The sequence below is a fragment of the Emydura macquarii genome, unplaced genomic scaffold (genome assembly GCF_026122565.2).
Source record: "Emydura macquarii macquarii isolate MOO-44397 ecotype Brisbane River unplaced genomic scaffold, CSIRO-AGI_Emac_v2 contig_2834, whole genome shotgun sequence".
Taxonomy (NCBI): domain Eukaryota; kingdom Metazoa; phylum Chordata; order Testudines; family Chelidae; genus Emydura; species Emydura macquarii.
The window spans coordinates 412,952-485,040 of NW_027132971.1; the positions used below are offsets into that span (position 1 = coordinate 412,952).

The 72,089-nt window shown below is 38.7% G+C and overlaps 1 long non-coding RNA gene across 1 annotated transcript; it reads right to left on the reverse strand.

The window, feature by feature from the left end:
* Positions 1–4,497: 4,497 nt before the first annotated feature.
* Positions 4,498–53,731, reverse strand: LOC137166327 (uncharacterized). The gene is made up of 3 exons (XR_010923650.1): positions 53,721–53,731; positions 8,654–8,708; positions 4,498–4,587 (listed from the first exon to the last, which is right to left on the reverse strand). It is a non-coding gene; the product is annotated as an uncharacterized lncRNA (long non-coding RNA).
* Between the last annotated feature and the right edge of the window lie 18,358 nt (positions 53,732–72,089).

A 72,089-nucleotide genomic window follows, 5' to 3' on the forward strand; every position in this document is an offset into this window, starting at 1 on the left:
CTTTTTCAGCAGTACAGCACTCTGAAGGAGGATTTGTCTTCAAAACTAGTGACTACTAAAAGAGAGAAACAAATTGCACCAGTGGAAATGGTAAAATAACTAATTTATAATGTAGAAGTATATATAGTTCCTTAAATTTAAGTTAAATCAAAGAAACCATCCTCCTTCTCTGGTAAAGCTGGCCCCTAATCATGAAAAGTAAGAAAGAATTGCAACTTCATCTTTATCTTAGACTTTTAGATGACAGTGATAAAAGTTCTGAATTTCACACAGGAGGAAAAAAACCTCAGTCAAAAGTTTTGAAAAAGTTCCAAAGCTACTCCCAGGGGCTCTATCATGAATATAAATGGACATAACATTAGTTTTCAATTCTCCTGTTCTTAGTTAAAAGAGGTTTCCTACATGTTTTACATGTTATAAATGAGAAAATGTCTTGCATGACATTTAAGACAAGTCTGTTTTCTGCCAGCTCCTTCAGTAATTCCATTTTCATGCCTTTTAGCACTTACTGCCTTCTATCAGCTACAGCATATTCAGGTATGTGAGTTTATTCAGCATACAGAAGGGGATGTTTTTTGAGAGAAAAAGAGTGCTCAAATGAGTAGTTTAATTCTAGCCTGGACTGCCAGCAACAGTAGAATATAAGCTTTCCAATGAAGAATATTTGTTAAATTTTATTCTTTTCTCCTTTGTCTTGAAATTACTATTTTAAAATTAAATAGCCATATCCTTATTATCAAGCACATTTAATTATTTTTATTACAACGCTAAGCTTCAAAAATTATTTACATTTTAGTTCTTAAATCACCTAAATTTATCCTTCTCATGTAATGGATGCAGTACATAAAGCATGCTATATTTTCATATATAAGTTTTTTCAGTTCACTTATACTAGTCTGAACAAGTGAGTTTCTACAAATTGTTTATTCCATAGATCTTTAGCATAATGCTGGGCATAATGATATCTAAGCATCCCACATCAAGAGAGCCAGTGCTCCAGATGAAATAGTGGGGCTCCAAAAATGATACAGTAAATGAATGAATTTCTTTCCTGAAAAGATGATTTAAAAAATGAATCTACTGAAAATTGGTCTGGGTTATACCATATTTCAGTAATGATCCACTTGTCTGAGCCATTAAAAATGTGGACCTCTGAGATCTTCATGGAGAAGTTACCCTTGGTGTGTAGATCACCCTATGAAGGGGGCATGCTCAGTCAATTCTGTAGCAGACTCTACCCTTTTGCCAGAGAGCTCTCTGGCTCCAGATGTCTGTGAGCAGGGTAGGAGGGTGAAGCTGAGGGCTGTACTAAATCTCTGAGTGGTACATAGCAGAGAGTAACTGGCCTCTAGTCCCCCTCCATGCCAGCTGTTTGATTCAGGCTGAGTTTTCTTGGAAAGTTTCAGCCAGTACTGTCCAGTTCTTTCCAAGACTGAGAGGAGGAAAAAAATACATTGTTTTGCCCATGTTAAAAAATTCTAGTAACCTCTTTGATGAGCTCTAGCTCCCCCATGCTTTGAAAAAGGAAATTGAAATTTGGCAAGGGGGGAAACCTTTATATCAGTGCCCTGCAAAAATCTGCCCATATTTTCATAAGCTATACGTTTTTGAAAAATTGCAGTTCAGGTATGCTCAGCAAAGACGTATATTTCAGCAGATAACTTCCTCAAAGATTCAAACTGCACTGATCATGCTCAAGTCCAGCACTGTGCGGGATGCATTTGCCACTCTGGGCTGCTGCAGGTGGTGCCAGATCTGGCACCTGAATGGAGAGGATGGAGACTATCTCTCTTGTGCTGTCAATGATACCCCCTACTGAGCCCAGGAAGCATAGAGGAGAAATTCATGAGAGGACATGAGCCAGACATGCAGGGGCAGGGGTGAAGCATGGTGGGGGAGTACATTGGGACAAGGAGCCAGAGGGAGGTGGGAGAGAGAAACTGGGACTGGGAGTTGAGGTTTAGGGGAGACTAGGACTGCCTAGTGAAGGAGACAGAGCTGAGGGAATTGAAATCAGATAAAGAGATGAGGGTAAGAGTCTGGGACTCGCTGGGCAAGGAGACTGGGACTAGGAACCAGTGAGTGATGGGAAGAACAGACGTTAGGATGCAGAGAAACTAGCACTGGCTGGACAAGATACTGGGGCAAAGAGCCTGAGGAGGGACTTGGAGAACTGAGATAGGACAAGGAGCCCAGAGAGGGAGATTGGGACTGGAAGTCAGTAGTGACAGGAAACGTGGAGGGAGAGTATTAGGGGTCAGGGTAAGGGAGAAAGATCAGTTGAGGAACCAGGGAAGCATGGGGGACTGGGCCTAGGGTAGAGAGTTCAGTGCGGGAAACCGGGATTTACTGGACAAGAGACTTGGATGAGAAGCCCAAGGAGTGGAGACTCGGGGGAGGGGGACATCCAATTCTATTTTATGTAGAATTTCTGCAGTTCTGCAGCCCAACCCTCTATATGTCTCTCCTACCCCAGCCCCACTCTGGGACAACTCCTATACCAGAGCTTGTGACGATGCCCTGGGAAAAAAGGCTTTATGGCTAAATTCCACAGTGTTTGTCCTGGATGAATTTGTCCCCAGGACAAAAAATGTTTTTATGGGCCCCATTACAGAAGGGTATATCTACAGTGTAATTGGACACCCATGCCCATGCCAGCTGACTCAGACTTACAGGGCTCAGGCTAAGGGGCTGTTTAATTACAGTGTAGACATTCGGGGGTTGGAATGCAACCTGATCTCTGGGACCCTCGCATGTTAGAGGGTCCTAGAACCCAGGCTTCAGTCCAAACCAGAATGTCTACACCTCAACTGAGCAGCCCGTTAGCTCAGGACTTGAGTCAATTGACACAGGCCAGCCACGGGGTCTAACTGCAGTGTAGACATTCCAAAGGAGGCCAGAACAGAGTTTAGGATTTCTCCCATCATAGGCAGGGCCAGAGAATACAGACTAAGCCAGCTACAATAATTCTTTTAACAAGCCTTATGTATGAATCCTAAATACTTCGATAACAGGTACATTAGAAATTAGTTCACAAACCAGTTTTCCTTATTCCAGTGCACTTTAAGAGTTACTGCACTGTATGGTAAAGTTATTGTATTGTAGCAAACAGCTGCTGAGAAGACAGGTTTTCACAGTAGCATAAAAATGTAGATTAAAAAAATAAGGGCACGATTGGAAAGTTTTCTATACTAGCTGAACTTTGAAGGTTTGGCTCTGGATCTGAACTACGTAACTCAGATCTACCTCTAGTTAAAAAAGGAAATTACAAAATAGTCAGAGTTGGTAGCTTGTTGCTTATGAGGATGTTTTAGTGTAATTGATTTAGCTGGAATTTCAGAAACATTGTTCCAAACACTTCTTTTGTCTTTATTTTATGAGCCCAACTTGTAAGGTGTACAATAAAATGCAGATACCAACACATTCAAAAACAACTCAACAATACAAGCCACGTATACAAGTCAGTGTGCTGTACCAGATGGCACAGTTAAGTTTAGGACAGATCCAGAGAAAATTGCCAGCCTGCTTTCTGTGCCCAAACAACTTACTAAAACTAAATCAAAATGAAATATTTCCTCTCTACAAAGATTTTTTTTTTTTTAATTTCTGTCTTGAAAGATGATAGTGAAATGAAAAATTGTTATCCAGGGTTTTGATATTTTTTAAAATAAACAAAAGACAGGATAGAATTCGATCTGATAGTCTGCTATTTAGGTATCACTTTGCCTCCCATGGGTCAGAAAACCCCTCATTGCACTCATGTGATTCTTCTGGCTGCACAGTACCACATGAAATGACACTGACAACCTCCCAAGATATGTAAAATAGAGATGATTCCATCTAAAATTGTATTTTAGAATTGTAATGTCAACTTGTGTAGGTCACACATGTCTGAATTTTAGATTATTTGTGGGAGAGAACAGTTGCACTAACTCGCTAACAGATATATAAGGATTCATTTATGCCAGAGATGTAGTACTTGTGTTACTGCTGATGTAATACGGAATGTACACAATACATTTTTACATATTGTGCCAGTCAATAGATTTACACTATGTTGAGAAGAAACAGAGATCCTGATTCTGGTCTCACTTACACAAGTGAGAATCAATAGTTACTTACTGCATTACACTGGTATAAAACCTACATGATGCTCTGATCAAACAACTCACTTAAACACATGAATAACTTTAAACATATAAGTAGTGCCATTGACTTTTATGGGATTACTCACGTGCGTAGAGTTGAGCACAAATTTAAATGGTGGGCCAGTTTGGGGAGTAAACAAGATCAGTATCACCTCCGGAAAATCCACAACACACCACAATTTTTTTTCCAGTTAACAACTCTTCTTTTTCACATTGCTGATGTATGTTTCTGAATAGTGTAGCAATGTTTCTGAAGAAGATGAAATGTTAGCCTTTAGCTCAATCCAATCCCTGAAAGCCATCAAGTAGGTAGTTCAGGAACGAAACACCGGATGCACACATTTGTTTAGGAGGTAGGTCATGTTAATAGGTATTTTAGTTCCTGTCCATCTCTAAAATTAAGGGCTGACTCCAAAGCAAGAACACACACCCCAGCTGCCTAAAAAACAAATGTAACATCCTCAGCTTCTAAATGCCCCTGCAGATAATCTGTTCAACAAATAAATTCTCAAAAGAGAGTCTACATAATTTTTCTTCCATAAAGCAGATGAAAATTATTAACTTCAGTTTTGATCTTTCATAATGCTTTTTAGAAACTACAATACAGGTGAGAGAGAGAGAAAGAGAGAAAGAACGTGCATTTTCTTTTTTCCTTAGCTCAAGCTTTCCAGAAATCATGTGTCTTTTGCCACTTTTAAGATATAAAATTGTTACTATATTTCAACAGTGAAAAATAAATAAGTTGTATTATCTCCTTTAGGATTTTAGAACTTTTCAAGCACACCATTTATCTACACTTGTAGACACATTCTGAAATGTAAACCTTCCAGAACTGCCAAACTGGTTCCTTCAGTTGTGAGCAATTTGCACACATCACTGACTCATAATCTCAGTTGAAAGTGGGTTTGGAAATGAACAGGCATATTTAAAAAAAATCACTAGGTAAGAGATAGATTTAAGACATTCAAGCAAAACAGATTATGGTTTCTATTTTTTTCTGAATTTAGATTGTATTCTTTAAAATTTGGGGAACAGAAAAAACAGCAGAATAAAACAAACATTACAAAGCTTTTAAAAGCTTTATGTTCCACTTTCTTGTTTGCATATCTTAATGTTTAAATACAGTTTGTTTCCTTTCATAGTAACAAAAGCACATAATATTTTATGAACATAACCTTGATAGGCACACAAGTAATTTTAATAACCATACAGTGGTTGAAGCCAGAGAACAAAGCAATCAAATTATTTCTTAGCAAATGTCTACATATATAATTCAACTGTTTTACTCTGTAAACACCATAGCAAGATGTCACACTACTATAAATTTATCCTTACGTTTATTATGTTGAATGACCATCATCAGGTTAGGTCCTCTCGACTTGGTCTTCAATAACAGGCCAAATATTCCATGAGTAAATATTCATTTATAGGTAAGTTTAGCTTCTAAATTTAAGTGATCTTATCAGATGAAACTATACATCTTCATGATCGTGTATCTGTCCTAAGTGCTGGTAGGTGTATTATTCTCATTTGTAGCATGGTAGCACATAATCTGTCTGTAAGGGCAACACTTGCAACATGCACTTCCCTTATGTATAGTAGGGGTGTGTACAAAATGCAGTTAACATAACATTCACATTTTAGGTGATTTTCTTATGCTTCTACTCATGCCTTGAAAATATTAAAAGGATATTATAGCCATGCCCTTGAGTGTTTATCCAAAACAGTTCCACAGGAACACTTTGAATATCACAATAAAAACAGAAAATGGTATATAAAACTTTGTTCAAACCTTTTTAATACTCTTGCTGATATAAAGTGGCTATGCTGTGGCTTACAAATGCATTAAATCCCATTATACTGCATTACCCAGGTCATAAAAATGCAGCCAAAGGGGCTTTACACTTTTGCACCTTGTGGATTTCTAAAATAATAAGGTTATATAGGCTGTAATGAATAGAATTATAAGTAGTATTGCAAATGTGAACCAACCTAGTGCTTTTTGCAGTATTTATTTATTGTTTTTCCCTATCACTGGATTGGATAGGGATGTTCAACCCCATTATTTGTTGGTCTCTTTGTAAAAGGGTATGTTCTGTACAGAATGACACTGCATGCACAAAATGCTATGCTATACTTATTTGCTATGCTGAATTAAATATTCGCCCATCCAAAAGCCTAATCTCATCAAATTTCATTTTCTATTCTCTTTCTTCCATCAGATCTGCTTCTGTGTCATGGGCAAATAATGCACCTATTTTTAATTTTTTATTCCCTCATCCAGATTGTTTCTATTAAAGAAAGAAAAAAACAATACTGACCCTGAACTGCTATAATGAACTGCAATTTGGTTTCCTTTCTATTGCTAGAAGATATGTAATCCATTTCAATAACATTCTCTCTGTACCTGGCTTACTAACATTGTATGTATGTCCTTTAAAAATACAAAAGTAATGCGTTTTTAAACCTAAATTACATATTTTTTAATTAATATCATTGCACTGATAAGCAATTTCTAGCCTCTAATTGCATTAAAACTTTCTTAATTCCATATCCAGTGATTATGCAATCACTGCTTAAATGGGACCGTACTTTCATCTGGGGCTAGCATAACAAAGCATAGAAATGTGTGTGGTGTCTATTTTTTTCCCCTTCATGATTTTGTGTAAAGAAGATGGGATGAAAGTTTTATTCTATCCATTAGAGGATAGGGTGAAACTACCCTCAATACTCATTTTGTATTCAGCAGATATCCTAGGAAGGATGGAATCAAAATCAAATCCTAAAGATGAATGGTACTTATAACTACTAACTTATCTACTTCTTTCCTAATGCTACGTAACTTTTTAATTTTTCAGTTGCCTGTTCGTAAATTAGGTTTATAGGTCTTTAGCCTCTTGGGTCTTCCTTAAACACTTTTCTCTTCTAACCACCTTCCAGTCCTCTGTTGCTTCTCCTTTGTGCAGATAGTAGAAATCTCCTTCAAAGGCTTTTCATGAACTCTTGCTATAGTACCAGGCTATTTTCCAAGGCTTAGTGCCTTTCCCATTTTCTAAACATTCTAAATTCCTAATATATGCTTATAATTTGAGTATTAAGTGCTAGCTAGACATAAGCCAGAAACAAAACACCAGAGTCAAACAACTGTGATCTTTTTGAAATCTGAGTCCAAATCCAAACTTTGCAATCTGGGTCCAAGTATCCATTCATAATTCAAATCTCCTTTGTCAACTCCTATAAAAGAAAATATAAATATCCACCATCCACTTTTCTTCAGAATTCCAAACTTGCAAATAAAGGACCAGATTCTTAGATATGGCCTGAATTCACAGCACACAAGTCACAAGTGTTTAGTGTGCTAAAGACGTTAAAACTCTCCTTTGCACTACACTGTGTAATACTACCATTGTGTAGTAGTGGCGTAGCTCTGTGCAGGCGGTCCTCCCTGTGCTCTAACTAATATTGCCTCACTATTAGCTGGTGAAATTTTTCAAATGAATAGTTTATTCTCCAGAAAATCCAGTTTTGTTCAACCTGAAACTATTGGTAAATTTAAAAATTTGCAAAATACTTATGGCCAATTTCTGCCCTCCCCGACTGAGATTTAAGCACTATTCACAAAACTGCCAGAAGTGGCGGCAAAATCTACTGAATAACCTCTAACCACCAGCGAAGGAACTCACCTGCCATGTGGGAGACCTAGATTCAAATCCCCTTCTGCCTTAAAGGGATTTGAACTTGAGTCTCTGACGTTACAGAAGAGTCCAAACCACTGGGCATGTGAAATTCTAGGTCATGTCTCTCAATTTCTCCTGTTGAAGTTATTCCATTTTCCATAAAAATACTTCAGTAGTCATTGAACCAGAAAGAAAGAGCAAGAGAATGACTAGCCTGGTGGCTAGGACATGACCCCGGGTGTCTCACCTCTCAGGTATAAGGCCCTGTTCCAATGACTATTGTCTATTTGGTACTCATTTTTAATCCATACAATATCCTCTTTCCCTTATGATAATGATTTCTTTTTCTTACTTGCTAATACTTCTGATTTATTTACATAAAAATGTATTCCTGTTATATTTATTTCTAATTAGAGAACTAAACAAGGTTTTTGCCCCTGCAGTAAAATTTCGTATTTCTTTCTATTTCCCTCCAGTCTCCTTTTTTTATATGATTTCTCAGGCTACGTACACACTGATGGCAGCAAATTTGCCGCCATCGGATGGATCTTTCTGGATTGATTGAGTGGTCAGTAAAGACCTGCTCAGTCGATCCAGAAGTCAACACACTAAAACCACCCCCTCAAGTGGTGAAGCGTAGTGAAGACGCCATGCACAACAGAAGTTAAGAAGTCGATGGGAGTTACGCAAGCTACTTTGCGTACCTTGTGTAACTCCCATCAACAGCTGCTGACCTGGCCTCAGTTGTACTAAGATGAAGTGACTATGCATTCTGGATTACAGTAAAATACCTTTCAGCACTTCAGACCTGATTCTCCTTTTACTTACACTGATTTTAGAGCAGTGACAATTCCATTGACTTCAGGGAGGTTCTGCCTGATACCTAGAGGTGTAAGTAAGAGAGCAATTAGACTTAAAGCTTTTTATGTTTAATAAATTTTGCAAAAGAGAAATTCTCAGTGGTTCAGCTCTTAAGGTTGCAAATAAATCCTTCAAAATGTGAAACAAGTGTAAACTGATATTTGCCTAAGTCTGTAGGGAGCTTGAAACAATTGCTGTGAGTGAGAGAGTTGAGAATGAGAACTGTTCATCTCAACTTCATGTTGGCAAATCTCAGAATTACTAGCTATTCCACTGATGATAAAAGCACAAAGTTCCTAGCCAGGAGAGAATTAAAAATGTTTAGGCTTTAAAATACACTATAGAGCTGGGTATTAATAAGTATTTTCATAGAAAAAAAATGCATATTGATCAGAGTTACTTTTAACCTACATGATGGATATTGTTGGCATCCATAAAGGTTGTCTGTGGTTCCAGATACATGAAACTATTATCAACTGCTTATACCAGCAATAATGCTATTTTAGTCTTCACTCCTCTTTCTAGCATAAATTATGGTCATACCAGACAAATCTCTTGCTATAGCAAAACCAGTTTGTTAAATGCCTGTTTTACATTCTTTACAGCAAAATGATGCATCCTGCGAGTTTTTCTAAAAACATAACATAAAAGCTAAGTTTTAGAGATGTTGACAAATCTTGAACATAGAATGAAGCCAGTAGATTTTAACATTTTGTTACCTATTAGAAGGTTATGCAAAATGTAATTGATATTTCAGTGTGTATGTGTGTGTGCCTGAGAGAGAGAGGAAAAAAGAATGTGTATAGGTAGGCTATTAATATACACCACACTTCTGAAAAGAGATTGCAAAGAGAAACCTAAAAGTTATACAAAGATCTAGGTAAGACTTTTATTGCCCTTCCATCATGTAATTTTCTGGTTTCTTTCGCTGCCAGAATGAAAGCATTTCTGCTGCCCCGCCATTCTGCAGTCCAGTCCCCCATGGCTTGATTCTCAATACCCTATATTGCATAAATTTTGGGGAAGAGTTATATGTACACATTTTGAGAACCAGTGAAATGAGTTGTCATATTGGCTACTTCTGAGTTAAAGATTTTATAAGCACATTGTTCCACTGCAGTATTGTTCCTGTTCAGCTGTGAATATGTAATTACCATACCTCCTCACTGAAAGTGAGTGATTAAATAGATTGCATCCATGATACCAGAGAAGCCTCCAAAAATACCTCCTTCCTGATTGGTTGACTTAATAGCAAGTGATTAGTGCAAGAATGTCCATTTAACATGTGAAAAGGCAGTTATAGCTCAATCACTTTCTAAAACATATCTTAATTAGCAAGTGACTATTTTGGCAACAGCATGACAGTAACTAGAGTACAAGATTCCTGTGTGTGCTTATTTTAACCAAAATTTGTAATAAAATGTAACCTTTATTTGGAATGTGCCAGTTCCTGGAACTCCATACTAAGCCTCCAGGGCATCCGACCCTATGGACCACAACAGTGACTACTAGCTCCCTTTGGCACCATTTCCCAGCATTCTTGGAGTCAGGAGTGTGGATAGAGTGGGCTAGAAATACCTGCTGATGGCAATAGGAAGGCTTCTGCATAGAATGACCCGATCATGCAGTTTGCTGGGCCAATGATCAGCATGGGCTGCTCAGCCCTTCAGTGAGAAGGGACAACCTGATTCAGAGACAAAGATTAGTTTAAATTTCATTATTGAGCATTGAGTTTGGGCACTGAGAGAGAAGCAGAACAGCTCAGGGAGTGTCTGATTAATTCCCAGTCTCCTCAGATGGGAGTAAAAGCTGCTTTGGATCAGGCAGTTCCCACCCCTGTGGAGAGTAGCATCCAGAGCAGAAGAGATCTGAACTGCCAACAGCTACCAAGCACCAGATTGGGGAGTCAGGAGAGGACCCTGTCCCTCCCAAGGGGTAAAGAAACTATAAGAGCTTTTTTTTTTCTGGAGAGAAGCTATTCCTACACCTCAAGTGAAGGGCTACAAAAAATAAGCCTATATATGATGTCAAATGTAGAGAGAATAGAAGATCAGGTAACTAAACTTCATAATTATAGTTTCACCAAAGAAAGACTTCACAACATCATGCCACCCTATATTAATCTTCATTTTACAGATGGAGAAACAGAGGTCATTTGCTTTGGCCATAATCCACAGAACAAGAGTGTGACAGAAGAGGGCATGAAACTTGTGCCTCAACTTAGGTTGACCAGATGTCCCGATTTTATAGGGACAGTCCCAATATTCAGGGCTTTGTCTTACATAGGCACCTATCAAACCCCACCCCTTGTCCTGTTTTTTTACACTTGCCATCTGGTCACCCTACCTCAACTCTAGGAGTTGTGTTCTTTAAACATCAGACTATGCTTCCACTCCATATAAAAGATGAATACTTCATTTCAGGGTGTCTTTTTTTTAAGCATGAAATTAACAATTATGTAAGGATCATTACACCAAACCACTGAAATTCAGTTGTATTTGGGATAAGACTCAGATTTTGTTTAACAGATCATAGCAGAATAGGAAGAAATGTAACAAAATATCCAATTGAAACTAGGTTTTTTATGAGATTTGGGTAGGTGGAAAGTAACTGGCAGGAATTGAAAGGGGATGATTAAACAGTAATCAATAGAGTCAATGTATACTAACCCTTACGTGACTTAGTTGTCAGGAGTACATATGGCTACACTTGTCATCTGAGCGGAGCCAGGAAATAAAGGTTATTCTTCTCTAAATAAAGGACTGTTGGTTTGTCACACTCTTTATACAAGACATTGAAGTTCAGATTCTACATTTGTTTTTTAATTTGTCCCATAGTATTAAATGGTCACAGCTTTAGTTTACATCTCATTCAAAAGTTGGTACCTTCAGCAATACAGTGCCTCCAACACTTTGCTGGGGCACTGATTCCCTATTGGCTTAGAAGGAAAAGTAACAATTACTGAATTACCAAGAGCAAATCCAGCAGCACTTAGGCGCAACTCAGAATTCCCTTCTCCAAGTACAGACTTGTCCCAGTTCTGCTTAAGTTGCAAGGTCAAAAGGAATTGTAGCTACAGGACCTAACTGTGAAAAAGCTTAGAAGCTGGCAGAAGTATAGAAGTGCACAGAAGCGGAATCAACTATTTTTCATAACAGGAAATATATTGATTTTTGTACACATTAGTGATTTGAATTTCAGATGATGGAAGCAAGATATCATTCTACAAGAAATTACTATTAAAATGGCATCTCAAGTTGTCTGCACTTAATAAAATGCATAGAACTCAGCCTTAAAATTATTCCTGGAACAGTTTTCCATAATAACTCTCTGCCTTCATTTATACAGAAAACCATTTGCTATTGTGTTAAACTTCTGAAGCTTGGAGCCAATCAGGAGCATTACTGCTTATTAATTTTAACGTTATTCCTTTCACTTTTGATGAATAATATAACTGCCTCGACTATTTTAACACACATAAAACAGAATCTGAAATTACTACAATGAAAACTAACCCCCCCTTTATTAAACACATTTTTTGAATTTTTCTCTCCTATTTTACTCTTTCATTTCTTTTTGCACACTATCATTCGAATGACATTCTCCACTGTACACAGAAATCATGTTTCTTTATCCCTTCTGCTTTTACCACTTTTCTCTATTCATACACTTATAATTCCAGTAGTTGTGGTTTAATGCCTATGGGCTTCAATTCTAGTGCATTTTAAAACAAATTACATTAAGCCAATCACTGACCAATTCACTGACCAGTGAATGTCAGATGGCTCTGAAGTTTCCAAATTAATTGATTTTGAATGTTTTCTCTTTTCTGTCTGTCTTTGATCTAAGGTGTTTTTACAGAGTAGAAAAATATTTCTGGGACTTCTGGGACATTAAAGGGCAAACTGAGCAATGGAACACTGTATCTACATTTATATACAGGACACAGATATAAATGAATGGTATTAGTCATACCTGGAGTTATTTTCTATTTTGTTCAGAATACAGTACTTTGAGGATTGTCAGAGAGATTAGAATCGAACAATCCCCTGATGATCATTACTATTGCATAGTCTCTCAGTATTATCAACATATTGTAAAAACAACCGCTGCTTTCCTTACTCCTTTCACTACCTCCCCACATGCTTTTTGCATGCAGAATTTTTAAATAATGGTTTTTAAGTGTCTGAATATTTTATATATTTCAGGAAGTCCTGAATGCTATGACCAACATTCTTTATTGCTCTGAGAATCAGGAGTGTTAAGTATTTTCTGTCAACCACATTGGTTATTTTTCCATCACTTATCCCTATTCAGTAGTTTTTCCCTATTTGTTTCTTTAGGAACTTGCTGCACCCAAGATCTCTGTGTAAATCCACTAGGGATGAGCAAAAGACTCTAGGGTAAAATAAGACAATTATCCTCATTTTTACAATGACATAAGATGAACCCCAGTGGAGGCTCTAGAGGGTACACAGCATAAGCATTGTCTATGTGTTTTTTTGTGTCAGACACAGCATAACCTTTACTTGCTGCTGTAAGTAGTCCGCTTTTACTTGTCGTTTTTCAGATGTCATCAGCTTCTAATGAAGGAAACCAAGGTTCCATACTATTTTTTTTATTTATGCTCCCACACAACTCCCAGTGAACTAACACATAGCATTTCTCAGCCATAGAGGGGATTAATAGGTTGCTCACTGCTCACCACGCACCCCTCCCTGCCTCAGTAAAGACTGTTCAAATTGTGTGACTGGATGTGGGGAAGTGGGCAGAGAGAGAGAGGTAGGAAAAAAGAAGAGCCTTAGTTCCATCCCTTACCTCACTAACCAGAGTAAGCCGGACAGGCCCACAACAAGGGACAGCAAGATACATCACCTCCTTTTGTGGAGTCAATTACTCCCCCTCCCTTTCCCCAGGGGTGGAATTGTTACTCTAAGAGCAAGTATACACTGCCATCTGGGAGAGTGATTGCAGCTCATGTTGCCATACCCCAAGTTAGCTTTAATATAGCTATCCAAAGCAGTCAACACCGAAAGCAATGAAAACATAGCACAGTGGGCTTCAGCACTGGCTAGCCACTTGAATACATATCCAGGGTTCTGGGAGAGCTTGTACAGCCCACACTGAAATCTGTGTTGCTGTGGCTTCACTATTATTGGTACCTGAACTAGCTAGATCAATGCTCACGTGGGTATGCCTATATTATGAAGTGGAATTTACACTCACCACAGTCTAGAAATCCAATATTGTTGGTTCCCACAGCAACCATACTGAACCAATATTACAAGTTTGACATTAAAGGAAATGCAGAAGGACATTTAAAGAAACACAAAATATCTCAGTATGCACAAGCGAGCTGTTTAAGTTTTTATTCTTGACGTCTCTTGCAGTGTATGCTATAGTGAAATGGCTAGATGTAGGATGAGAGACAATTTTTAAATACAGGCCAAAAAAAAAAAAAAGGCATTTTTACCATTTTTTTGGAAAAGAATAAAATCTCAGCCCCAAAAAGATTTGTAATGGACAACAGTACAAATATTCAGAAAATAAACCCTACTGGTGATAATCTTGGAACTAAACCACCCAGGATGTGTGGGAAGTACTATTACAATATATATAGTAGAGAAATGGGGGTGGGTAGGAAAGTGCATTGCAGTTTTCCTCATCAGTAATGTGGGTGCTAGACATTATATTGTAGATAAGTTTACCAAACAAGTTGCAGACTGTCCTTATCTACAGACTGAGAACTTAGAAGGGGCAATATAGTATCAATCTACCCAGACTCTGAATCAGCACCAGGTATTCTATCCACTGCCACAGGCAGAAATACATACTATCTGGAGACAAACTGTGATAATCCAAAGTGCTGGGTATCCAAAGCAACCTGTCTGTTTGGAGAGGAAATCAGTTGCTTTTAAATACATAACTTTTTTGCCTAAGAATGACTAGGAAAAACTGATTGTTTCCCCTATTCCCTATCACTTATTCAGCATGCAAGGTGCTGAGGGTAAAAACAAAACAAGAAACAGTTACAGCTGTAGCAACATCCCAAGAGTTCTGAGTAAAATTAGTTCTATAAAAACATGCTCCTTTTAACAATGTTTCAAGTTCCATTCTCTCTTTCCAGGGTCAGGGTGGAGGGGAAATCCATGTTTTCTGGGACTTTAGGGAGAAAAGGAAGCAGTCAGGTTTGACCTTCTCACCAAAGGTAGAGTTAAAAAGAAAATGTCCTCCTCACGATCTTCAACTATTGAGGAGGGTTCAGCTCTTAGGACCAGACAGATGTACTACGCACAGATAGTCAGTTTCCTTTGATTAAAGCAATAATCACTTACAACACCTTTCACACATAGATTCAAATCTCTTGACAAAGGAGGTCAATGTCACTATTCCCCCTTTTACAGGGTTTCAGTTTCACAACGGTTACCAAGCAAATAAGTGGTAGAGTCAGGAATTGAACCCAGGGTTGTATATCCCAGTCCATTTCCTATCATCTAGAGCATACTGCCTCCATACCGTGACTGATGGACCTCAGCAATTCCATGTAAATAACTCTATAAAAATACCGCACTCATATAAAAAACATAAAACATTCCAGAAGGCACAGTAATGTGCCATTCCTATCTACTATTATATTACATTAGGGCCTCAAAGACTCAATCTAGATCAGAGTCTCATTGTGCTAATTACTGTACACTGGAGCTGGTTGAAAAAGCATGCTACCACCCAGAAAATTTATTTTTGGCATAAATTTGAATACAGACAAATTTTGGCCACAAACAGTAATATTTTGGTTTTCAGGTGCTTGGATTTCTAATAAAAAAACGATATTTTCCATGGAAAGCAGTAATTTTTCACAAAAATATTGTTAGTCAAAAACCCAGTTTTTCATCAAAAATAGTGTTGGAAAATTTCAGCCAACCTCATTATATAGCAACCAGTGAGAGATAAAGTCCTGCCCTAAAGAGTTTACAGTCTAAGTAAACAAAACAAAAGAAAGGGAGGGAAGGAAAATTGAGGCACCAAGAGATGAAGTGACTTGGTCAGAGTCAGAGAGTGACAGAGCCAGGAAATGAACTCAGATGTGTGTGCATGCTTAAGCATTTGAGAGAGAGAGAACCTGAGAAAAATGGGCAGAGAGGGTAAGAGAGGCAAGCAGTCTTGTTGATTATGGAAGTGTGGACTCACCAATCAAACACCCTCTTATGGATAGGTGTGGCATAGCAGATCTTTTCTATCTAATGCCCTCTTCCGATGATTGCTCTGTTCCTATGGTGGTCTGCTTCTTCTCCAGACTTTTCTCCAGCCAGGTCATGTGTTAGTCCCACTCCTTCCCAGATAACAGAAAGTCCAATGTCCCTACAAAAGGTCTTTGACGCAATCTTTGGGCTTCGTGATTCTCACAGCCTTTTCTCAGGGTTCTCCATCTTGTCCCACTCTCAGTGGCTTCACACTGTCTTACTAATGGCTGGTAGAGGAATGTAGGCCTGCCCTCTACACTGGGATCCAGTCCAGATACCCTAAGACACTCAGTCAAGACTCACTCCACCAGACTCCTGGCTGCTGCCTCCCTGAACTTGATCCTACCAAGCCTGTCAGCAGGCCTTTCCCACAGCTTCTAAGTTCTCCTTTCTTTCAGGGCTGGGAGGCTCTCTCCTGTAATTCCACAGTAAATCAAACCAAAAGTAGAAATTTAAACCAGTTTCTGCCCACTTTAGACTTAATCTTGCATGCCTCTGAAGTTCCCCTCTCTTTGTTCCTTCACTGCACACCTCCCAGGGCTATCTCCCTGGAAGTTCAGATCCTGCTCTACCATCAGAGCTCACTACTGGGGCCTGCTTCACTCCCGGTGGTTGTTCCATGTTTCTCCTGGCCTCTTCCCAGACTTCTCTACTCAGGAGAGGATCCCAGGGTGAACTCTCCCCCTGAACTTCTTCATTGACCTTCCTGATGTCTCCACTCTAGCTTTGGAAATTGACTGCAGAGTTTCTCCCTGCAGCTACCCGCTCCTAATCAATACTTCCCTTCTTTATAGTCACCATCCAGCTTCTTTCCTAGCTAGGCTTCATCTTTCATTAAGCCTGGCTCATCCTCCAGGTGCAGCCAGGTAGCATAAATGGCCTCTCACACCCACATTAACCCTTTCATCACCTGTGTGGGGCACACACCTCATCACATTGACTAGTATGTAAGTTTTAGTATTCCTTTTCCATTTTACAATATTTCAATTGGTAGTGTTTCATTCGTGCTGTGTAGCCATCCACATGATATATATGCGGGCACTTAAAGATGGTTTGGAATGAGAATAATCTCACAGCTGTGGATAATCTTGACACCTGACTTTCCTGCTGTATGCAGAGCTACAGGAAGCTGCTATGTCATATACAGCACTTCACAAAATATTACCTGAAGTAATGTCACAACATCAGACATTCACCATAGCTAACATAGAAACGACATTCAACAAAAATGTCCTTCTAAGCATGTTATTAGCACGATGGTCACTGTCTATTCCTTTCCACTATTACATAATAAATTGATTTTTAAAAATCTATGTACCCTTTTCTTAGTCTAACAGTGAACATTTCATATTAGCTGGCTATTTTTTTTTAAACCAGTTTCTTTTTTTTAAGACATTGCAATCCAACTTGTAGCCTGCACTTTTATGGAATCCTGTTGCATACACCCATTCATATTGCCTATTAAAAAAGGACTAGAAACTAATAATGAAGGGTCAGATTCTCTATTGCCATGCACATTATGCAGTTATCTACACATGTGCAAGACAAATATAAAACATCAACAAATTAGAATGGTAATTTTTTACTTTAGATGTGCACAGGCTTAAATGACAATACAAGAAAGGTACTGGAGAATCAGGCGGCCCCAAATATTCAAAGTGAACTCCTGGTCCTATTAAGGTGAAGGAGAACTTTGTTATTTTCTCCAACAAGGCCACGAGTTCCCGCCTTCACTTACTTGTGTCACAAGTAGTGGAGCGTGTCCTATTTTATAACATAAGGAAGAAAGCTGCATTTAAAAGTAGCAGCATATTAGATCCAGCCATGCCTGATACATTTACACTGAGGCTTCTGTACACTAGGGCCACTTTAGTGTTAAAGGGGACCTAAAGTGATCATAAATTATATTTGCACTCATTTTAAGGACCATTTATGTATTGCTAGAGTAATGTAAAGGCACCTTAGTATAAATGAGCAAGACCTGAGGCCTTATTAAAAGCTTGATCATTCAACTGTCATGTATAGGACTAGCTCCATTGAATTCAATAGGGCTACTTGCATGAATAAGGCTAGCAGGATTAGAATCTTAGCTCCTTTATCAAAGCTGCAAAAAGAACTATCAAAGATAAGATACCAATAACAAAACATCCCACAGAGTATTGATATCATTACCATCAACTAGTCATTTTGCCAAGGACACATACATAAAATAAAGCTTTTTGTCAAGCTGTACCTGATGGTTTGCTTCCCACACCAGTGTCGGCCTCTTCCCTCAGTTCAAAAGCTTGAAAGTGTGTGAGGCAGCTGTGCTGCCCATCAGACATTTTGCAGGACTGGGTTAGAAGAAAGCCAGACCACAAAAAAAAGATACTTTCCTTCTCAAATCACTGTCTCCAACTCTGACAGTCCCATGGGACTCTTACATTCCAACCCTATTTTCTCTGACAGCCTACCTGCCCTGTCACTACTAGTAATAACATGACTCAGAATGAACTGAAGCTGAATTGTGTTTTAGAAAAATGCCCTGAATCCCAAACTTGGGTCTGCTAAATCAAAATCTGATTTAAAATAAAGAAATTGCTATTACCAGTACAGTCCCTTTCTCATCTCTTTCTCCTCGCATAACGTTGTTGGTTTTTTAATCCTCTTACCCATACATAAGAAACAACCAGCCCATCCCCTGTCCCTGAATATTTTCCCCACCGCTGTGACCTTAACTTGGTCTACTACACTGAGTCAGGCTAAAGGTGGAGGAGGAATTTGGGGCTTGACCCCCAATCCAAGCCATGACTATTTCCTATATAACTATTATTCCATGTATCTTCAGCTAAGCCCCACTGACCCTTCTGAAAAGCTCATGCTTTACTGCAACCTGTATTGAATATCTATTGCTTCTCTCCACATGGACATCTCAAAGAATTCCTCAGATTCCTCTCTGTCATCTCAGAGTCCAGATTACCATTGTCAATTATACAGGAAAACGGTGAGACCAGAGTTTTCCCTGACTCATTCTACCATTACATTTTTTTCTCCCGCAGAACTGGAAAGCCAGATTTCTCTAAGTAAAAATTGTCTGGTTTATTTTGATTTAATCCCAGGACATTTTAACAGGAGGATCATCTCAGTAGTATTGCACTATTATATAGTCAATAATGAGAAGCATTTATGGGCTACTTGTGAATGTCAAAGGAATTAGAAGCCCATGAAAAGGGCATTTTACAAGGAGTAATTCAATGATCCATTTCAACATTTCACAAGCACTTTACCTAGAACAAGAAAATATTGGTGAATCAGCTCATTTCAAGCAAAGGAAGAAAAACGAAGTTGTGAAATAACTGAGTTATACTCAAAACAGTGGGATAAAGAAATATTGTGAAATCCTGGTCTCATTGAAATCAGTGGAATTTTTACTATCAACTTCACTGGGACTAGGATTCCACCGCTAAAGTTCATTATGTGCTTGTCTAGATTCTATTCTAGATATAATCTTTACAGAAAAAACAAACAAACAAAAATAAAACCCATAAAGCATTTTTTTTAAAAAGCCAAAACACCCATTCACCAAACAAGGCCCTAATTCAGAAAATCACTTAAAAACACATGCTTAACTTTTAGCTTTTTGATTAAGATTTTAGCTTTTTGATTTGATTAAGTCCATTTCTATTTAAGAATACACTTAAGCATGTGCTAATGTTAATACATTAAGTACATAGAATTTAAGTATACCATTAAAGTTAACTTGAAGTCAGTGAAATGTAAGCAGATCTTTAAAGTTAGATTTGGACTAGAACATTCATAGCAGCAATGGGTTGTTTCCTCTCTGGCAATATGCATTTCCCCAAAAAAATCAACAGGGAGAAACAGCTCCTGGCTGTAATTAACATCAGGAAATATTGGCCTGGGATGTAGTCCCTCTGAGGAGTCATGCAAAACATACTACTGTGATCACCAAAATTAAGGTTTCAACATTAATGAAGGAACATGTAAAGGAATTTGAGCTTGTCTGATCTATAGTTTAGCACTTTTATGTATAGTGATTTCTATCCTGTAGAGGTTTTGATACCCTAAGGATCATGTCATTAAGATTTACCTGCTGCCACGTAGCCCTCTAGTAGTAGGGGTTTCAGCAGTAAGTGTTCTGATCGTTTGAGCGGTTGGGGGAAGAGAGGATTTATATCAAATACCATATCCTTCTGTAAAAAAAATCTTCAGCTGAATATTTCTTCTGAGGATTTGGAAAGCATAGATACAAAAGTTGAATCACATTTACAGGGTAGAAGGGAAATAGTCCACTCTATTGCTGACATTTCAGCTAGTACTGTATTAGCTCATGTAATGCATAGTCAGAGCTGCAATTAATTCTGAATCAGTAGTCATCCTCTTTTCTCCCAGCAAAACACATCAATATAGCCAGAGAGCCACTTGAGGACCAGCTCTATTATGTGTTATGGTACAAAGCTACTCTAATATTGTTTACACCTTAATTTTCATTCCAGGTAAGTGGATTTCATGTCAAAAAGTTGAAAATGGGCATAATTATTGCACGGGGGTTAAAGCAGTACCTGCTGTAAAAATGACAGCTGTGTAAACATTCCTAGCTTTGCAAATGCTTTTAATCTTGTTTGTGATAACCTAGAGAAGAGAGAAGTTTTGCATAACATCATTTCAAAGGGAAGGCATATCTGTTCCTGCTTCACAGACCTATAAAATGTAATTGTACATCTGAAACCTTTTCAAAAAGAGTGTAATATGCCCCAATATATGTTTATTAAAAATGTAGCTACCAAACTGAATTTTATGTTCTGCTAATTAAGTAGACTGGTTGAGAATAGAGGGCTAAATTCTGATTCAGTTGCACCAGTTTAAATCCAAAGTAACTGTACTGACTTCATTGCAGTTACTCTATACTGACATCAGTTCAGGAAGATCAGAATTCAGCCTAGTTTCCATTAGTACATGACATGGTGTTTGTATATCACCTCTGACAAAGAGAAGGCAGTCTATAATGGTTCAAGAGTGCCTACCATGGCTTAGAACCACTCATTTCACCTCAGAAGAGGTGGGATTTGCCCACCTCTAGGCTCAATGCCAAAAACTTTGTTCCAAATGGGGAAAGCAATAAAAGTTGCACCTCCTCCCTATGACACAAACTGTTGTAGCCCTGCTGCTACCAATTCCATTCTAGTGGTGGAAAAGAAAGAAGGTGAGGCATATGAGGAGAGGAAAAGGGAAGAATGAATGTAGGGCCTACTCAGGGCACAGAGTACTGTTTTCTTAAAATGACATTATGGTTTGTTGCTCTCATCATTTTGGTTATTTTTGCTGTCATGCATTATATTGTAAGCTAAATGGCCAACTGACATTGCATGATGGCACAGCTGGTAGGTTAGTGGCAGAACTGGACAGCAATGGGTACAGAACTTGGAGGTTGGCCCCTGGCAATTATCTTTCTATGGCATAATAGTATTCTTGGATGAACGGGTATTTTACCAGGAGAAGGGCATTTTTGGAAGTTAGGACTAGAGTTCCCTGCAGGTTCAGAGTCCAGACCAAAAGTCCTAAATTCTTCATTCCTCCACTCTGTCTGGAATGAGATATTTGCTTAGGGGTGATGGGAGTTGGAAAAACACTTATCTTAGGAAGGGTCCTATCTTCCTATCATAGTTCAAATTTGGAGAGGGAATTGATCTTAGTGGAGATGACCTTTGCATCTTGCATCCTTACCTATGCAGCTGGTTGTAGAAGTTAAGCCTTTTTAATAAGGATGATGTGGTAGCTGAAAGGGGTGAATGATGCTGATATGGTACTATAGGGTGTGAATCTGAAGGTCCAACCAAAGGAAGACAAGTTGTGAAGGAAAGAAATACCTCCAGAGATTTGGTTAGTCAGTAACTGTTGTGATGAGCATGGGGAGATCAAGCAGGAAAAGGGTATTTTTTGGGTGATAACTGACATTTACCAAGACCACACCTGAGGATGGGAGGGCAGTAGATTCAGATTCCTTCATTCTCTAATCAGTTTTTAAAAAGGCCTGTGCAGAAATGAAACCACTGGAGAGCAGCAGCACCTTCCTTTCACTCTGACGCTGGGGTGACTACTGCCCAGCAGGTTTGTAGGGGGACAAACAAGCCATCTGTGAGCTTCCTCAATCCGTTCCAAGGAAAGCAGGAGGGAAAATGTGCTACCGTTGGGCTTCCCTATCTCTTGCCTGGTAGAAGAGGCAGATAGACAGAAAAATATGCACCAAAACACAAACTCATTTTAATATACCCTGGGATCCAAAATATGATGTCTTTGTGAACCCATGGTCATGAAAGGTTCAGAGATTCCAAAACTTATTCACAGTCTTTCTTACTCCCTATTCCCATGAACTATACTGCTCCAAGAGCAACATGAGTAGACACACAAGGACTCCCATTTTGTTTCCAACTCCCACAAAGGGATTTTGACTCAAACTGCTTGTTTCGTAAACCCTATCAGTTTTTATTTTTTTACAGTTTAACACATCATGATGTACAACAGTACCCCACCACTCTTACTTTTATTTCTCTTCCCTAAACAGCACATGCCCTTTGATACCTATATTCTAGTCATGCGTTCTATTCCACCATGCTTCTGAAATCCCCATCACACTCAGTTTGACCTCCTAATTCAGTTTGCTAGTCTTGCACAGAATGAACTCTGCAGCATTTGTGTGGCTTTACCCTTCTGACACTTAGTGTACACAGTATTTTGAAGTGCTTTTTCTATACTTAGGGTCTGATTTTCAGAATGCTCAGCAACTCTGATCTCCAAATGAAGTGCTGAGCACCTCAGTAAAATAGGCCCTTAAATAAACATGTTTTTGCTCCCTCTCCCCATTTCTAAAGTCTCTGTCACCATGGTATCTGCAATCCGAGGCATTCATACAGTAATTATTGACTTTAATGGGAGACATGTACATCCAATCCAATGCAGAATTTGACCCACTCTATGGAGTGCCAGTAAGCATGTTGAGGCAATGAATAGTCACAATGTGACAAAATATATTCAGTACATGGTATAGGACTCAAATATTAACTTTTTTCTTTGTTAAAGTTAATAAATAAATAGCATAGTTTTTTCCTATTCATTATTTTATCAGCATTTTAATTTTAACTAAAGGCTTTAATGGCAATTACTTAATATCTGTATTTATAGAAAACTGGTTCAGATGATGTAGATAATAGGCAGTAGTACCATTCCAATATTTACAAAACACCAATATTCAGTTAACCCTAGAATTTGTTTTAACTGTCCAAAACACTGTAGAACAATGTGTGTTAAGAATTCAGATTTGGGGGTAGGGGAGGAGTTAAAACTCACAAGAAAATAACATCTTGTTATTTGTTCTGATAGAGTCTCACCATATAGTCTGATATGTTCTGATATAGTCTCACCATATAGTTCAAGTGTAAAAGGATGAGGGACAGTAAGCTAATCATGACTTCCGTCAGACTGTCATCAGTAACCAAACTGCAAACCTGATTCCGGGCTTTGGCTGGTCTATACTCAGAATAGGACTGGAAGGCTAAAACATTGCCCCTCCAATATAAGACAGAGCAGGCCAAAACTGCTTTTACTTGTGTTAAAAGCCTCTAGCTCCACAAGGTTGTTCCTCCAGCCTAGGATCATCGAAATACCAACTCTTTCTCATATGAAGGTGAATGGTATAGGAATTGCTTATTTGGCTATACATCACCCAGAATCTCACATGCTTTGGAAATTCCCAAATTGCCCTATTAGCTGAAGTTTCAGACCTTTGTGCCCTTGCAAAAAGAGCCATAGCAAAATGGAAAAACTGGACCCAGCATCTGCTTATAGTTACTACCCTGTGATTTGTAAGATTAACACTTTTTTTCTTATAGGAGATATCCCTGGTAACCGTGCTGTAGTGATCGGAAAATAGTGGGTTTGGGGGTTTTTTAAGTAGTTTGTTCTCTGCCCCCTTTTGCTATTGATTAGTAGATGAGTAGAAAAATAACCGAGATAATTATAACTTCTATTCATAGTTCTCAGCCCTCCAAACTACTCACTCATTTTAGTCTATATGTCTCTGTTTGCAGCCTTAAAAGGATTGCTTTCATTCACATTCGGAAGATTATCTTAAGAACTACAGCAGGAATTTTTTTTTTTTAAATAAAAAATTAAATTCCATGGAAACTTATGAGACTGCCACCAGAGTACTGATAAGGCATACTATCAACTACTGGCTAACTCTTATTCCTGATAGCAACAGTGCAATCTTGCCTTATAAATGTAGCTATACTAGCAATGGGTGTATTGCTGACATTTATTCACCCAGTTCTGTTAGAAAAAAAAAAGTACTATTTAATTCAGTTCTTAGTTCCCTCTTTCTCATAGGAAATTTTGCTTTTCATTATTATTTTGCAAAATGGTTCATTTTGCCTCAAAACACCTTGGTGAAAACCATAAAGATTCAAGTTGTCATTTTTGCTGAGCAACAGTTTTTTTAAAATGTGGCTTTTTTAAAAAGTGTTTAAGAAGAGGAGTGCTTTGCGTGAAACAGGCCCATTTTTGTGATTTCAGAACAAAATTCAGGGGAACATATTTTGGCCTGCGATTGCATTCCACCCATTTTGCGCTTCTCAGATCTTTGTAAAGCTGTCAGAAAACTGACTAATGCAACCAGTAGGGAATTTGCTCTGTGGTACTTGTGGGTGCGTCCAGAGTGCTGCTGTGCTCCAGTGATCCCTGGCTGACAGAGTGGTCCCTACGGTAGTCCTGCTAACCAGAACAACTTACAGCAGCTTTTAGGCTGCTCTGCCTATGCCTCCTCCTCATCTATGCCTCACATAGCTCAGCTGAGGATTCTGCCCCAAATCTTGAGATTTCATCTCCCTCCTCTCTCTCCTCCCCCACACATTTCATTGCCTTTATTTTGCACATCCCAAATTGTGAGCCTGATCCAAAGCCCAGTGAAGTCATGGGAAAGGCTCTGCCTCCCACTAATTTCAGCGGGTTTTGAATCAGTCCCTGCTAGGCATCCATTATAAAACTGGCCTAGTAACAGAGCTCTATTTTTCTTCAACTAAATATAAAGTAACACAAACACACAGACCCCACAACACAAACCCTAAAAGAGTGAACTAGAAACCCCCTTTTAAATCATGCATATTTAGTGTTACACTCTGGTTGTATCTTTCTGAACCTAGTATCATAAATATTTCCTTCACAATTTCATATTTACTGAGATTACCACATGACTAGGAAAGTTTACATTTCCACTCATTTGTAAACAGACAAACAGCACTTGTTGAGTCACAAAAATCTTGAGTCTCACAGATAAACTATAAATTAATCAAATGTGTGTGTGTTAAGAGAGAGAATTCTTTCAGGGTGACATTAACATTTGCACAAACTCCAGCACATTTTAAATTAACGTTTTTCTTTTTCCCTAGTCTACAATGAATGCAAAGTGCTGATATGTTTTAATGAGTTACTCGTACAATGCAATAGAAACAGATTGAGCATTAAGTTCATCCCAGCATATGAGATATGAAACCCGTCCCTCCCCCCAAAAAAACCCTCACTTTCTGCTTCCACCATTCAGGCGCCAAGGTGAAAGGATATGTTTAAATTAGACTTGCAGAATGAACAAGCCCCCACTGCATCAAGAATATTGTCTAACTCTTACCCATTTCTTTGCCCTTTAGGCTCAAGTGCCTGTTCATGTTGCTTTTTCTTTCTAAGTTTATCTGGCTGCTTGATTTGCATGTGAGGAGACTGGTGATGACATTACTACTGACTTCTCTCTGGTGCCATTCTGAAGCAGTCAGTTAAAGTGAATACAAAAAAGCTTCAGTTTGTTTACAAGCAGCACAGGGAGCAATTGGACTTCAAAAATACGTATCTTTCTTGCACTGTACAGACAGGGCAGTATAGACAATTACAGTTAAACTAGTTTCCAACAATGCTTAAAACAGACAATCAGGCATGAGACATAACAGGAATATTAAAGGGCCATATTAATTTAGGGTCCTTAAATATATCACTATAAAATCCAGTACCTGAATGAATTCTAATTAGAAGTTTTTATGACAAATCAGAGTCCCGATTAGATGATCTTTTCTTATCTATTCAGGTTCCTGTATCACCACTCTGGTATCCCATTTCACCCATGCATTAATTCTCTTTCAGCACAGGAGGATGGACCAGATGGCCTCTTCAGGTCCCTTCCAGCCCTACATTTCTGTGATTAAGTGATATGACTAAAATTTGTCACATGTGGTTCATTCTTTCTTACCAGGGGAAAAGTTATGAGAGTAATTATGTGGATTTTTCTTAATACATTCTATGTGTTTATATTAGCAAGAGCAAGGTTGAAGAATTGTGCCTTACAATTGGGATAATGGTACTGATTGCTGTAGTGGTCCTTATTTCCCACATTGTAGAGGTCCCAACATAGCTGAAATAGATTTGATTAATGTTTTTTATCTTAGTAGAAGGCATTATGGGAATCTACATGAGGGGGAAGAAGGTGAAGGTTTTTTGGTGGGTGGGAGTTATGATTTCATTGGTCCTTTGTAATTAAATATACTGACAATCACACACACACCAATTTAGAAACAAGTACAGTCATTTAAACATGTTATCTACTGATATAACCATATTTGAGACAGGCTAGTTACAGCTGCTATTCAAATAGTCAAATTAAAATAAGGCAATCATGACTGAGCTGTTCATAAACTTGCACATAGAAGATAGAAGTGGGGACAGGGCAGGAGAGAAAGGAAATGACAAGTTAGCTCTAAGGACTAGATGCAGAGGAACTTATGTGGCCTTGTGAATGCCCACCAGTGGAAACTTAGGTTCAAATCCCTGCTCCAATAGGAGAGAGACCCACCCTACGATAGCCAATAAATGACAGTTATGGCACTGAGGTGGGAGTCAAGTCCCTGCTCCAATCAGGCAGAATAAGGATTCGAACCTGGGTCTTCCATAGCCCAGATGAATGTCCTGATATTTGAGTTATTGGCTATAATGGGATGGGTCTCTCCCACAGACAGGCTGATCTGGCATAGGCACCAACCGTCAGGAGAAGGTTTCAGATTGAGAATCCCAAACTGAGATGGATGCCTGACTCTCGCCATTCAGAGGGCTAATGTCCACAGTAATGAGAATTTAGCCCATAAGTAGTTTGTGGATCTGGGCTGAAAGGACCACCCTTTTCCTGTGCATTTTGCTTCTGGCAGGCTAAGGTGGTGGCTTGTGAGGCACCTAACTCTCCCCATACAATGCATGAAGAGCCTGGGTGGCTAATTCAGGGCTGGAAATTCTACTGGGTAGCAGTGTGCCTAGGATGTTTAGGATGCAATGCAATGCATAAATCTCCTTTGTGAATGTAGCCCTAACATGTGAAAGGGATCATCGAAGTAGCTAAACTAACTCTTTGTTAACACAGTTCTTCTAGCTCTCAGAACATTATATAGCAAAAATATTTTTTCAAGCTTAGATTTTTTTAACTGCATTTGAGATCTCATTTCCATTATTTGCTTTAGAAACAATAAGAAGGTAAAGTAATCTACAGATGTATTGACACTTGCCTCTGTCCTTTGAACACTCCCACCTCTGTTACACAATCACCGAGTAAGGTATCATCTTTCATCTTTGCACCTTCTTTCCCATGTTGTCCATTCTGTTGCTTTCATCTCTCTTCACTCCTTAACTTCTGCATACTTAGCAGGTTACTTCTGCCTGCAGTATAATGGGGAGAGCTAACAACACCTACTTAGTCAGCTTCCTGCTGACTGTCCGTTTGCCATAGTTGGAAGTGGCAGGGAACAGATTTGACTTCCAGTCCTTGTACAATAGTTGGTAGCCCGGTAAAGTGGAAAGGACAAGGCAATGGCAGTTGATGAGCAGTTTGAGTGACGGTGTCCCGCATTTCAGTAAGGATCAATGGAATGAAGGCAACAATCATTTGTTATCCTCTGCTCACTGGAAACCTGTCACTCTTTTAAGTAGTTCCTTGTGAGCCTGAGTTTTATGAAGGGAAGCCCAGAAGAGTTCCATTCATGATTTTAATGAGTGCATTTATGCAGAAGTCTTTTGAACAAGCAATTACTGCAATTGTATGTATAAACCAGGTATCTGCATACACAAATACGTTAAATAGCTCATGGGACATACATTCAATTTCTGCAAGCAAATGTATACACAAAAGTAGGTATGCAAATGTGCATGCAGAGAATGCTAAATGATCTCAAGTTCTCCTTTTAACAATCTGACCTTGTATGTTCTTTTGAAACAATATTTTCTCAGTTGGAAACATCAGCTATAAGAATATTTGGAGGCTAGTCAGAGTTGCAAAGAATATCAAGCAAAAGCCAATGTCTAACTCATAATATACTTAACCTGTATGCATAGGTTTGTCTATCTTCTTGAACAGGCATTCAGGAGAGGAAAGATACCCAGGAAACAGTTTTTGTTAACAAAAGTTTATTGTTATTAATGGAAGGACACAGTTGAGCTACCTGTAAATGTTATATATCAAACATCACTATCTACCTTCCATTCATAGTATCTTACATCTATAAATGTACATTCACTTTTCTTATCACCCACATTTTCTTTACTGTGTTTCTAATTTCCCCAAGTCAAAGTAACTCAGTGGCAACACATATATCCAGTGGAAGAATAATGTGCATATGGTGATATAATAGTTCCAAGCCAGATCCTTGGTTGCTGAAAGTTGGTGCAGCTCCATTGATGTTGAAGCTACATCAATTTACAGAAACTGAAGAGCTAACCTTCCATTTCTATTTACACAATGCATTAATAATTTTCTTTCTCGATACCTTGTTTAGAGAAATGGCTGCTGCCATCTGGGACCTTCATTTAGAATAAGTGATACTATGATGAAGTCAAATCAGGACTCATCACAAGAAGAAATCCTCCCAGAACTTTCTCACTTTCAATATTCCCAACAATTATTTGAAATGAAATGTTTACTGCAATTTGACAGACAACTTCCATTACACTGTAATTTAGTCACCCTCCCCTCCCCTAAGGGTTTGCAAGAGTTGCGAATTGTTACTGCAGAATCATCAAAACTAAAGTTGGTTGAGTATGGGGAGTAGGGAGAAAGCAAACTTATTTTTTAACTATTTTCACAGCTAAGAGTACTGGAGTTTGTTTTGTTATGACTGATTCCTGCGGTCATTATATATGTTGTTCTTGAATGTTCAGGTGCCTATATTCATTAAGATGGTTCACAGATAATGCAAGTGTCACCAATTTTAGTACAAACTATTGTTTCTTAGTCAGTCTTCCTCTCAAGGAAGAAAAAAATACCTTGTGACTTATAGGACCAGTCACATGAAATAATGAATATTCAAAGTAGACAGCTTATGCCCAATCAATAAATTGAAAATTAATCAAAGCTATCTTATATTTAAAAATAAAAACAGTGGAACAAACTTGTTTGTGAAGTTAATATAAAATTAGGGCTAAAATCTATAATGTATGCTCTTTGTTGCTTGGATGTAACATTATTAGCATCTTAAAAAAATGACTTTTCAGAATAGGTTTAGTTTCTTTACAGAATTTTTTCTTTTGCTCTGTTCTTTACTCATTTCACTTTCCACAAACTATTGTCTGTTATGACTTACATAGGTTTGGTTTGGTTTTTTTGCATCACTGAAATAATTTCTACCTTTTCACTCACCTTGTATTTTTACAGGACCTGCATTTGGAGGAATAAAAAGAGCCCAACAAAATCCTGTCTCTAATTTGACTTGAGCTTATCTATTTCTATCACTGTAGCAACTAGGTACCTTGCACAACATGAGGTAAAGTATGTTTCTGACTAAGTAGTTCAGTTATTTTATGCTACGTTTCCAAGTAGAGTTATTATTCCTTTCCTTTGCATCCAGCTGATCAAACTGTAACCTGGCCTTGGTCTCAGCTAATCAGAGAAGCACATTCAAGTGTTTTAAATGGTCCTCAACTACATTTGATTGATTATGCTTAGTTCCAAATCTAAACCTTCCAACCAGACTAGATGAATGAGATTCTCCAAGCAGCAACAGTTTACATAAAATTGCTTCCTGGGGCAACTTGAGAAATCAGAACCAAATAGGTAGGCCTTTTGTATTTTTCAAAGACCAGAAATGACTCTTACAGCAAGTTCCATATACAACAAGAATTTTGGCTCAGGGGCTTAGTAGTACTAATCCATAGTACATGATGAAACAAAGTCTGGATAGTTTAAATTGCGCTAGTATGTGAGTGCAATATATGGATTTGCATGTGATTTGTAAAGATCTAATTGTTCAGTCTGTTAAAAAAAACAAATCTGCAACTAAGATTTTAAATCCATTTATATAATATGTAAATAACACTAATGTAAATGGTAACATAATTCATTTGCTGCTTCTGTCCTTACTACAGGTAACAATACTGTCAGTCCAGCAGCACTAAGATGGGGGGGAGGGGGGGGGAAGAGAAGAGCAGAGTTAAAGCTGCATCCATTCTCTGCCCTTGCCTGCCCATCTACAGGAAAGGGAGACTAGATTTACTCATGTTGTGACCTGTAATATAGATAGCTTGTGTAGAAGAGTAGAGAAGTCTAGTCCCCCCTTTCTCATAGAGCTTCAGGGCTGTATACCTTCTACAGTGCACATGCCCTTCCAGTCTGTGACAGATGTCCTAAATGAGGTATGTATTAATTCCAATGATCTTTCTAGGGTCAATGCATTCATTAAGATTAAGACATTCATATTTATCATACTGTGTCTGCAGGTTTAATGTCATATTTAGGATTCACCCCAGAGTACCTGACATGTCCCAATGGACTCAAAATATCCCTGGATCTTTTGTTCTTTGGTAAGCATATAGTGTGCCTTACAGTATTTTTTTTTTTAAACTATCCTTCCAGAAAGATAGGAGAATATGAAAGAGGTACAATAAAGGAAAACATTATGCTAAACTCCACTTACTAAGAAAGAAACTAATTGGAAGATATTCCTTTTTTAAAAAAAGCAGAATATTCCTCCAAAAAGTATTTGTATTTTATAGTGAAGTACCTTACACATTTGTATTGCTGTTGATGTTTATTTTAAAAGATTGCTATACAGCAGAATTTTAGTACTCCTTATCTATCTTTTGAGACAAACACAAATTGGTACCATTCCTAAGAAAATGAAAATATGAAGGTATCTTTTGTATAAGGGCAAATGATAACAGTCATTTTCACGTTATCTTTATGAATTGCTCCCAAAACACTGGGTTAGTAAATCAGATCGTAGAGGCTTTAATGTATCATGGAAAATGTCTGGAGTGCGAACATATGTGCTTTTCATGATGCATACGAGAGAGAGACATTTCCAACACCAGGCAGGCATCCGTTCCACTATTTCTTTTCAAACAGAAATAAAATGGTTTTTTTTCTTCAGACAATGTAGACACCACCTGCAGATGTATACACCGGTCCTTTTTCTTACCTGAAGCCTAAAATCAACAATGCTGTTAAGAGCCATAATCTCATTTTTTGCCCTCTCCTCAGTAAACGGCGAATGACTTCATTAAATCATTTTAAAACAAGTGTCCTCTTTTCATCACAACATAGATTAGCCAGATGGCTCCCCAAGCAGTAACTCCTCTTGTCCATCCAGAGATGCCCTGCAAAGGACAGCAACCCAAGTCTGGCAGGCTCCTGAGAAGCATTTCTGTAAGCTATATTCCATGCAAATACTCTCAGGCTGGTGTTCTTGCCTTTGGCAAGTGTAAAAACAATACAATATTCTAATTTTAAAGAACTGTGTCCATATTGTTTTAGAGGAAGCCGCAGAAAAGCAGCAGAATATTGTTTGTGAAATGGGCATTTTGCTCTATGGGCTAATGCCTTTCCTTGGGTTGTAAATAAAAATGGTTTTGATTACAAAGAATTAACTGCAGTTGAGAACAGAGAAAGGATAGCAGAGTAAGAAGGGTGCATATTGAGCATGCACTGTATGTCAGTTCACATTTCTGAATTTATCCATACTAAATTTCAATTTAGATGCATAGAAGTCATTGGACTGTTTCCTCTCCTCTTACCACTTCATGGTATTCACAAAGTAGAGAAAAATAGGAGCAGGTGTATGCCATAACGGAAGTTATTCACCAGCACTGTCAAGGTGCATGTCCAGAAGTAGCAAAAGACATATAGAGATGCACAATTTTTGCCCACAGATAGTATTCTGTAACAAGGGCAAGATTATGGTGAGTGCTACAAGGGTCTGGTATGGAGGAGAGAGCAAAAGAGACTCTTTCCCATCACACATGTGCTGGAAGCCGTCATGGTGTTCCTGGATGCACTTATGAATGCAATATTTGGGGATTCTTCTCTTTTGTGCCTGCCCTCCCCCCCAGCAGAATTTGCTAGCATGAATGGTTAGGACTGGGCAAGTGGCAATAACCCCCCCAATACTTTATTCAACTGCAGCACCAGCATCTAAGTGGTAGACAGCTAAAACCATGCTTAAAAAAGTATAGAAATGTACACTATCATGCTGCTCAGTCCACCACTAGAATCATTATCCTTCTTTCAGACATTGCTGGAATAAGCTATCCTTGCTCTAGTACAGTAGAGAAACTGAGGGAAATAATTTGTCCCCAAAGATTGGGTCATCTATCTTAATTTTCACCAAAAACTAAATCAAACGATGTGAAATGGAACGTTTTTTGGGGGGTGCCCCTTAAAGTTTTTGTTAGAGTAATACCTTGACATGTGTAGAGTACTCACCCAGAATGTGGGAGATCCCCAGTTCAAGTGAGTTCAGACTCTCACTTAGGTCAGTGCTTTAACCACTACGATATAGAGTCATTCTAGCTCTTTCACTGACCCAATTTAATTATTCAATTTGATGAAAGTGAAACATCAAGGAGAGATTAAGGGATACCCATATCAAAATATTCCATATCCTAGTGTTTAGGCTGCTCACCTGAAAGGCAGGTGAAACCTGTTCAAATTTCTTCTGCCCCTCAGAAGGAAGAGGGACTTGAACTGAGATTATTCCACATCGTGGATGAGAGTACCCTAGCCATTAGACTAAAGGTTAAAGGGAGGTCCTCTCCCCCCCCCCCCAGCTGTTGTGTGTGAACTCACCTGCGGGGCTCAATCTGCTTGGCCCTCTCTGAATGCACCTACCAGATCGGGCCCCTGCACATAACATAGGTGGCTGATTTCCAGTTTGTGAATCACTCTGCAGCTTAGGCAGGCAATAGGTATCCAGATGAGACTGCAATGGGCATGCCCACAAGTAAAAATTAAAACAAACTTAGGCACCTACAGGGTTAAGAAGCAACTGTGCAGGAGTTTTGGGGATTGCAGTGATGGCTAAAAAATGGAAATGAGGTGCTTAAGTACTTCTGTGGATTACATCCTCAGGCCAAAGAGAGACAGTGACCATCACAACCCATTACAGCCTTTATGGCTTCTAGTCCCCTCTCTCCTTCAACAGCTATCCCTGACTGGATTCAGAACCTCCAGTTGATTCTTCTGATTGCCCCATCATCAAGTTTTTAAAATTCTTCTCAGGTGGATCTAATAACCGCAGACTCCTTTTCATCCAATTCGTGAACAGGGATGGCTGGCCTCAGCCCCTTAAAGGGCAGGCCACTCTGTTACTAATTGTTGTAGCTATACATAATGTTCAAAACATAGCAAAATTAAAGTAGAAGTTAGAATACAAATGTTCTGAAGTATTCAATATTCAGCTTTAAAATTCCCTTTTGAGGTTGAAAGTATAACAGAAATTTGTTAATGATTTACCAGTTCGGTGTTTGTAAAGTTCTTCGCAATCATCTGATAACAGTTATTTATAGGACGACACATATGAGGATATAAAATGGATGGAAACAGTGTCTGCTTTACAGCATATTTTTAAATTGTAGTCTCTCTCTTTCTACTCCCCTTGACCTACTAGAGCAAAGTGCAGCAAGTTTTTTTTCACTACAATATTTTAAGTCACTATCAGTGAGAGAAAACATACATTTCACCGTCAAAAAAGTGCATTAAATCCCATCAGTGATATCAAACTAAGAACCAATGCCTCAGATAATGAAAGCTAATTAACTGGCCTTATGCTTATGCCCAAATTATAACTGACCTAACCTCCCAATTATTATTTCTTTTTCTAGCCTGTAATTCAAAAGGGAAACACAAACTGAATACTCAATTGCTTTTAAGGAATAGAAGTTAAAAAGCAGAAGGTTTGAAAGTTTTTTCCCTCTCCTTGGTTGCACTGGGTGAAGTTCTGGCCCCACTGAATTCAATGGCAAAACTTCCATTGACTTCAATGGGACCGGGACATTACCTACTGCATTTTACTATACTAGTCCACACATGCTTATAGATACATTTCTCATTAGCTAGGTACAGATATATGAACTTCTATAAACTGTGCAAGTCAAATTGAGTTCATTTGTCCTGTTAACTTGCAGAAGATATTCTTTAACGTATGGTATTTCTTTTCATTTTCAGTTCTACTGGCACTCATATTCTTCACAAAGATGAAAATAGGGGGGAGGGGAGGGAGAATAGCAACCACAGGGTTTTGACGTATTAAACAAAAGTAATTTGATTTTCCTCTTTGTAGATACTTGGCATCTGTTTATATCTCAGTTTTTAAAAAAAAGTCAATAGGTAATCCTTTTCCATTTTAATAAGAACAAACCTTAACTTCCACTCAAACCTTCAGGTAAAATATTTTGGAAGTTTAAAAGTTTGAATAACTTTTTTGTTCCTATTTTCCTGGACTTTTTGACTCCAGAAGTGGAATGGAAGAGCCAAAATATCACCAAAAAAAATCTATTGTTAGTGTCTTTTTGGCCTTACTAAAAACAAGAAGCACTAGAAATCTCTCAAGAACATTTCATCTCAACTTCTATCCCAGGATTTGCAAACTCAGGAAATACAATTAATTTGTACATGGGTCACATTATCTTTTGCTTTGGGCTGAAGGGACAGGATCTGAGGTAGCATATTAAGATGTTAGTGAGTCATAGCAGGAGTCGCAAATTGTGGCTGCTAATTCCTAGCCCTGCTCCACCTTTGCTTTGTTAGATCAAGATACAATTTCTCTATATCTAATACCAAAAAACAATACACATCCACCATCTAAAGTGCTTGGAGATTAAAGGTTCTCTATAATTGCAAAATACTAACACTAGTTCTTTAACCATTAAATCTTTTATAGCTAATACATAGCTAGTTGCAAGGGGATTTGGAAGTGATTTGCATTGCCTTTCCTTGACAACCAACTTAACCTAAAAGACAAGTGACTAAAAGTTCACCTCAAAGACTTGTTGCAAGAATATGTGAGAGCACGTGTTTAGTTCATAGCTTGATGAAATATGCCTAGTGTGACTTGTTTTAAAAACAATTTATCCAAGTATGATTTTGTTTATAGTTTTAATTATTATCATGGTAGATGGGTTTAAGACGAAATCCAAATCCTCAATCTGGATTTTGAACACTATAAAGTTCAGAAGTATTCAGATAACAGTATTTGACTTGGCAAAATTTAAAGATAGTGGCCATTTGCAAAATTTGGATCTAGGTTTAATGTTATGTCCTCTGACAAGTAACCAGAAAGATTACCTTTTACCATAGTGAAAGAGCAATTATGTTAGAAGACTCGCAATGAAATCCTAAAATGGAAGTTTTGCCATTGACTTCAGTGAGGCCAAGTCTCACCCACATAGTCCATTAATTCTCCCTATCAAATTGACAGCTAGATTTAAGGAGGAATCCATCTCCTTTATAGACAATGGGGAGGAAAAGCATATAATGGAGTGGTTTCATGATGATGTACTCCTATGTCCAGGTTATGGGTGCAACACCTAGGGTGTTCCAGTCTCACTTGGCACATTCCTCAAAAGATTATAAGATCTATCTTTTCAAGGAAATAGTTATGTGTAATATGCTATAGGATATAAAGACATGGATTGCCAGAATTAGAGACATGTCCATTTTTCTTGAATCTCTAAATTCTATATTTGATTGGTGGTTGATTTCTTTGTTAATGTCTCTCTTGTGACTCTATACCTTCCTGTGGATATCTTTAAATACTGAGATTAGTTGGTTTTCTACTGTTGGTTTTTCCACCTACATTGTAGTTCATGCTGATTTTATTTCAATGAGATCAACCCATGTTGCTTTGTGTATTGCCTTTGATAATGGAAGACTTTTCAAATGCAGTGTTTCAGAGAGCAGGTAATACTGGAAGAATGATTCATTTCCCCTGTTAAGTGGATATTCCAAGAGTTTTAAATAAAACAACAAAAGGAAATTATGTACACAGTAGATCTATATTTTCATATGCCTTGAAAATTCATGTCTATATAACAAGGAAAAGAAAAAAAAATCATACCATAGTTACTCCATAAGAGATATGTGAAGGAGTATTTCCTACTAGTAACTGACATTAATCTTCCTCAGTGAATGGTTACTTGATTTTGTCAGTTTAGGGCCTGATTCTGTACGGTGCTAGGCATCTTCAAATCTCATTAATTCCAGTAGAAGTTGAAGGCACTGAACACTTCAGATAAGGACTATAGAACTTTTAACATTTTAATCCTGATCCTAGTATCTGGAAATTGGTGGGTTTAGAAATTCTTAGCAGCAGAACTAATAGTTTTGAAACATTAACTCAGGACATATTAATTTAAGATGTATTCCCTCTTTAGTGTAGTTTTTGTGGATGCTGAAGTATTATATGGTACTGTAATATGAACTGCCAAACAAGTAATGAACGATAACTACTAACACAAAGTAAAAAAAAAAAAAAAGAAAGGCTTCCCTTTAAGGCTTAAGTTACAGAGCCCCCAGCCCAACTATAACTTAATAAAATAATTAGCTTAGGATAGAGAGTGAAAGATGGTTATGGGATCTAAGACATCTAGCTTGCACTATTATATATGTAAGCCAAAAGCAGCAAAATTGTATGATTTGATCAAATTACATCTAGTGTGAGAACTGCCAGAGACACAGCCCAAGTTTCTTTCATTTTTCTAACTACCTATGGCTTTCAGTTTACTGATGACAGATAACGTTAGAGCAAGACAGACGTTAGTCAAAGAACATTTTCTTTTAAAAGTGTTGCACTCAAAATTCAACATGAGAGGAGTTATTTTGGCACTTGCAAAGTCAACTGCAGCACAGAAAAAACTACAAATAATGAACAATTCTGGCTTTACTGAGCAACAGGTTTGGCTATAACTGGAACACTGTAGCTTTGCTCCCAGGAAACTGAAAGAATGACTTGGTAAATACAAACACTAAAATTGATGAAACGTTAAAGATGGAGATCAAGCACTCAAGACAGAGTGGAAGAAAAGAGACATGGTTTCTGGTAAGATTCTCTGCTGTGCTCAGTCTCTAGAGTGCAGCAGCAGGGAGAGGTGGGCCGTTATGCAACAGGGTGGGATCCATGAAGGGTCTTAAGCATTGCAGAACTGAATCTTACCGTGCCTAGAAAAAAAATTACAGGAACACCATTGTGATCCATAACACTGGGGCCTCCTATACAATGAAAAATGTGATCCAGAAAAGCCCCTGCACCTAAACTAGCAAATGGGAGATGTTGACAAGAGGAGTGTGTGCTATGCCCTTTGACTATCTTGGAGCTAGGAGCTTAAATCCAGGCTTCAGGGAAGTGCCTATGTTATTTTAGCCATCCACAAACAGAAATCAGCTGCCTGGAGTTAGATAGCTTAGGTGCCTTTTGAGGGAAGGAGTTAGGCTAAAAGTTAATGATGAGTGCCATCTCCTGTGATGATGTTATGTAGAGTGAGGCTGACACCTATCTGTTAGAGTACTTGCATGGCATTCAGGCTATCCAGGTTCAAGTCCCGTCTCTGCCACTGGGCGAGAAAGGATTTGAACGAGGGTCTCCCACTTCTCAAGAGAGAGTGTGCCAATCACTGAACTGTGGGCTATTTTGATGTGGGGCTCCCTCATACTCCCCTGTTGAAGCTGATGCATTCTGGCTAAATAATAAAATAATGGTTAGAGCAGGGAAACTGAATGTAGGTAGGTGTCCTAACCACTGGACTAAAGAGTCACTCTGACTCTCTGGCCTAATTAATAATCCACCGCCAATATACATTTAAACAATTACTTGGTACATGTGGGTGGGCTGCATGGGTAATTATGTGTTTCTAATAAAAGATTAAATGATGATAGATTATATCCTGGGAACCATTTCTTATTAAAAATAGTGAATTTTACAAATATTTGTTTATTTTTACTTACAATTTCCAGAGTAAACTTGTGAAAATCATTAAGAGAAATCTGAATTAACTGGACCAACCTGGATCTTAAATTAATAACTGTGCTAGACATTAAAAGTTATGGTTTTGGTGAAGACTGGATTTATGGTTTATTACAACAATCTGTAATCCACTAACCCTCCTTTTCTGTCCTGTGACTGCAGAGGTGTTAAATGGCCACCTCAATTTGAACCATCTTTTACAATATGTGTTAATTTATGCTAAACTATTTGTTCCATCTTGTATTTAGCTGCGACATTCAGATACTTTTTCAGATCCGAAGAGCACTGTGTAACTCAAAAGCATGTCTCTTTCACTAACAGAAGTTGGTCTCATAACAGATATTACCTCACTCACATTCTTTCTCCAACATGTTATATTCAACTAAAGCAACTTATACATTCCAGTGTACTCTGGATTTGAAAATAGTTTCTGTTCACTCTAAGATGTGCTTTTTAGAAAGCTTCACAAATGCAGAGACAGTCAACAACTAAATAATTGGAAGTTTTGCTTTATTTTAAAATACCGTTGACACTAGAGCTCATAACTAGAAGTTAATTAAGTTTATTGCCTATTTCTTTATGCATCAGTTGCATGTTAGAAACAAAACAGTTATAACTCAGGAAATCCATGTGGTTAAAATGAATGAATAAATTCTGAGAAATTTTCACTTTGTAAAAGCTTAAAATGTAAAAAAAAAAAAAAGATACCTAACCAACCAAAAATATGGAAATGTTAATCTCAAGATTAACATATTCACATGCATATTAACAAATCATATCCTTTTGCTTTTGTTAAATTGAAGCCTATACTGTAAATTAGCCATCAACAGCATAATCTACAGAAGGTAGGCTGAATTGTATTTTTGAATGGAACTAAATTTGTTGATATTTGCTGATATTCTTGGAAAACCCTAAGCAGAATTCCAACAAAATGCAAATACAAATTTGTAAAATTGTAAAGGAACTGCATCTCAAAAAGTTAGAATTTATTATTGTAGCAAAAGTGATAAACATACATATATGTCGCTTGTTATCCATTAAGTTATATTATCAATAATACAGAAAAGGCAGAAATGTTCAATATATACTTCTGCATTTGCGGAAAAAAAGATGTAGTCATATCACATGATGAATAAAACACTCTTTCCATTCCACTAGTATCTCAGGAGTATGCTAAACAGCAGCTATTAAAGCTGGACATGTTTACATTAGTTGTTCCAGTTAACTTACATCTAAGAGTTTTAAGAGAGCTGGCTGAGGAGCCTTCCGGACCGTTAGTATTGTAACAGTAAGTCTTGGAACACCAGAGAAGTTCCAGAAGTCTGAAAGAAGGCTAATATTTTATCAGTATTTTAAAGAAGAGTCAATAGGATGGCCTGGATAGTTATAGACCTGTGAGTCTGACATTGATCCCTGGTAAGACAGTGGAGCAGCTGATACAGGACTTGATTGATAAAGAATTAAAGGGTAATATTAATTCCAATCAACATGGGTTTATGGAAAAAATAGATTTTGTCAAATTAATGATCTCTTTTTTTAAGAGATTACAAATTTGGTTAATAAAGGTAATAGTGTTTATGTAATATACTTTTGCTTCTGTAAAGTGTTTGACTTGGGACTGTACAGAGAGTCAAGGTGAGTGAACTAACACCTTTTGTTGGACCAGCTTCTGTTGGTGAAGGAGACAGGTTTAGGAGTTTACACAGAGTTTTTTTTTTCATGTCAAAAGAAGGTCCTGTTAAAGATATTACTTCACTCACCTTACATCTCTAATATCCTGGGACCAACACTGCTACAACATTGGTACTTTCTGATATTTTGATGAAAAATTAGATTATAAAGTTAAGGTGGCATGCATTAAATGAATTAAAAACTGGCTGTTAGGATTTAAATGTACATTAGAACCTCAGAGTTACGAACTGCCAGGTCAACCACACACCTCATTTGGAACCGGAAGTATGCAATCAGGCAGCTCAGCAACAGAGACAAAGTAAGCAAATGCTGTACAGTACAGTTCTGCGTTAAACTTAAACTACTAAAAGTAAAGGGATGTTTAAAAAGGTATTGGACAAGGGAAGGAAACTGTTTCTGTGCTTGTTTCATTTAAATTAAGATGGTTAAAAGCAGCATTTATTTTCTACATAGTAAAGTTTCAAATCTGTATTAAGGCAATGTTCAGTTGTAAATTTTTGAAAGAACAACCACAACATTTTGTTATGTTTGTTATGAACAATCTCCGTTCCCAAGGTGTTCGGAACTCTGAGGGAGGTTCTACTGTAATTGTAATTGGGGAATCATCATCAAACGGGTGTATTTCTAGTGGGGTCCCATAAGTATTGGGTCTTGGCCCTATGCTATGTAACTTTTTATCAATGCACTGGTAGAAAAGATTTTATTTTTTAAATGTCATTGAGTTTGTAGATGGCAAAAATTGGAAGGGAGTAATTTAATGAAGAGGACAGGTCACTGATAACAGAGTGATATGGATTGCTTGGTGAGGAATGGAATGTAAGCCAGGTCTGAGTGTCTCAGTGGCACTCTCCCTGCTCAGCAGCTGAAGGGGGACATGTTATTTGCATGGGCTTTGCATCTGCATAAGTACAATTAAGTATTTAGCATAACTGACCTAGGTGCTGAGCATAATGGGAAATGGTTAGCAGGGCTGGTTTTGGGCTACAAACCACTTTTGTGTTAGCTGCTGGGGTAATGAAATGTTGTCCTTCAGTTGTATGAACAGATGTCAGCAAAACGGTGCTTAGTCTGTTATGATAAAATCTGCACCCTAACCTAAACAGAGCTCCACAAGGGTGGCAGACAGATGTTTCAGCCTGGAAATGGGGGAGGTGGAGCAGTTGCCTATTGGGATTGCACTGGCGTGACTCTCTCTTCCCGTTGTTAAAAGGTAAAATTAATGATTCATCTCGGAGTTTTTTGTTTCTTGAAATCAGGGACATTGCCTGTATGTCAGCAGAAGGTTTACCCATGAGCTGAAATCACTAAGAGCTGAACCAGTAGAGGATCTGGGAAACCTTGCCTGACAACTAACAGAGCTGAGTGAGCACCAGGCAACTTTGGGGGGAGGCTGGCGCAGTAGATGCCAGCCTGGGGTGGTCAGCGGTTGGCGGAGAGGCTGGCACAGTGGGGCCGGTGCGGTTGGCGGAGTGACTGGCACAGTCAGTGCCAGCCTGGTGCGGTCAGGGTCAGCAGAGAGGTTGGCACAGTTGGTGCCAGCCTGGTCAGCAGTTGGCAGAGGGGCCACACAGTCGGTGCCAGCCTGGTGCAGTCAGCGGGAGCCAGGTGCAGTTGGTGCCAGCGGTTGGTGGGAAACAGGCGTGGTCGCTGCCAGCAGTCGGGGACTCAGCGAGGCCCAAAGGCGGTAGGAGACAGCAGCAGAGGGGGCCTGGTCAAGCCTGTGTCAGACAGGAGCGGCATAGGAGGTGGAGCCACACCCAAGACGTAGACATTGCAACTACAATGGTCAGTAGAGGGGGAAGAAGGAAGGGAGAGGCGAAGGACACGCCCCGTACTCTGGGAAGCATTTGGCTCATTGAGTTCATGAACTCTGTTTACACTGTTTTCCCAAACCAGTGCTGTTACCTCTCTTTTGCTATTAAAAGGTTTCTTTCTACACTCAGACTCTGTGCTTGCGAGAGGGGAAGTATTGCCCTTTGGGGGGCGCCCAGGGGATATTGTGTAATTTCCCAGGTGACTGGGTGGGGGCTCGAGTCAGTCTGGTGTTGTATCATTGACAGGGACCCCTAGATATAGAACCCGGCCCTTGCTGCTGCCGACTCGGTCTGGCAGAACGGTTACAGGAATATGCATTTTAATATGGCTAAATGTATACGTCTAGCAACAAATAATGTAGGCCATAATTTCATGATGGGGGACTCTATCCTGGGAAGCCGTGACTGAAAAAAGTTGGGGGTAATGAATAATCAGCTGAACTTGAGGTCCCAGTGTGACACTGTGGCCATAAGGGCTAATGTTATCCTTGGTTACATAAACAGAGTATTCTCAAGAAGGAGAGGGGAAGTTTTTATCTCTGTATTTGACAATGGTGTGACCGGTACTGGAATAGTGTGAGCCACTCTGGTGTCCACAATTCATAAAGGATTTTGATAATAGGAGAGGGTTCAGAGACAAGCCATGAGACTGATTAAACAATTAGAAAACATGCCTTAGTGACAGGCTCAAAGAGCTCAGTCTATTTAACTTAACATTGAGAAGGTTAAGGTGTGTCTTGATTAGTCTATATAAATACCCACATGGGGAACACTTATTTTACAATGGGCTCTTCCATCTAACAAAGGTATAACAACCCAATTACATGGAAGTTGAAGGTAGATAAATTCAGTCTGGAAATAAGTGCAATTTTTTAAAAGTGATGTTAATTAACCATTGGAACAATTTAACCAGGGTCATGATGGATTCTTCATTACGGACGATTTTTTCTAAAAGATACACTCTCAGAATGATTTTTGGGGATGTTTTGAGGCCTGTGTTATAAAAGAGGTCATACTAGATGGATCACAATAGTCCTTTTTGCGGTTAAAATCTATGGGAGGACACAGAACAGGAGAGAGGAAGGAGATGTAGACTTCCTGAAGAAGGATAAGTTTTGTACAGACCAATAGCATACACATGTACTTAGAATTTAGTATGTTTCCTAAATTTAACATTCCAACCTTTGGATATTACTTAAACTGGTATTTTAAAATTAAATGATACTTCACATAAAGAAATATTGAAATTGATGGAGGCCATAGGTCTGGCTAAGATGTTCTCTGTACAGGACCTGAAAAGTTTGATGTCAAGGAGGGTGTTAAAGCTGCCTTAGTGATCCCCTAATCCTGGGCTGAGAGCTATCTGCCACCTGGTGGTGTTTACTCTCTGGACACACTGCTCCCCACAGCATGCCCCTACCTGTACCTCTCTACCCAGTCCTTCCACCATGTGCTGAGTTCTCTAAATCAATCCTGTAATCCCACCCTGTCATAGTCCTCCTAGTCAGGCTGCAATATAGGTTTCAAGTAATTGTGAAGGTGGGGAACAGGTTGGTGGTAGTTGCTGGAAGTAAGATGAAAGAAGAGAATTTAGGGTGGTTCGTTAGTGGAATAGAGAGGCACGACCACACGGAGCTGTAAAAAGTATGTTGGTGGGATTGAAAAATTCAGGCTGGGAACCTGGCCTGGCATTTGGAAGAAAGATTGCACCAAGATGTGCTGGGAAAACACTGATTAGTCCCTCTTTGTACAAAAGAGCCCCTCATTGTAGCCATGGAGCTGAATCTTGTAGGGAAATTTTAGCTAAAGGCTGAATTTAGAGACCAACTGATTGTATAGTTCTGAAGAAGTGGCGGGTTACATCTGCGAGTTATAAATTACACTTTGATTTTGTCACTCTAAAGCTCATTTTAAGAACACACACTTTTAGAAGAATTAGACAGAATACAACAGCCGGTGTCTATTAAAAAAAATTGACTGCTTTGAAGCCATGATAATACATTTCCAACTCTCCCCAAAGTGACAAGGTAAGTTCAGAGTTCACAGTTGGCACCATCCTCTATGAACAATAAAATAACCAAGCACGTCTACAATATATTCCCTAAAATGGTATTAATGAGGCTTTCAAAGATGCATATTTCAGCTTCTCTGTCAAGGTTTTCAGCTCAATGTTTTCTCAATCTGGATGAATACCAGCAATATTGTAAAACTAACCTTTTTTTCCCCCTCCCACAATTTTTTTCCAAGTACCTCCAGAAAATAGGCAACAAAATGGATTTATAAATTTCTCCTGATGTCCTAAATATCCACACACGTTTATTATATATTTTCATAGGCGAATATGTTTCTGTTGGACTGAAAATACCATCAAATCTCTACAGTTTTTCTTCTCAAAATTTTAGAGCCCCTGCTGTTTGGCACCCACTTTGGCTTTGCTTGCCAAAGGAGTAGATTAATAATAAAATATGTTAGCACAAATATATATTTTATAAACTATACAAAATACAAATGTCACTTTTATTTCAAAATGTTTTTTTACGCAAATACTATTGAAACTTGATAAGTATCACAGAACACTATAAAAGCATTATAAAATGGACACATTTTAAATTCTCCCTTGTGCTAAGAAAAGGAAAATGGAGCTGCATGCTCAAAGACTATACTGGTCATCATATGTAACAAAAAATCCACTCTCCCCTTCTCCCTGCCCCATGTGGAGCAAAGAAGGTTAAGACTCACACAGGGGGTCTGAAGCACAGGTGGGAATTAAACCCAGGTCTCCTAGACACAGTCCAGTCTCTCAACCATAAGGCCACCCCTCCTCTACCACTATTTTTCCCAATACCCAACCATGAGCTACACTCAATAACTGCGTCTTCTGTTACTGTTGCTGCACACCTCTGAAGAAAAGCCTTATCCCGGTTGTCATACGGCTTGGGGTGCAATATAGACCAGTGAGGGGTTGGGTCACCTGTTGCCCTGAAACCCTGGGTACCTCTCAACCCTCTGCTGCTCTAGCTCTTAACTTGGGACGTTCACAACCAGCCTACAAGCATGCGGGTCACAACACTGAGTGTCTGTGTGCCAAACAGACCATGTTCAGCAGCTCTGATCCAGCTGCCTCCCTATAGCCCTACAGTCTCATTTTGACTCTCACCAGTCTTGGTTACTACTAGCTGGGTGACCCCACCACAATTGCAGTACACAATTTTCCCAAAACCATGTGGTCTGTAATGTCCATCCCTCTCCTGGACACTTCAGAGCAATAAAGTTTGTTTGCTCCTCTAAAGAGATTAAAATCACACTACAGCTTATTAACTTAATTGGGGTAAATACATTTTCCATTTAAACACAGCACTAATTTGGTTTATAGTAAAAAATAAACAAATTTATTAATAATAGAACATAGGTTAATTGATTCTAAGTAAAAGAAATAAAGTTGGAAAGAGTTACAATCAAATAAAAAGTGAACATACAGCTACAAGTCAAAACTTAATCTACCTAGATACTGGCTTTGTTCAATATGATTTCTTTCAGCAGTATTTTTTCTTCCCAGCCATGGCTGACTTACCCTCAGTTGGGACCATCCACAGGAGTATAAGATGCTGGCTTCCCTTATTATCTGAGGTGAAAGATTTTTGCCTTAATAAGTTTCTCACCTCCATTCAGTTCCTAGAGACTTCAACCTCCAGCTGGTTGAAAGACCTATTTTTCTCAGTTTGCAAGAGCAATGTTCCCTTGTGTATGTCTAAAGATGGATGCCAAGAATGGTTTCTGTCCTTGCTTATATCACCCAAATTTCAATGAGTGTTTCAGGAAGCAGGATGCTGTTTTTCCCTTTCTATGGGCTTCCTATCCCCCTGTTTGTAAATGGAGCATCCATTGTTTTGATTCAACCGTGCTTAATATCCATAGGAGACAGGTAAATAGCTGCTTTCTCTCCTATCTGGGAGAGAATCTGTTTCCCTGTTTGGCCAGAGACTTCAAAGCATGATATCATGAAGTATCCATATTTCCTCAAATAATATTAATACATTCATTTCATAATGTTATTAATTAGTTTCTCATTAGCTTTCAGGAAAGACCTCGTTCTATACACTTTTATAATACAGTAATATTGTATACTGTAAGTTGGTTCAATTGTATATCATTTGAGGTTCAGCCCCTTGTCTTTATAGACCAGTAAATCTTTGCAGTGTATTCTTTGAAAAGTAAAATCCAGACTAAGCTTCTCTCTCCTGCTGGGGATACACACCATATTGTCTCCTCATCCATTGCTTGATAACTTTGTTTACCTGATATGTAAACACATACCTTCACTATTGCTGCCTGATGACTGGGCTTGTCAGAGAAACAGATATATCCTTTGTCTCAGAATGCAAGACTATTAATGATCAGCGAGTTATTACTTTTCAGTATCATCACACGACACCCTTTTAGATACAGATTATAAACATAGTGGGTTGGGGTACAATGAATTTGTGAAACTCATTACCTGATAGCAAAAGAAATCTGATGAGGTTCAACAAAGACAAGTGCAGAGTCCTGCACTTAGAACAGAAGAAACTCATGCACAGCTACAGACTGGGGACTGATGGGCTACGCAGCAGATCTGCAGAAAAGGACCTGGGGGTAACAGTGGATAAGAATCTGGATATGAGTCAGCAGTGTGCCCTGGTTACCAAGAAGCCTAATGGAATATTAGGCTGCATTAGTAGGAGCATTGCCAGCAGATAGAGGGAAGTGATTATTCCCCTCTATTCGGCATTGATGAGGCTGCATTTGGAGTATTGTGTCTAGTTTTGGGTCCCTCACTACAAAAAGGATGTGGACAAGTTGGAGAGATTCCAGCGGAGGGCAACAAAAATGATTAGGGGGCTGGAGCACAAGATTTATGAGGAGAGTCTGATGGAACTAGGCTTATTTATTCTACAAAAGAGAAGAATGAAGGGGGATTTGATAGCAGCCTTTAACTATCTGAAAGGGGGTTCCAGGGAGGATGGAGCTAGGCTGTTCTCAGTGGTAGTAGATGACAGAACACGGAGCAATGGTCTCAAGTTGCAGTGGGGAAGGTCTAGGTTGGATATTAGGAAAAAAGTTTTTCACTAGGAAGGTGGTGAAGCACTGGAATGGGTTACCTAGGGAGGTGGTGGAATCTCCATCTTTAGAGGTTTTTAAGCTGCAGCTTAACAAAGTCCTGGCTGGGATGATTTAGCTGAGGTTAGTCCTGCTTTGAGCAGGGGGTTGGACTAGATGGCCTCCTGAGGTCCCTTCCAACTCTAATCTTCTCTGATTTCTATGATACCAGTTATCGCCTTGTCCTTCATCCTGGGGTGCTCTTAGGGTTGACCTACTATATATTCATGCTTTCCTCTTTCAGTTCTAACATCTTCCTGGTTAAGCAATACATCTCTTCTTCACGTTCATTAGCTCTCACTCTTATAATCCCAGACACTTACCACTTTATATTCCCTCTTCAAAATACCCACTCTTTTCTACTATCTCCTATCAAGCTGCTTTTTATTTTGCTGACTGTTCCCCAGGTATTAACAAAATCTAATAGGACATCTTCCTCCCTGTCACTAACACGGACTTTTCAACAATTTACACTGGAAATATATTATTTAGGCATGTGTTCATGGAGCAGAACAATAGCTAGCAATTTAGGAGGGGACATTATTTACAAATTATGAAAAAAATTGGGTACCATTTAAGAACGATGTGCTATCTTGCATACCTGGTAAAGATATTCCCTTTTTACCTCTTTGATATTTTTCCTCTGAACTCTAGCAGGCATCTTAAAATAAACTCAGCAGGACTACCATTTCCTGGAATCTTTGCCTTATTCAACATGTTGTATTAATCTCACCTTGTCATGGCTTTTTGAATTCCTATGGTTTGATAACATTTTGTATGTTAATTATTATATAATTTCTGGTTCCTTTATTTTTCTTATTACTTTTACTTGAAAAAAATATGCCTATCTCAACTGGTTTAATAAACTTTTCTTATGGAAATGAAGTGAAAGTTGCTTTTATAATTATGCCCCTTGGTCTTTAGGTAGACAAGTAAAATGATTTGTAGATTACTTTAATGAGCACAATTAGATTTAATTGAAGGGAATATATGATAAAACCTGAGACGACAGTTGTATTTGCTTCATGAGTTTTAGGATGTCTTTGAATGGACAAAAAGAATTCTAACCACTAGATATCTTCCTAGGGAAATTTTTATGCCCTCCTTAACAGCAAAGCTCTGAGTGTTTTTGCTATTTTATTTGGATGTTAAGCCAGATGAATAGACTCAACTGAATTATTGTTTTCTGTGAATAAGTTATGCCTTAATATAAAAATATATTGTGACATATCACAAAAAAATCCCAAAGGAAATTTGTGTGTATACTACATATCCATCTTCTACGGATGAAACAAATTCATGGCATCTAAACTGGGTAAATTAAAAAAGTGAATACATGATAGATAACCTGGTCTTACAATGGGCTTCAAGAGTGGAATCCATCTGAGGCACATAGAGCATGTCAGTCTTCAACTGCTGCTCTTTAGATTGATAGACAATTGTGTACTTGTCACATTCCATGCCCTTAAAGTTTAGAAAGTCACTTTCATGTCTTCCTAGCCCTGCTGACAGGGAGTTTCAGCATTTCCAGCTCACTTTCCAACTTTCAGTGTGCTAATGCTGCCTCTCTGGTTGCTTGTAGGTATCTAATTATGTGCAACATGTGCTAACAGGTTCCTGAAATGTTTAGTGTGATAGCTTGCTATTGTTACTGTGAATTTCCCAGCCATTGCTATGCTTGGCACAGTTACTTTAGTGTGATCACTGCTAAGTGTTATTGGCTGGTGGTCTTATTCTCTTTCTTCACCTCAGTCTCTCCTAGTGCTACCCTCATTGGAATCATAAAGAACACCATCACTTAACTTGATAGAACTGCATTATCATTTTCCCCATTGTATGTTTGTGAGGCTTCCCAAGGTATGGTGATCTCAAAGGCAATATTCATTCTTACATATAAATAAAAGTGCACGCAACACATAGAATTACTCCATTAAAAGTGGTGTGTTGCTTGAAAACAATAAAGATAATGGTCACAGTGAGGTGAATTGTTTAGAACAAAATTGTAATAATGAGTTACTGTAATGCAATACCAGCTGGCTGAGAGCATGCTGATTTCCAATGTTTGTGAATCTTTTACATCCTCTTCTTTTTATCATTCATCCCCATAGTAGTTGTGAGTTAGGGCAGCTGGCTGTGCATTTAATACCAGCATTATCTGGGGGAATGTTGTGATATTTTGTGCAGAAGTAGCTGTGGGGAACATAATTTAGCTTGACAAATTTAGCTTGACATAGCATTATTCAAAGCATCTGGGTGGAGAAATGTACAGTCTTCTAGACCTACCTACCCCACCAGACCCAGAAAGACATGCTGAAAGCATCTCACAGTTTCCTGCCCTTTCTTCTTCCACCCCAGGAACAGCAGCCAGGAGGAGTTTACAAATGTCAGATAATGGATGCCTACAGATCTAAGGTGCTTCTCAAAGCACCAGCTACAGCCAGGAATGTTAGGGACAAGTAATATAACACCATCCTTCCAAGAATTCAGGTTATTCATACATGTAATTATGGAAGCACTGATATCCACCACAGTCACCACCTGTGACTTATCCCTGCCCTTCTCAGAGGGTAAAAAAGTCAACAACTCCTTCAATAAAATGAATTCACCACCCCCATTAACACATGGGCAGTTTTATGATTAGTAAAAAAAAAAATCCATTCTTCAGTGTTTGAGAAAAATTTCCAGCAGGCTGCACTAACTCACATAACTACTATGGGAATGAATGAGAGAGAAGAGATTGTAAAAAATTCACTGAAAATGTCCACCCAGCATCTAGCCTCCTCTTTCTAAGAAGATTAATCAAGACGATAGAAAAAAATAGTTGCCAACCACTGCTCTGGGATCTGTGACCTTTATCAGTCACTATTCAAGTCATTATGAGTACAGAGAAAACATTTACTGTTCCAGTGAATGACTTCCTATCCACAGACATTCCTACTTATCTTATTAAATCTTTACATCCCTACTGTGACATTTGGTGCCATTGCATCTACAAGACACTGGAGAGATGAATGTAAATGCCCTGACATGGCTCACATCCCAGGCTGAGCCCAATGATCATTATAGGAAACCATTATCTAACTTGCAGATATACTTGCGGTGTCTCGCAAGACTCCTACATATCGTTTAACATCTATGAGCTAGTGAGACAACACATGATGCCATGTGTGGAGATCTGTCTTATCACTTATGTCAACCATCTCACCTCTGTGCCTAGCCAAGCCACCCTCCCCCAAACAACTAAGTGAAAAGAAGCTGAGAGAAACTGAACCGTGGCAAGAATGCTGTGATTCTGGTAGGGAGAGGGAAGATGTTCCAAGAGCTTGATTCCTTCCTGACATCTCCTACATTTGAGTGCATCTGTCCTCAGATTGTTAAATCAAACTACAGACTGTGTTCATTTGCACTCCTCAGTACTACTAGATGACCAAATATTCATGGCAGCAAACATCACCCACCACCTGCTTCTAGCTGTAGCTAGAGAGATGATTACACATCATGTTATTAGATCATGATAGTCAGATGTGGCTGTGGTGATCCACACTTTCATTAGTACAAATCATTGTAGGAATGAAGCCACAGTTCCTGAAAGAGTTACATCTGGTACAAAACATATCAGCCTGTCTGCTTAGCTATAGGTGACTAGATTAGATAAAATAGAAAAAGCATGTGTGAGCTTATGTTCATGTCTCTGTCCCACACCTGTGACTGGTCCACACAATCTACTAGGGGAGGGAAATCTACCACCTGTGAATTTGCTATGAATAGCAGCCAAGAAACAGCTGCCACACAACGGTCTCTCTATTGTGATGACTAGAGTGATAGCACAGGAAACATCTGAGCAGAATTTATTTTAATTTGTTTGCAGGGCTCCAGGATCCCACACCAGAAACATGTATTAGGAGGTCAGCACCAGTATTGGAATTCTGGTGCAGTAAAGTCCTCCAGTACTAATCTCATGAGCGTAACTTTAATATTTTATCTTTATCTTCTCCAGTGACTGTCTAGATGAGGCATAGGAATAAAGCATGGTGGAAGCAAGGCATCATGCAGCTGCCCCTGCACAGCTTTTTGAGTGGAGAATAGGCAGGCCTGCCCTCCCCTAGAATTTCTTTTTGGCTGAGGGCCTGTACCATCCTCCCAAGAATGTATTTCAGATGGAGCGCTGACACTTCTTCCCCTTTCCCTGAAAAACTACCCAGTCTGTTGGTGATGGGACGGGGGCCTTGAGGCCTTTGGACCTTCTTCCTTCCAATAAAGGCTATGACTACCATAAAGAAAGACTCCCAACAGATAAGCCAGGGGCACAAGATTAGTGGTATTACTACACCAAATTACTTCAAAGGCAATTAGAAGGAAAATGTTTTGGTAAAAAGTTACCTCACTTATGTAGCTTGCCATAGTACAAAGAACTATTTAGGCAAATGGGAAAATGTGTTGATCCTCAAAGTCAGTCAGTATTTGGGAAGGGGTCTCTGTGTATGATTGTGCAACTAGTATAAACAATGATGTATTCTTTTAAGAGTGAGTTTTATGAAACATTTGCTGGACCTCTCCTTTTACCTGAAAAAAAACTTGGCACAGAAAACCCTCAAACGCTGACTTAGAGCACAGGAATTTTTTGCCACTTCCCTATTCATTTCTCTCATATCAAATTTACCAGTGTGTGTGTTTATAAAAAGTAAAATGGAACACTGTATGAATTTATCTGGTGATTAGTATTTTTGACCTGTAGTCCTCTATTTCCAAACCCAGGAATTAAGCAGTTATACGGAGCATTGTTTGGGTGTGTGCATCGGGGGTATTTCTAGATGCATTCTTCAGCTACTGCCAACTACCTTCATCTGCCCAAACCACATTTTAGTGTCTTTGTAAAACATGCACTGAGTATTACAATATACTCCAGCAGTTTAGAACTTATTTAAAAATATCTTTAGATATTCTTTTATAATAAAGAGTAACTAGTAGAATGGGGTAAAGACATTTTTAATTTAAAAAATATTGGTTGTTCAGATCCCCTTTTGGTGTTAATCATCAGAGCTCAACTAAATTCAATGAAGTTATGATGATTTACCAGCTTCTGTGTTCAGATTTTTTTCTTCCATATACAGCACCTTATGGACTTTCCTGCCTTTCATTGTTTCTTCTGACCTTATCCTATTGAGTTAACTGGATCCAGCTGCTTTTCTGAGGCACTCCTGCTGCTTTCATCTTGTATTTTCTACTAGACGGTAGAAATTGGGAACCAGTATTTAATAGTCCTGATTTACTGTAGCTCTTACCAAAGAAAAGAAGAGAAAAAAGTGGCCCTGTTGTCCAAAGTACACTGTTAAGACAGTTGCAACAAGGCAAGCAAGAAGCAATTCAAGATTTGTACTTGTTCCTTTGAACTCCTTGTACCCATGCACCATGTTGGTAGCCGTAAGTGGCTGCATCTGCTTAAGATATTAGTTACAATTTTAAAACAGGGCAAGTTGGAGCACTAAATTGATGTTTTATAGAGTTTGCTTCTGCAAGTGACATGTATTTACAAATATGTAGCTTCTTTGAATGAAAACTAGCTTTAAAAGGGCTCAGCAGCCTAATAATTATGTCTGATTGCAGTAGGCAGAAAGATGGAAGAGAGGTGTGTGTGTGTGTGGGGGGGGGGGGGGGGGGGAGGAGGAATGAACAGTCTACAGTCTGTGTTCTTTAAACCATTACCATGTACTACATAAATATTATTACAAGTAAAGATCAAGTTTTCCTGCCTTCACCCTATCCCCACCATTCCTCATTTACATGAAAATAAGTTACTTTGTCTGGACAGTAAAGATAGATCTTAGATCTAATTTTATGTTATAGCTTCATCAGTGATCTGGCAGAAGGGGTAAACTGTTGACAAATGTGCAAATAATGCTAAATCAGAATTCCTCCCAAACATTGCATTGCCAGAGGTATTCACCAAACCAAAATAGTATCCGTCTCTTTTATTAGTGTAATTCTTGATTTCCCACCTAATGCCACAAGTCAAAAGTACATTTTAATGTTTGATACCTAATGTCCCCAGTCAATCTGCTGATCACTGACACTATAGTCTCTAACTAAATATATTATTGTTTGGCTTGCAAAGAGATGATGAAAAGTGCCACACAGCTCATAGGATTGCCCAGTTTTTATATATATATAAACTTGTGCAAATAACCAAATATTTTGATACTAGGGTGTTTGCTAGATATTTGATTTAGTCTTGAGAGACAGACCGAGGCAGCATGATCTTACAGTCTTTCAATATAGCTGCTGACCTTAAGTGCCCTCTTAATTAAGCCTTCACAGAATCAAACAGATATAATATCTTTGTCATGTAAGGTCAGATTTTTATGGATCAGTGTCAAAGCTATTGAAAGTAGTTCACTGGTGAGGCAGAAGACAAAAAGAAGCTTGCCAACAGCAGATAGAATTAGTGTTGAAACCATTCCAGCAGGAGAGGGTATACCATTGGCAGAGAAACAATTTCCCCTCTATGCCACGTACTAATTTACAAAGACCTATATATAAGTTATGAAATATAATCAGTGTCTGCCTGTAGTTTCCTCTAACTGGTACTACTTTTGGGAGGCAGTGTAGAAAACAGATTGATCCCTTTTCTCCTGGAAATGGTAGTGGCTCCTACTTCCCAAACTTAAAATATTTTGAGATAGGAAGTCTAGTCTAGTCACCCACATAGCTCCTGTTATTGCAGTAACAGAAAGATAAAGGGATTAAGTAGTACCCATAAAGAAATCAAAGTTGGTTACTTTAAGAAATAAAAGTAAATTTTGCAGTCTAACTTGTTATACACTAACCAGGATTTAAATCAGAAATATCTCACCCTGACTGATGACAGAAAGCAGGCTGCAGACTGTTGATACACAGGCTTCATCCACTTTGCAGCCTGGGTCTCTTTCCCCTGTTCAAAATCCTTTGTCTTCCAGATGTTCCTTTAGGTGTTGAGTTGTGGGGAAGTGTAGACAAGTGATGACATCTGTCCCCCCTCTCCTCTTATAGCTTCTTTCAGCTTGCTGGAACAGTTGATACTTGTGACGTGGGGGTCTGCCCTTACTGGTCAAGTAAAGGTCCATTGCCTATGTGCTCTCTCTCTGTGAAGTCTTCCGGGATGGCTATTGGGAGACTGGAGTCTCTTTAATGGGCCATTGGCACATTGTTGTACCTGAAAAGCTAGTAACTAGTGGGTGTTTACCCACATACAAAGCAAAACTTTATATATAATCCAAAAGTATATGAATGCTTAGCAGATCAAGACTTTTAAAATGATATTTCACAAGGCACACTTTGTACAAAACATTATATGACAGAGGTGAATATTAAGGTCCTGGGGTGTTGCTTTGAGACAATGTCGCAGTATGCTCAGTTTCTGATGTGCCCATTTGCCAGCAGGCTACAGCAGCCTGTATTATGAATTACTATAGGAAAAAAATAATTGTAGAAAGACCTAAAAACCCACAAATTAAGTCACACCTGAAGACTGCATTAAGTTTATTACTGCTGATAAATCATGGTACAATGGCTTTACTGAACTGAGTTTCCTCTACTTTTTCAGACATACCAGACAGGGTATACCTCTTCACTTAACAGTTGTGGATTGTTTATCAATTGCCTAGTTCACAACAAAGGTGGCTGATAAGTCAGTCTTTTGTATGAAGGCTGTAAAGAGCTTTTGGGATTTTACTAAAAATGGAAGTGAATGTTTTAATTTAGTAGTTTGTTTCTAGGTAGTTTATCAATTGCCTGTTGTTATTGTATCAGAGCACTTTCCATAAAACAAAGCTCAAAATACCTCTTTCATCCCAGCCATTCTCAATATCTATTAAACACACAATTTAGCATACAGTGGACAGTTAGGGGTTTTCATTCTGAGAATTCAGAAAAAGATTGAGTAGATTTAACAATATTCAATGTTGCAGATCTGTTTGTCCATGTTTTCATATAATGTACAAATAGAAAGATTGAGAGAAACAATTTGTGGTGAGCAGGTGGACTGGCTAGGAGCTCATTGCTGGAGTCCTGAGTTCAGAGATAACTTCAGGCTGCCTGTTTCATGGCTTGGTATGAATGAAGGCAGTGAAGGTTGGCTAATATTTTTAGATGTAGTCTGTCATACCTGGCAGCCTCTTGGGTGGGTCAGCTTATGCTATGCTATGCTAACAATCCCCTCTGGCTGCTACAGCCATGTGTATGGCTGATGTGTATTTGTTTACATTCAGAGTAAAAATGGCATCACATTTTCTGTCTAAGAATGGGAACTCAGCCAGCCTGATGCTTTGAGGTGTTCAGGACTGAGTCATCTTGTTCCCCTGTGCCTTAGTGAGAGGGACTTGCATCAGTTCCCTGACTCTCCAGTCTATTAGCTCCCAAAATAAGTCTCTTCAAAAAGCTCTTCCAACCTTTACTTTGCCTTAGCAGGTTTACCTCAGGTGCACTGCTATCCCTGTACCTCCTTAGACAGTGTTCCCCAGCAGTACCCAGCCCCTGTCATGGACACTTGCCAACTGTGCTGTCTCCAAAGACACAGTATACACACACCAGCTTGTTAGAGCAGCTGAGGATTCACACTTTAAAATATTGAACTTAAATCTGTTCTTTTAGTAAAAATCAAGAATTAAAACAGAACAGACAATTGCTACAAAGAAAACAAAGCACAGCACTTTCTAGTTACTAACAACTAATAGGCATAATACTAAAACTTGTCTAAGGCATTTTCTGACTGAAAACTACACAACATTACCAACCCACATGTCCGGGAATCCACCATATGGATACAAAAGGCACTGACCTCTGTTTCTTCAGTGATAGAAAGCCATAATCTTTCCTTACCACCCTTTTCTTACAGTCTAGTAAGCCTTTGAAAAGGTATTCTTGCTGGGTTTTCCCTGTAGTGCAGTCACCATGCCCTCTTCTCTCATTTCTTGTTCATTTGCTTTTCCTGTTGACTTCAGACACAAAGTGCAATTCCCATAGACTTTGGCCTATCCTGTTGTCAAGCTGTCTGATGAAACTGACAACTATGAGTGCCAAACTCAGGGCAGACACACCTCACTGGTTGTATGTTCTAGAATTAGATTTCACCAACCTAGTAACAAATATGAACTCCTAAAGCACTATAACCATCTTACCACGGACTAAGACAGTCCCCTCGGGCATTGGAGTCTATCTTGAAACATAAACAAACTGGACTTAGTGACAGTTGGTTTTACACAAAAGATTCAGGTTGCACCAAGCCCCAAGAGACTAGTCACTTATCCCAGGACAATTGGTACCTTACATCAGACAGACAACACTGGTAGCCAATCCTATAGTAAACTAAAGTAAGCAAACATACACAAATATGTTACAATCTATGACTTTAAAGAGGTGTCAGTTGTAGCAATCTGTCAGCACTGAATGGCTTTTAGGGCTAACCCAGGTTGACCCTGGGGATCTATATTTCTGTTTTGGACTCACAGGGCCAGAGCTACAAATATCAAGAGATTAAAAATTCTCTTCTCATCTATTTTCTTCTTCCAGAATTCAAGCTGAAGGGAGAAGCCCTTTTGCATGTAGGGACTCTGCGTGATGTGAGAGGGCAATGAAAGTCTGTATTGTGATATTCTACAATGGCCCATTTAGCATTGATAGCCCTTTCTTGACAGTCAGGAGATGATCCCTGCTGACCGGGTTCACAATTTCAGAGCAAACTTTTATTTTTTTTAAACAATCAAAGCAAAAACTTAACATAACCTTATAACATGTCATAAATATTGTAAGTGCAGTAAACTTTAGAAGCATTTAATAAAGTCTAAACACTATGCATTTTTATAGGTTCAATACCCATCTTAACCATACTAAATACACAAGTGAAACAGACTGGTTCCTAGCAATGAAGCAGTCGGTGCTCAGCTGAGGCTTTAAGCCTTTGCAAGAACTGGCATCTGTCTCCCAATGTCACACCTGCTCCATTTACATTCAAGACACAGGCAAATCAAATTTTGTCACCCATCCTGCCTGGTTTTGGGGGTCTGAGAATATTTTTAGTGCAACTTTTTAACTGTTATCCATAAATACATCATGCAATGATTATGACAACCAGTAGGATATAAGTTCAGTTGATACCTTACAAAATTCTTTATAGATAAATAACGTGACAGTAATGTGTTAGGTGTAGAGAGTTTCAGGCCTGATTGTCGTGTAATAGCAAGTTCTATTAATCCTTTGCCAGTAGATATTGAGGGGCTCTTAGGATCAGTCGCATTCTGAAATCAACCTTGAGACATGCACAGCAGGTTTATTTTTAAGCTATATATAGTTCCCCAGAAACTGCTTGTCTTTGTAGTTGAAAGAGGATGACAAAGTAATAATCAGAGAGGAACTCATATTGTTAGTGGATGAGGAGCAACCTGTGCTTGTATGCAAGTCCTGATTCTTAGCCCCAAAATGATAAGTACTGTAATACTGATTCTCAGTTGTGCTGTGACAACATAGAGGGGCTTTAAAGGAGGAGAAAACAACCTTCTCAGGTTACCCTCTACCCAGAATGCCTCACTAGTCAATGTTGAATTGATGCAAAGCCTTGATAACAGCCCTACTTCCAGGATTTGGTGTCCGGGAAGATCAGATTGTGGGTGCACCGCACTATGGCTATTCTCTGCTTCTCAGAGTCCATAGGGGTCCAGTTAAAGCAGCTTGATACTGGGCCCATTTGGACCTTTGCACTTCCCCAACATACAGAGAGTACAAAGCCACATTGCAATGCGAACAGGAATGGAAATGTAGGCAACAACACAGAACTGAGAATCAGGTCCTGAACTACTATATTTTCAAGTTCCAGTCTTCTGATGCCCTAGTTTGTATCTATTGTACTATATAGTGAGGCCATGTAACTACTTCTGGTCTGAATGGAGTATTTTGAATCGGATTATGCTTATTTGCACATAAGTGTGTTAGCACATCTATATCTATATTTGCACATATAGAAGCTGTTCTCCAAAAATTTGGGTGAACAAAGAACGGTTGAACAAGATTCACAGAGAATTAAACAAATATTCAGATTTCACAAAGAGGTTTGTGGATATTTTTCCTACTCTTTACCAAGATCTAGACTAGTGTTGAAAGAGGCCCAATGCATCAGGAGCCATTGAACAGAAAGGTCAAGCTGCTGTAGATCTTTTGTCACATCTTTACTTGTGGCTGCACAGCAGCAATTTAGTTAATTTTAGGCTTGAATAATATTTCTTTATAACCTTTGATGAGTGGGGATGGTAGGAAAGCTCTAGGCTAACGTCTCATCTTACTGCTGACTAGTAGTTTCTTGCAGACGTTACCCAGAATTTCTGCAAGAGGTCCCCACTCCATGCAATCAGCTCTTTTTTAAACTTGAGACCATCTGCTAATTTCTTACATGATCTCAATTATACTTGTTGCACAGCTCCTTTACATAGCTTCCTTAGCTGAGTGTCTACAAGTCAGCTAGGGAAGACTGATCCATTCTAGAATGCCAGTGGTGTTGTGGAGGGTCCCTGACCAATTCTCATGAACCAGATTGCAACCACTTTGCTCTCAGAAATACAGTATGTATTCCAGAACTACAAAAAAACTTTCCCTTGTAAAACTGTATGTAGTCACCCATGAGGCCTATTGCACTTATATGTGCCAGAAGCCATACAGGCAAAGTTCTTCAGTCTCTGCACCTTAAAAGACTAAGTTTAATTCTTATGATTGACATTAGTGTTTGCACCACATGGCATTTCTGTAAACAACCAAGAGAAAGCTTGTTATAAAACTTAATTTCTTAGTAATAAATGATAAAGATAAATGAATTCCATCACACTACATTCAGTCTTCTGGTGTCACATCTAATGATAGGTTATTTTCCTCACAACAAAATAATGGTAATTGCTTCACTCTTATTAATCTGAGTACTTAATTTTCTTAATAGCAATATACATTAATAAATCTAAAATGTTTAATTCAGGATATAAAACACAAAAACTGCCATATTGTTATTTTTCAAGGAAGAATATAAGTTAAAATATCTTACATGTGGATATGCAATTTAACCTTTACCTTTAAGTATCAACTTTCATTCTGCCTGATTCTTAAATTAATTTCTTATCAGCTTACTTGGTACTCATGCATATTTTAAACATTGGGTAATAAGACAACAATCCATTAATCAATAGGAGCAATAAAAAAAATAGTTCTACACAAAATACAATTTGTGCCTAAGTGAATAACCAGGGCAATCCTTAAGCCCACCTATATTATTTCTGTGTTGATAGACTTTTGGCAATCAAAGTGACCACCTTAAAACTTTCTATGTGCTTTAAAAAAAAAAAAAAAAAAAGGGTACATCTCTATTTGCAATGCTTCAGATGGCATATTCCCTAGTCCTCCCCAACACTGAAGGAACCTTAAATATTAAGGTAAGACAACATTGGTAAGTTTAAGGTCAATTACCCTATATTCACTACATCACAGCAATGAATATACATATTACAAATGAGGGCCAAGTTCTGCTCTCAAAACTGAAGGTACATTAAAGTTATCAAGCTACTCCAGTTTATAGCAAAAAGAGCAGAATTTTCTCCAAAGATTATTTAAGCTGATGCTATTTTATTTCCATAATAAACATATGCTCAGTCCTACTTATATAGAACAATTATAAAATAGAACTGGCACTTTGAAGTACAACTGGGTAAAATTTCAGACAAATGATATGTTTGCTGAAAAATGCAAGACTACTTGATAAATGCAAGACTAGTTGACAAATTTGCTGAATAGCTTTGACCAATTTTTTTCCCCACCCTGCAGGACTTAGGCATCATTCGCAAAAAAGAAGGCTTGTGTACAACTAGTATCTAAGGTCTTATGGGAGGATCTGGTACTATGAAGGAAAATAAGCAATTCAAACAAAGGTTTCAGTAGGTTGCAAAATAGAATATACCTACTGGATACTCCCCAACAAGAATGTATGCTATGTAACACTGCTTTGGGGCAAATGGATCACCAGAGCCAGCAGATTTTTTTACCTTTAATAGGCATGTTTAGCTGGATCTAAAATTATGGCACTTCCAGTTCTGCTGCTCTGAGACTGGCTGAAACAAAGGTCACTTTAGATAAAATAATTATTCATCAACTTAAATGGAACTTTCACAAGGAATCACCTTAAGCCACTAACTATTGTTTCCTCTTGAAATGATGAGCTTTGGGATACTGGTATGTCTGGGCTGGCACAATAAGTACTTTGAGATTTTAAGACAAATTATAAAGTGCAAAGTATTGTCACCATTTTACAGATGGAGAAACAGAGGCTTAGAAAATAACTTTGCCCATGATCAGAAGGAGTAATACATAAAGGGGGAAGGGAACCAAGCACTAGTTTGGGAAAACACCACAACCACATTCAAAAACATGAAACCATACGTCAATCCAGCCTCACAGTGTGCTGGGCAGTTCCCTTTGCCTCAGTTTCCCACCTTGCAGTGGGGAAGTCTGATGAACGAAGTCACTCCCCTCTCCCTCCACTGCAACCCACTCAGACCCAGAGTGCAGAGGTGTGTTCACGTAGATTCACCTCCCACCCCTGAAGCCAATGCTGCCATTGTTCAGCACTACTAGATGCTGATGCTGCTGTTCGGTCTGACACTGTCATTGACTCTGGGACTGCTGCTGCCATCTGCCCCCCTGCAATGCCACAGTCTGAGGTTCCACCACTTAACTCAGCTCTTCGTGGGTAGTGGGGAACCTCACTGCTAATGCAGGTGGGGCAGTCTCTTTCACTGCAACACTGTCCCACACCAGGTCTAAGGCACAGTAGCTAGACCTCGTTGTCAGAGATTTCAGTTCTAGTGATCACTTAAAATAAAGACTCTCAATTGAGAGTAATCAGCTCTGTCTTGGAGCAGTGGAGAGGAAGGAACAAATGGTATCTAGGACTGTTAAGCAGAACTCTCCCCACCTTCTAGTCACTGGGATTTGGCATCCCTACCCTCGATGTAGCAAGTGCAGTTCAATAGGGGGTGACCCGCTCAGTCAGGGCAAGCTGAGCACAGTTCTGTTGACCTTTACTCATACAGTAAGAAGAACATCTCATTTCCCCTTCATTCAATACTGAAGTGATTGGTAACCCAACAACAGCCAAAAGTGATCACTTTTGGACCGCAAAATTCCATCTACCAAATAATTAGGCAGAGTAGGTGTACTGAGGCAAATATGTTCTGGTCCTGAAGTCTTTCCCCCCTAGCTCATCACTAGATGTCAAGTGAGCTCATTCAGACCCTGCTTACATGTACATAAATGGAGTGGTTCTTATGCTGTAACTCCTCTCTTCCTTCTCCCCCGCACACGGTTGGTAGTTAGCATAAGGGCATTGGCCAGGGTTTCCTCATGCTCAGCTGTTGTCACATCCCTTGGGGCCATTGGCAGCCTGAGGCTGCTCTAATTTGCACTGAGGACTGAGCCAGAGTGGACCCAGGATCAGGCGGAATAAAGGTGGCTGAAGGCTAAAGTTGCATCTCACTTCTGAGCCCTCTTCAGCTGCAACCTGTGATTGGACCTTTAGAATGTCCTACACCTTAAATTTTAAAACATCTCTTTTTAATCTAGTTTTTAATTTATGTCCTGTTAACAAGAATGTCAGGAAGCAAATTAGTATATACACTGATATTGATAGTTGTGTCAACATCCTGCACAAAACCATTTTCTAAAGTAGTTTTAAAATTTTCATAGAAACGATTTAGGGTTTGAAATATGGAAGACAATACATAGGCACTAGAAGATATCATTTGCAGTGAGCAGGATTGTAAGCTGGCAATGTTTTAGTTAAAAGCTGAAGCTATTTAGGGTGGAAGAAGAGAGGCTATGCTGATATGTTTGTACTTGGGGGAACCTATGTATGCACGACAAATGTCTGAAACAGGAATCTAGTTTTAAGGTTGAGTACTACAGTACTCAGCTAGTTAGTAAAACTAAGAGGAAAACTTTCTTTAAGAAGAAATATAATATGGTGTTAATATATCAAGTGGTTTCTTTTCTGATGATTTTAACTGTATATTTTGTATTATTTTCTCTCCCTTATTTCTATTGTTATGTAAATAGTTTTCTTCGTTTTATGTTTCTGATTTATATTTCCACTGAAAAATGGAAATTTTTTGCCTCTCATTTTCTGTTTTGCTTTTGATGTGTATCACTGTTCACTAATGTTTTAATTTTTTTCTTGTTAGTGCTGGAGAATGTTAAGTCATTCTAACTTTGTGGGGAAAAAAATGATTTTAAGATCTGGTAACTTCTAAAGTAAAGTGGTAAATTTAAAAATGCTCTGTGTAAATAGACCCTCAGAAGACAAATAAGACAAGAAGCATATATACTTTTTATAAGGCTATTTCTTAAATTAGTTTAATTTTGGGAGGCTATTTTAAAATTATCAATATGGAGATTTAGGAAAGAAGGCATTTGACTTATAGCCCAGTTCCAAAAGACAAAGGCCAATGAAAGGAGTCATTTGACAAGAATGGCAACACAAATCGGAACTTATTGTTGCTGGTGGACAAATGTTGAGTGATTGTTAATTGAAAGACAACCCTAGCGATAAGATGTTTATGTCATACTTTCCATAAACTGGAGAGACTATGGAATCAAGATCTTTTCAACTAGATAAGACCATCCCAGCTTCCTCAAAAGTGGTGTCATGTATCCAGCTTTCATATCTTTCAGGGTCAGACATATTTGGTGGTTTGTGTACTGCAGAGTATTGTCTAACAGGTTTTAGTTTAAATATAGCTTTAGGAAAAGTGGTAATAGTTAGGAGTGACCTAATTCAAAGCTGATTTGATCAAATTGTATGACTCTGAGATAGCCTAGCACCAGATTTGTCTGAAGACCTTTGAGGGAAGTGCTGCAGGGTGAAGTAAGCAAAGTTCACAAGTCAATAGAATCGAGGGTAAAGCTGAGAACAAGCCAATGGAGGGAAGACTGATGTTCAAGTACTCAAGGGACCAACAAACTGGCTATCATTTGCCTTGACCTTTATGATCCAATGTTTCCACTATGATTTCTAGCTTTATTACTTTGCCTTTTATTTCAGTCTAACAATACACTTCATCCTCAGTTGGAACCCAGTCCTATTGCCATCAGCTTCATTGGCAAACTCCTATTGGCATTAATTGCAAAAGAGTCAAGGCCCAGTTGCACATTTTAGAATAAGCTTTGATGCCCATAGGACATCTTAATCACCTAGGAATACTGATACGGCCGGCTTTTTAATCAAAGCCTTTGCATCTAATCAGAATTTTCACTGAGTTGGTAAAGTGTGACTCAAGAATTTGACTGGGTATAAAATTTTACTTGAACACATTATTCCATTCTTAAATATCATTTATTCTAGTGAAAATGCTAACATGAAAGATGTGTTTCTAAAAGAAAAAGGACATTCTTTTTCTTCAAATATCTATTCTAATAGTGTACTTTCAACTCTACTTTGCCAGACATGTGAGATGTCTTACATATTGTGGTGTCAAAGGAACTAATTGATGTGGGAAATCTCAGGGTCTTATTCTGTAGAGTCTAGACACTATTACTGGCATTAGCCTCAAATTATTAACAATGAGCTTCCAGGAAAAGCATTCACAAAGAGATCATAATGGGGAACTAAACGATGTCACAGATAATACAACATGCATAATTTGCCCCTTAAATCACAAAGAACTAGACTTCATTTAACAGACAAGATCCAATGCCCTCTTCACTGTATGAGTTAAGATCAGAATTTGTGGGAGCTGAGCCTTTGAAGCCCATGTGTTTGAGACAGGCACCCATGGAGATTAATATCCACTCAATAGAGCCCAAAGGGACAAACTGCATAATTCCTATCACATAAATTCATTTTAACCTACAATTCCTATTGAGTTTAATAGTCAGGCAATGAAGCAGGTACAATATCAAGGAGTGGTTCTGCTCTATAAACTGACTATGTAAACAATGACACCTTCTTACTCAAAGCTGACCTGCACTTTGTCATAACTACTTACTTAATGACAAAAATATGATTAACTGCTTTTTATTCCTGTTAGCCCTGCACAGAGAACAGAGCAATGAGAGCTATGTGGATTCTTTTCTTTTTTGCACATGTGAATGTCTAAGAGTAGGCTGAATTTACTTCATCTACATAGCCATCTACATAGCTCCCTCATTCTGGGACTACCCCAGTCCCTGCACAAGACTGACACTCAGCAGATCACTGGCCCAACGGGACTGTTCCATCAGCCAGAGAGCATCCCTGTGAAGTGTCATGTTGCTAATGCCCCCTTTCTTCAGGATGCCCCATCTGTTAGTGCCAGGAAAACTGCATTGTATAGGTGGAGTATAACTGAGCAGCAGTTACTCCATACTATGGGCAAGAGCAGGGAATTGAGTCCTTTGGAACAAAATTCTTAAACAAAGATGGAAGTGAGAGATTACTCAAATTGGTTTCCCCTCCTTTATTATTTTTTAAATAATTCAGCAAAAGCCATGGTGACTTAACAGATTCCTCCAATAAAACAAAGTGCATAAGAATTCTCTTTTCTAGTAACCCATAGAGAAACCACAAGAGGTAGAGATGTAGATACACTGCACTACAAAAGAGAGTCCTCAAAGTTCATCTAACAAAAGATGAATCAGCCAATCTGGACTCTCTCCAGAGAAAACAAAGACAGTAAAATATCTTCCTGTAGGCCCTGAGAGAGAGGTGGGATTATGGGATACTAGCATACAGAAAGTCTCTGCACTTTGCTTATTTTTGTTGTTGTTTCAGAGTGGGTTATCCTGAATCAATTTTACAAAGTACTAAATAAGATTATGCCCCCTTCGTTCATATTATTGTGCTTTATGAAACTGAAGAATATTGTGTAGAGGAAGTATATTTTCCCTCCTTCATCCCAAACATTTTAACCCTTTGAGAGTTCCATCTGTTTCTAAGATGGACCTCAAACAGTGATTGCAATTTTGAAGCAGCTAGATATAGAATCTCAAAAAGATGAAAATAAATAGTGCATCTTGTGAAGGTAGTAATAATGAACACAGTCTTTCCCCTATTGAATGGCAGCATTTAAAAAAAATCTAGAATGCATGCAGTTATATGAAGGGGTAGCTAATGGTCCTAGAGTCAAATATGTCCCCTCCCAGAGTTGCTTGTTGTATAGCACACAAGAAGTTCTTGAATTCACAAGTGGGAGAGACCAAAGAAAAATTAGTGTTTGTCTTCTTCCAGTCTGAACTTGCCTAGCATGTGTTTGCAATCACCTTGCCCAACAATAGCTCATGCCTATGAGGATGAGGACTGCTGATAAATGGTAGGATCTCAGAGTGGTCAATAATATTTGTGAGTAGAGGTATGTCTACACTCAGTTAGATACCTATGGCTGGCCTGTGCCAGCTGACCTAAGAGGTTGTTTAATTGAAGTGTAGCTCTTCAGGCTTGGGCTGCAGCTCCAGTTCTGGGACCGTCCCGCTTCATAGGGTCTTAGATCCTGGGCTCCAGCCTGAGCCCAAATGTCTGCACTGCAATTAAATGGCCCCTTAATCTAAGTTCAGTGTAGACATGCAATTTTTACCATTGTGGGACTTGGGGTCTCAGAAAAGTTAGATTGATGTATAGGGCGAGGGTCTAGCAATTTTGTTTCTGCAGCTATTTTGTTTGCTTGCCTTTGTAGTCTTGACTGGAGATCTTTACTGAAAAATCCACTTTCAGCATCAGCATCCCAAATAGCAAAAAAGTAGTCATCTTCAACAATGCCTATCCCGTTTTCTGACCTTTCTTGATATCTGTGTCAATTCTGCCTTACTCCAGTCTACCATATTTTCAGAGCGCCCAAGTTTACAAAACAGCTCTACTTGGACATTTGAAGAAATTATTCTTGTGGCTTGTTGTTTTAAAGCTCTGTTGGCTCATAACATTCCTTGTGTACCCGCAGAGCTTTATCTTGTCAAAAAGCTAACAGCTCCATTCTTGGACGGACATTTACTTACTGTTTTACAGTTGGGAGTTGTTAATGGATGAAGTCCTTGCACACACCTAACTCTGCAAAGATGTAGCCTCCATGTAAAATTCAGTTTGCCTTTTTGGTGAAGGTAGCTGTGTATCAGGGAGTTAGGAAGTGTTAATATAACAGAGGTGTATGAGCTATAAAGTATTATGAGGAGTGAGTTTTCAGGAGGTAAAATCCAATATGAATTTTTAAAAAAAGTTAAATTAAGCTCAGTCTCAGTGAAAGAAAATGCCAGGAAGTAAGTAGAGAAAAAGCTTGTGTGTATAAAAACAGGTAATGCTAAAGCTACTGGTACATTAGTATATTACTTTTGCACCATGCTAGATGCAGTACAGTAGAACCTTAGAGTTATGAACACCAGAGTTACAAACTGACTGGTCAACCACACACCTCAGTTGGAAGTATGCAATCAGGTAGCAGCAAAGGGGGAAAAAAGCAAATACTGTACTGTGTTAAGCATAAGCTACTAAAAAGAGGAAAAGTTTAAAAAAGATTTGACACAGTAAGGAAAGTGTTTCTGTGCTTGTTTCATTTAAAGTAAGATGGTTAAAAGCAGCATTTTTCTTCTGAATAATAAAGTTTCAAAGCTGGATTAAGTCAATGTTCAGCTGTAAATTTTTGAAAGAATAGCCATAATGTTTTGTTCAGAGTTACAAACAACCTCCATTTCGAAGGTGTTCAGAACTCTGATGTTCTACTGTACTTCAGAGTTTTTATCTGAACTGGCCTGAACTAGTACAGTAGCTTTTAGAGCTCCAGAAACTGCTTCCTCTAATCACTAACTTCAGACAGACAGTAAAGTTTACCTGTCAAGGTGAGAAAGATGTCGAGAGACATCCATTGAAAAGAGAACAAAGGAATAAGCTCTCCTTTTTTTTTAAATTATTAAAGAACATTTATTAAAGTTCCATGAAAAAGGCCAAAAATAATCTATTTGATTTTCATGTAGATTTTTAATGACTTTTCAGTTTGATGGATAATTCTTGCTCCATCAAAGTTCACTATTAAACTCGCTCACACTATAGCCATGAGCCCACACTGCTGTATAATGTTTTTTCCTCTATTGCACTGTAATGCTTTTAGGTGGCAAATTGACAGCATTAGAGGAATTTCTCCTAAGAGCTGTTACACAACTTCAATTCTGCACAGAAAAGTTCCTTCACATTGCGTTGCCAAAATTCCTCAACCCTGCCCTTAAGGGTTGTAGTTTCTACATGCATCAGTTCCTTGATGTGCGCACTGAGATACTTAAGAGGGTAGTTTCATGTGGACTCCAAGAAGTAGACTAGAATCACAATTTATTTTACACTTGCCATGTGACTGCCTGAAATATGGAGCCAGAATAGAACTGATAACCTTCCTATAGGACACCCCATATAGCAAGTGCTTGTATTGGGGCAGATTTTAAATAGAAAAAAAAATCTTGGGTTTTCTTTAGCAAGTTTCTTTTTTTGTAGGGATTGTTTTTCAATACTGTACATGCAATTTTTAACTAAACTGGGACAGCCCTTATGTGGCTACATGAAATAGGGAGGGAGTGTATGGGGGCTTCCCCTTACCCCTCCCACTAGTCACATAAGGGCTAACTAGAATTGAAAGCACTTACAAGAATGCTGGAGACTGCTCTCCTGACACCCAGAAGCCACTGGAGGAGAGTAGGTAGAGTCATGCCTCAGTTCCTGCATGTCCAGCCAGCTGTTCTAGCCAGACAGACTAGGAAACACACAAGGGAAGAAAACTATTATGTTGTGTCTTTTACAGGTCTAGTGTAATACAAAAATCTCACAGTGAAAAAGCTTTTTTTCTCTACAGACTTAGTTTGTCAAATCTCATTTTGAGAACTCCAATTATTAGTTTTGCAGTAGCACCTACAAGCTCTAGTTATAGACCAGGACTCGACTGCATTAGGCATGGTACAAACAGAACTAAAAGATGATCTCTGCTTCAAAGAGCTTACGACTTAAGATAAGAGACCAGATGGATACAGGCAGATGGATGGGACAGAATGTACGCATTGATAGGTAGTAGTCTCAGCGCAATATCCCAACCATTGCCAAGTTTTTCGTAGGCATCACAGAAGAGATTTTTGAAGGCACAATGTTTGTTTAGCAGATATTTATGGGAAGTTCTTCCCATGCATGAGGGGGCAATATGGAAGAAAACAAGGTGCTTGTTGGGGATGTACATCCAGATTCTCAGCTGTCTGTATGAATGTTTAATTAGAACCACTGTAACCTTTTTGCCAGGTGTCCGTGGAAACAACAAGGGCTAAGTTCAGCCTATCTTGGGATCCTTTGGATAAAAAATAAATAAAAGACTATGGTTTGAACCCCCATGCCTACTTCTGCCTCCTAATCTAATAAACAATCTTACTCTTTCTTAGTGATTATTTTCCCTATAGTCCGATGGTTAGGGCACTCACCAGAGAGGTGGGAGACTATCTGGGCTCAACGTCCCAGCTCCACATCATGCAGAGGGAGTATGTGCAAGTACATTGACCACCGGCATATTGGGTATAAGAAGGGTGCTATAATCTCCATTGTTGCCCCTTCCCCCAGAAAGGACTGGCCTAACTTAGGCACCTGACTCCAGGAGAGTGTTCATGGCTGCAGATTCTGGGTGGAGGGTGGTGCCTCCCTCTGACTTGCAGTTAGATGTCTAACTCTTCAGTGGATGTGGGTTAGGCCTCAACATTTACTCCTGGCTAACTAGTGTGCCAGCATCTGTGAATCCAATTATTAGGCATCTGACTCTTTCCATTCATTATACGAAAAGCTTGGGCACCAATTGTGAATTTCACTAGATGCCAGGGCCTAATTCCCCCCAAAGAATCTAGTCCCAAGATCCTCAGCTGTAAAGTGGAGATAAAAATCTTCCCTACTTAGAGGTGCCACATCCAAGCCTATTAGGTGCTTAGATTCTATGTTAATAGGGGCCATAAATCCCCTAGGGAAAAAAAAAAAAAACAGGCCAGAATACTCAGTAAACACTTAGGGCAGGATTTTCAAAGTTTTGCAGGCTATTTTGTTGACATTTGAATAAGGCATCCTTATTCAGGACAGCAGATACTTAGGTGGTGTTCATTATTGGGATAGACAAACATGTGCTCAAGGGCTTTCATGAATAGCTAATATTTATTTACTGTATTTTAGGTTCTCTGAATTAGGCTGTGGATCACATATATAGTTAAAAACAAACAATTCTTTTAAGTTAAAACAAATAAAAAAACAAGTGTGGATTTTCAGAAGCCCTCACTATTGGTCTAACTTCTCCCATTGAAGGCTGTGGGAGTTTTGCCATTGATTGGAATGGTGTAGGACATGGAAGAATATTGTGACATGAGGGCATTATAAGTGTCAATGGCTAGGCCTGAGTTAGCATAAGTAATAATGGCTAGGCCCAAAATGACCCGGCCACGAACCCAAGAGAAAGCAGAAGTATGCTAATCACAGAACCAGTTTAAAGCAGCTAAAATTTAGCTAAAGCAGTAAACAAGTAACGACAGCTTATAATGGATTGGTCCTTAGGAAATAACAATAGCAAGGGAAATAACAAGTGTTAATATCCAATCCCCAAGTGGATTGGGAAGTAACCAATAAACATATTGCTAGGATAAGGGTAAGGGTTATATTAGAACCAGGGGTGACGCCCTGCCATGAGGCTCTCCACAGACCTGTGGAGGATCCAGGGGGTGCTGCATGGCAGGTTTGCTCCCTGGTCCAACTTGCTTATAGGGAGATAAATGGGCTCCCCCTCCCTTATTGTGGTAAGTGCCTGATTTGTAATTCTAACAGCTTGAGTGTTGTAATAATAGCTTGAATAAACTAACCGTGTGGGCACTTCCTTGTCCTGCTGCACTTTCCTCGCTACCGAGATTTCAAAGCATGAACCCTCCGTCTCGGCGGAGTACAAATGGGAGAAGAATTTTTTCAAAATATGCTCAGTATTGATCAAGTCCCCCATAGGTACTGTTCCATGCATCTAGAGAATTTGTTTTTAGCTTTTCTTCTTACAATTGACTAACACTTCTAACTGCAGATATCCCCCTAATCTATCTTGAGATCACCGAGGACCCATCATGTGTGTAGTATGAAGATCAAGTCAATTTTAGCTATTCTGTATCCCATGTAATTTCTATATCATTGAATCTAGACTCACAATAATGTCACCTTTCTATTTCCTCAACAGCAAGGAGAGCATTATTTCCATTTTCTGGCAATAAGTACAAAAATTAATACCAGGAAGGTGGGTTACTATTACTTACCAGTCGTTTATATAGCTTCATAAATGTTTGTGGCACTTAGCATAGCCAAGCTATATGCCTGAATTGTCACTTATACTGATTGGTTAACAACCAAAAACCAGTTTTATATGTCATCATGATAAATAAACCCCTCTTAAGAAAGTTCTTCCAAATCAGTAAAGATTATAGAAGTGTTCAGGACTTCTTAATGAAGTGAAATCTATTTTTTTAAAAGATAGCAATAGTTCACTAGGGCTGGTCCTCTGCTCCCAGATCAGTAATTTCTGGGAGTACTGCAAAGTCAGTATATTCTCATCCAGTTGGTTTAAGGGCATACTATCACCCCACACTCTAGCAGTGTCCTCTGGACAGATTCTGGATTAATTTTTTATTTTGCCCTTCCTCTAGCACCACACATCTAGCTATGTCCAATTCATGCTCTTCTACACTTTGCAGGATTCAGTTCTGCATGCACACTCCTAGGTCTTTCTAGTCCCATCTGGACCACCACAAGTTTCCCTAATATTCAAGACAAACCCGGGGTCTCATGTCCATTTAAACATGGCTGTTAGGATCACCTTACTGACCTGTCAAAACTAAATCCCTTCACTGGCTTCCCTTTCTCCATTTCATCATGTGAGTTTTGGATACTTACCATTATACCTCTTCATAATAGCCCCATTTTTTCTATTTATCCCCATTCATATCCCCCAGTGGGCTAATGATACTGGATTCACCACCCATTCATTAGTTTCTCCTTCAATCACCTTCTTTCTTCTATGCTACCCTTATACATTGAATGCCACCTCTTGCCTCCTTCAAATTACACCCCCGAAGAACTACATCTACTGCACTGCCTACAGTAAATTACCAGCCCACAATGTCTAGGTGACCAAAAGAGATTAGCAAGCAGAGCTAAACTTTTTTTTTTTAAAGAAGCAGAGTCAGCAACACCAAAAACAGTTTGTGAATTCCAACTGCTTTTGCCAAATAAAAATAGCTCCAAAGAGTCAAGATATTTTGTTTTAAAAAGTCAGTGTTTTTGTTGAAAATTCTTTTGTTTTGACTTTTCCTTCAGTTGTATTTATATAAGGCATTAAGGTAACAAAAATCAAAATAAGGTTTTTTAGCTTTTTGTTTTGCTGAAAATTTTGAAGGAAGTTGTTTCTCAGTCAATCCAAAAAGTGTTTAGATTTTCCCTCTCCCTATGATTGCCAGTGGGCTGATAAAAATCAGTTATTTGCATACTTCTTCAAGTGTAGACACCAGTCTTATTTACCTATATCTTTAAAAGAAAAACTCTGAAATCTGAAAGTTGTGTACATGATCATTCTACCTAACCAAAATTGTCTGTCACAATCCTCCTCTTCCTTCTGCTTGTTTGTAACACCTGCCTTTAACATCTTACCTCACTTTAGACTACCAGTTTTCAGAGCAAGGACTAATGTCTATATTATGTGTGGGTGTTTACGGAGCTTAGCACAATACAGGCCTGATTTGTTGAGGGCCACTGCCCATTGCTGTAATACAAATAATGATATTGCTGAATGATGGATAAGGAATCTTAGCCAACACTTCTTTCCAGGGAACAGATCAATATTACATGATCCTCTAAGTGGGGAGGGGGAGGAGGAGAGAAAGAAGAAAAGCAAAGGCAGACAGAATCCAGATATGTTGGGTACTGAGATCGTTGAAAAATCTGGCCCATTGTGGAAAATGGGGCCAAAGGAGGAGTGGGGAATCAAATATTAGAGAGGCCTAGAGGTGACTTCAGAACAGAAAAAAATGTGAATAGAAGTGTAGACATTTAAATATATTTATTCACAGTTAATCCAGCCAGGCAGAGTTTAAACTGTATACTTGTGATTGTAGCAGTACTATCTACCTGGGCTGGCTGCAGACTAACCTCAGTTTCCATTCACACAGATTGAGTTACCCA